This window comes from Sus scrofa, chromosome 6, assembly GCF_054392235.1.
Source record: "Sus scrofa isolate SSC_HxYL_T2T_F1_AM1 chromosome 6, Sscrofa_HxYL_maternal_Yorkshire_Landrace_v2.0, whole genome shotgun sequence".
Lineage (NCBI taxonomy): Eukaryota > Metazoa > Chordata > Mammalia > Artiodactyla > Suidae > Sus > Sus scrofa.
Genome location: NC_139388.1, coordinates 60869110 through 60940946, shown reverse-complemented (window position 1 = coordinate 60940946; position 71837 = coordinate 60869110). Strand labels below are relative to the sequence as shown.

The 71837-nt window shown below is 42.4% G+C and overlaps 3 protein-coding genes and 1 pseudogene across 3 annotated transcripts; all 4 read left to right on the top strand.

The window, feature by feature from the left end:
- The first annotated feature begins 4631 nt into the window (after positions 1-4631).
- Positions 4632-5612, top strand: LOC146402436 (vomeronasal type-1 receptor 4-like; annotated as a pseudogene).
- An 11503-nt stretch (positions 5613-17115) lies between these two features.
- Positions 17116-23782, top strand: LOC146402435 (vomeronasal type-1 receptor 4-like). The gene has a single exon (XM_084961828.1). The coding sequence runs from the start codon at positions 17154-17156 to the stop codon at positions 18138-18140; it is 987 nt and encodes a 328-aa protein (XP_084817954.1). The 5' UTR covers positions 17116-17153; the 3' UTR covers positions 18141-23782.
- A 1659-nt stretch (positions 23783-25441) lies between these two features.
- On the top strand, positions 25442-26383 carry LOC110261299 (vomeronasal type-1 receptor 4-like). The gene has a single exon (XM_084961833.1). The coding sequence runs from the start codon at positions 25442-25444 to the stop codon at positions 26381-26383; it is 942 nt and encodes a 313-aa protein (XP_084817959.1).
- Positions 26384-42909: 16526 nt separating this feature from the next.
- Positions 42910-71184, top strand: LOC102163721 (zinc finger protein 415-like). The gene is made up of 3 exons (XM_084961844.1): positions 42910-43055; positions 48838-48931; positions 66872-71184. Exons 2-3 carry the CDS (start codon positions 48856-48858, stop codon positions 67678-67680), a joined length of 885 nt encoding a protein of 294 aa, XP_084817970.1. The 5' UTR covers positions 42910-43055; positions 48838-48855; the 3' UTR covers positions 67681-71184.
- The last annotated feature ends 653 nt before the right edge of the window (positions 71185-71837 follow it).

Genomic DNA, 71837 nt, shown 5'->3' with positions numbered 1-71837 from the left:
GCCAGCCCTCTAGAATGGCAGGCAGCCCCAGGTCTGGCGTGTGCATGAGGTGTAGGGGGAGGGAGGTTGCACTGGGAAGCACAGCTTTCTGATAGCTGGCGGACCAGTGAGTTCACGGTGGCATGGGGAGTATTCTATGGTGGGCCACCCCTTCTTCTCTCCCCTCCCCAACACTGGCACCTTGTCTCCCCTGCAGATCCAGCTCTTCTCCCAGGTTCCCTCTGATGTGGCTTAGCGTATTGCTCCCTCCCCGCACAACGCTCTGCTTTCTAGTCTCCCAGGCAGTCTCTTCCCCGTCAAACCTGACAGACCGGTTCCTAGGCCCCCAAGCAGTCTCTGCACCACCCACCCTAGCCCATTCCCTGGGACTAACCTCCGGAGCCAAGGTCTCGGTGCCCAGCCCCCACCCAAGTGTCTCAATTTTTGGTGACTGTGCCAGTAGTTCAGATGATCTGTTCAGTTCTCACTCTGCTTTTCAGAACTCTGACTTACTGCTGCATTCTTCTCTGCATCTGGAGATTCCTCTGATTCAGTTGATCTTTCCCGTCGAGTAGGTGACTTTCCAGGGTGTGGGATCCCTTTCTCCTCCACAGTTCCCTTTCGGGAGCACCAGTCCAGCTCAGATTCCCCTTCTCTCACTCTCCTCTTTTCTCTTGTTTTACCCAGTTATGTCACGAGATTCTTGCCATTATTGGAGTTTAAGTTCTTCTGCCAGCAATCAATCGCTGTTCTGTGCGAGTCGTTTATCCTGTGGATGTGTCTTTTTTGATGTGTTTGTGGGAGAGGGAGAGCGTGTCCCCCTACTACTCCGCCATCTTGCCTCCTCTCAGCCAATTTTTTTCTACTGTACAGTATGACGACCCAGTTACACATACATGAATACATTCTTTTTTCTCACATTATCATGCTCCATCATAAGTGATCAGACATAGTTCCCAGTGCTACACAGCAGGATCTCATTGCTAGTCCATTCCAAAGGCAATAGTCTGCATGTATTAACCCCAAGATCCCAATCCATCCCACTCCCACCCCCTCCCTCTTGGCAACCACAAGTCTATTCTCCAAGTCCATGATTTTCTTTTCTGTGGAAAGATTCATTTTTGTCATATATTAGATTCCAGATATAAGTGTTATCATATGGTATTTTTCTTTCTCTTTCTGACTTACTTTACCCAGGATGAGAGTCTCTAGTTGCATCCATGGTGCTGCAAATGGCATTATTTTGTTCTTTTTTTATAGCTGAGTAGTATTCCATTGTGTATATATACCACGTCATCCTAATCTAATCATCTGTCATGGACATTCAGGTTGTTTCCATGTCTTGTCTAGTGTGAATCGTGCTGCAATGGACATGCGGGTGCATGTGTCTTTTGTAAGGAACGTTTTGTCCAGATGTATGCCCGAGGGTGGGGTTTCTGGGTCATATGGTAGTTCTAGGTATCAATTTCTGAAGTACCTCCATACTGTTCTCCATAGTAGTTGTACCAGCTTACATTCCCACTGCAGCGTCCTGTGCTGCAGGTCAACAGGAGATCCTGAAAGAGGGATGGCATGGCATACAAAACACACAAGACTCTTTTACATTTTTGAAAGTGGGGGACCAGGAGGCACACTGTTCTGCTGAACAAAGGCCCCTAGGCTTTAGCCCCCAAGACTTTTATTAGGGAAGGTGACGCATTTAGATTAGTGAGCAAGAGCAGTTGTAGAGAGTGTTGAAGCTGTGTCTCAGTGAGATTTAGGGAAACCATGAGCAATAAAAGTCACGGGTGTATACATCTAGGATATAGTGCCGCTGCTTAAAGAACGACATACTTGATGTATAAGCCCCTTATCTTATTTTGACAGGAGACCCTGCACTTTAGAACTCTGTGTTGGCAGACATGTTTCTCTGGCTTTTGCATCACAAGCATTCCTTGGCTTATCATGCTTTTGCATGTACCAAGTTTGCTTTCAGCAGAGTTCAGCAGTTCAGTGGTCTCCAACATCCCACCAGCAGTGCAGGAGGGTCCCCTTTTCTTCACACCCCCTCCAGCATTTATTTGTGGACTTCTTAATGATGGCCATTCTGACTGGTGTGAGGTGGTATCTCATGGTAGTTTTGATTTGCATTTCTCTAATAATCAGGGATGTTGAGCCTTTTTTCATGTGCTTGTTGGCCATCTGTATCTCTTCCTTGGAGAACAGTCTATTCACGTCTTTTGCCCATTTTTCCATTGGGTAATTGGCTTTTTTGCTGTTGAGCTGTATAAGTTGCTTGTATATTTTAGAGATTAAGCCTTTGTCCGTTGCATCATTTGAAACTATTTTCTCCCATTCTGTAAGTTGTCTTTTTGATGTCCTTTGCTGTGCAAAAGCTTTTCAGTTTGATTAGGTCCCACTGGTTTATTTTTGCTCTTATTTCTGTTGCTTTGGGAGACTGACCTGAGAACACATTTGTAAGCTTGATGTCAGAGAATGTTTTTCCTATGTTCTCTTCTAGGAGTTTGATGGTGTCCTGTCATATATTTAAGTCTTTCAGCCATTCTGAGTTTATTTTCATGCATGGTGTGAGGGTGTGTTCTAGTTTCATTGCTTTGCATGCAGCTATCCAGGTTTCCCAGCACCAGGTGCTGAAAAAACTGACTTTTTCCCATTTTATGTTCTTGCCTCCCTTGTCAAAGATTTTTTTTTTGTCTTTTTGCTATTTCTTGGGCCACCCCCGCGGCATATGGAGGTTCCCAGGCTAGGGGTCTAATCGGAGCTGTAGCCACTGGCCTACACCACAGCCACAGCAACGCGGGACCCGAGCCACGTCTGCAACCTACACCACAGCTCACAGCAATGCTGGATCCTTAACCCACTGAGCAAGGGCAGGGACCGAACCTGCAACCTCATGGTTCCTAGTCGGATTCGTTAACCACTGCATCACGTTCGGAACTCGTACAGATTTTTTTTTAAGTTAACAACACATGCACATATTGTCAGACCAGAGCTCAGTGGAGTTTCAAGAATGATCCCAACTGTGTAAGCAACAACTAAGTCAAGAAAAAAAATATTGTGGGTCACCCAGAAACCCTCTTCTACTCCCTGTAAGTCACTATTCCCAAGACCATAATTTTATTGGGTATATTTGTGGGACAAGATTTTGGTAAGAGAGTTACAACTATTCTAACATTTAACAAATTAGATCACTTTTGCCTGATTTTCACTTTACATAAATGGAATCCTAGAGTCTGAACTCATTCATATTGGCCTTTTCTCCCACTTGCGTATGATTTTTGTGAATGTATTTGCATCATTGCATATTATTGTTGGTGTTCATTATCATTGCTCTCTAGGGCTTCACTGTTTGATTATCAAAGGATGAACTGATTGATTCTACTGTGGATGGGCAAATGGGTAGTTCTGATTTTAGGGCTATTGTGAGTAATGAGTAGTGTTGGCATATAAATGCAGCTAGTCTTGATGATAAATGCTGCTAGGAGAAGAATTATCGAAGCATAGGATTCCATATAGCCTGCTAGTGTATGTAAATCACTGTTTTCCAAAATGTTTGTCACAATTGTAATATCCACCAGCACTGTGTGAGATTCTTGGTTGAACTTCATCTTTGCCAAAACATTGTATTTCTGCCATTTTCATTTTAGTTTTCTTTATGGTGTTTGTTGATGTGTGGATAATAGTTACATTTCAGTTTTTTTTTTTTGGTTGTTAGGGCCACACTCATGGCATATGGAGGTTCCCAGGCTAGGGGTTGAAGTGGAGCTATACCTGCTGGCCTACACCACAGCCACAAACAGCAACACCAGATCTGAGCCATGTCTGCAACCTACACCATAGCTCTCTGCAATGCCAGATACTTAACCTACTGAGAGAGGCCAGGGATCAATCCTGCAACCTCATGGTTCCTTGTCAGATTCTTTTCCTCTGCGCCAGGACAGGAACTCCTCAATTTTTCTGATTGCTAAAGAATAGATGGATATTTTTCTTCAGAATGTTGATTTTTTTTTGTATGTTTTATCCATTGAAATACCTCTTTATTGAAGTTTCTGTTGGAACAGTTTGGCCATTGTTTCCTCTGTGTATGGTCTTTGGGAGTTCTTTGTCCTGGATACAAATTGTGTGTGTGTGTATGTGTGTGTGTGTGTGAGAGAGAGAGAGAGAGAGAGAGAGAGAGAGGGAGACAATTTTAATATAAGCTAAAATCATTTCACATTACTGTTTATGTGTTTCATGGGATTTAGAATATATTTTTAGTTTAAAAATAGAAATTCAGCTTGTTTTCCTGTAAAACTACACGATTTTGGAAATTAGTAATGGAACCTATTCAGCATAGATTTGTTTGTTGATGTGGCAATGATTGAGGTTTCGCTTTGTGTCATACTGGCTAGCAAATGTCAGCTCATTCTTCAAATGTATTGTATGCTCTTTCATTTTACTCTCATTTGTCATTGCTTCAACCAGGTTGACTCCACTTCATCCTCATTGCTGACTTTTTCATGAAATATGCAACCTATCTGTCTATCACATCCTGGCTCACGAGATCTTGGCAAACGAACAGCAGAACAGAAGTAACATGACTCTTGGTGTCAAAAACCAGCCTTGAGGTATTATACTCAGAAGAAGGGTTGTTCCATTATTTAAAGGAAAACATGCTGAATAAAAAAAAAAAAAGCCTCCAGAGATTTGGTGGTAGGAATGATCTTCATATCACATACTGGGACTGGGAGTCTGGACAGTTTTTTCACCACCATTACCTTTTTCCTTACCGCACTCAATGCAGGAGGGGAGCCACAGATATGACTCTAAAACGCCTGAGTCTAGACAACTCCTTGGTCACCCTCTCTAAAGGAGTCCCTCACACAGTGGCAGCTTTTGGGCTGAAACATTTTCTCAATGATTTTGCATGCAGACTTCTTCTGTACATTCAGCAGGTGGACAGGGGAGTGTCTATTGGCACCACCTGCCTCTTGAGTGTGTTCAGACCATCACAATCAGCCCCATGGACTCCTGTTGGAAGACTCTTAAAGTCAAAGCCCCAAAGTACATTGGCCTTTTCATTTCCCTCTGATGGATCCAATAGATATTTGTAAGTTCCATTTTTCCTGGATATATGTGGCATGTCTCTGGTAAATGGGGCAGCACAAACATCACAAAGAAGAGAGGTTTTGGACATTGCGTTGCCACAGATCATAAGAAAATCACAGGCTCAGTTTTTGCAGCATTGATGGTATTCCCAGAAGTTTCATTTTCTGTGCTCATCCTCTGGGCCAGTGGCTCCATGGTTTCCACCCTCTACAGGCACAGGCAGCACCTCCAGCATATTCACAGGGCTCTTCATGTGTCTCCCAAATCCTCTGCGGAGTCCAGAGCCACCTGAAGCATCCTTGCCCTTGAGCACCTTTGTGTGTTTTCCCATCCTTTCATTCATCTTTCATGTTTCAATTTCTTGCTTTCAGAATCCCAGTTGGTGGGTGGTGAATACTAATGTCCTACCTTATGTGTGTTTTTCAACTGTCATACCCTTTCTGCTCAAGAACCATGACTCTTCTCTCTCCAGATTCTGCTTTCTGTGGAGGAGGGACTCAATATCCCCTCATCTTATCAGAGAAATACAGTGTGTTTCTGCATGATGCTCAGGTGTTCATTCACTTACCGTGATTTTAGGTCAACGGAGAGGATATGGGGAAGCCCAGGGTCTTTCTAAGGTAAAACCTAATGCGGGTTGGCAGTTCATTGTTGGTGAATAGAGGACATACCTGGGCTCAGTGAAGATGAGGAAAGGGTGGAGCCTCATTCTGATGCGTGGTGTCCTGATGCCAGTCATCTTCAACCAAAACGACCTAAGGTAATTTGAGTTCCCTTGGTCCAGGCTCCTGAGTCTGACAGACAGGAGTGGTTGACCACATGGTGTGCTTGTGACAGTATTAAGCAGAATAAACACAGTTAGGTGATGGGTAGTGGGTGTTGTGGGAAGACAGTATTCTCTGGGCTTCCTGTGTGTGTCCATGCCTCAAGCACTGTGGAATTGGCAGATTTTATTCCAGATTTCATTGCTTTGTTTGTGTTTAAAACAAAAGAACCTGGGATGATAGGGGTAGGGTCACATTTGAGGCAGAGGGCCATTTCTTGGATAGGTGGGAAAAGAAGAGACTCCAGTCTAGGAGTAGATGTGGACAAAAATTTTGAGGATACAGGGAGAAAGTTATGCCTGAAACTCTCTGTCCTCAGACTCCATTAAAAGAAGACCTGAAACATAGTGGGAAAACTTCAAACACTGAATGAGGATCAGGGTCAAACAAGGGCTCCGGGAAGCACACCATGCTCTCCTCTTACCACGCAGGCTGGTTGCCAGGGAACTAGGGAAGTCATTCCTAAAAATCCATCTTGCTGGTGATTGGAGTCTTAAACTTCAGGTAGAGCCATAGAACCAGCCTCACTGTTGGCCACTCCAATGTCCCTGTCTCAGAACACAGCTTTTGATGTCTCCCTGCCCCTCTCCAGGCTGTGCCTGAGAGAAATGTGGCAGCTTCCAGGGTGCAGTAAAAGCCACAGGGAAGACAGAAGGGAGAGCCAGGTGTCCTTGGACTCCTGGAGCCCAAAGCCACCTGCTCCAAGAATCAGGGCAAAAATGTATCCCCACCTAAAAGGGAGAGATGACCCTAGAAGACTGAAATCAGGAAACTACTATAAGACAGAAGGTAGAAATAGGATCTCCCATTCCAGAGGGTAAAGTCTCCCTGATCCATGCAGATATGTAGCAAAGACCTTGTGAGAAAGGTATCGAGTTCTGCCCCTGACATGGCCAGCTCCTCCAAAAAGGAAACACCAGCAGTGTCAGGCACATGTATCAGTAAAGGGTAATTTGAAATTGCTCAACAAAAAGCCAAGATAGCCAAGCACAAAGTCCAAACCTACTCATGACCACTGTTTCTTCACATAGTGTAGAGACACTAAAACTCAGGAGAGTAAGTTTTTCAGCGGCCTAATCCTAGGGAAGAAAATGGAGTTAAGGCATGACCTGTAGACACTGGAGAAAGGTCAGCTCCAGCCCTAGGACTGGATCATACCCAAGGGAAGCCATGCATGGACGTGTTAGTGACTCGAAGCCTCGTTTGTAGCAGGAGCAAAGGACACAACAGGGCTACAAAGAGAGATGAGCGCTACACACAGCATCTCCAAAGTCACCTCGGAGACCCAAAGAATGCCTTTCATCTTTGGTTGTTTTTCTGTAACTCTTGTGGCAACCCAAACCTTCACCCAAGACCTGGAACGGCAGTGTCCAGCATAGCAACAGAGAGGTAGGAAAGAGGAAGAGGGGCAGTTATTCTGAAGAAGGGAAAGACGTTGTCATAGAACCTCCGTTTTTTTTTTTTTTTTTGTTGTTGTTCTGACACACTCTCTATTGTGTGTTTTGTTAGATGTTGTCTTTCACTATTGGTCATCCATTTATCACTGCGCCATAATATTTATTGTACTTGAAATCTTGTTCTGTATCCTTGGGGCTTGACTTCACTGACTAGGGAGAGACTGCCTTTCCTTTGACTTGACAGTTCTTAGAAATGGAAAATAATCTTGATGGGACACCCCTCTCCTGTGCAGTTGAACCAATCCAAGGTCCACGTTGTCAACAATCTCCTTACCTCTGGTGCCTGTCGTCACCTCCATCACAACATGAAGTAGGTGTGAACTTTGCCTGTGAGGCTGTGCACTAAGAAAGCCCCACCATCCCCTGTGTAATTCTACTCAAATGTGTTGCCATCTAAGGAGGAGGGACACAGAGAAACCACACAGAGGGATACTCTGCAAACCATGGGTGTGCAGTCTTCAAAAGTGAAAGTGCCACAGAAGGAAAGTGGTAGCCACTGCTCTAGATGAAAGAAGCTATAATTAAGGCAATGAAATGCCATCCTTAAAATATCACTGGATCCTAGTTTGATGAAAACAGAAAGAGATCATTGTGTCCCTTGGGGAAGAATCTGTATATATGGACTGTGTGTTAGTTGGATTGTTTACTGGTAATGTGTGAAATGAGCTAGTTTCATTTTTTAAAAGAGCGACCTCAACCATGGGGCATGCAAAGTCAAGTTGCAGATGTATTCCATCTTTCCCGACTCTCCTCTTCCTGGTGTGCAGGCAGCACCTTTTTTTTTTTTTTTTTTTTTTTTTTTTTTTTTTTTTTGTAGTGTTTTACCTTGTTGGGAGAGCAACAGCTCCAATCTCTTATAAGGATGAATCCCTAAATGAGAACTCCACCATCATGACCTCAAGACTCCTAATCACCCCACCCAAAGGCCCCACCTCCAAACATCATATTAGGGATTGACGCTCAATATATGCATCTGGAGAGGCACAAATACTTAGTCCCTTGTGATAATGATTCAGCTGCCAAGAGAATGCACTCGTAGTGGTGCAGCAATTATCTCAGAACCATCCAGCTATTCCACACAAGTCAGCATGATGACTGACCTGCGTTCAATGGTCTGTGATAGAGGGCATCTAACTCTAAATGTACAGAGAGAGTTTTAGTAACAAGGGCTCAAGGATGATTTCCATAAAAGCATTTATGGCATTTCAGTGAACGCAATAGATTCGTTTCTACTCACCAGAGAATATGTCCTCCATGTATCACTGATGGAAATGACTTCCGTTGCCATGTAAGTTTAGTATGACAATATTTATACAAACCCATGGAATCAAGAAAGAAGCGTGGATGACATGTGTTTGTGTGGGTTTCACAGTTTGGCATTTACTGATGTGGTAGCAGATATACTCTTGAAATTACATACGATTGAGAGTTAATCTACCAGACCCACTCTGGTCTCACCTTCTGCCTTGATTTCAAATAGGAAACAAAAATAGTGATAGAAGATTGTTTATTCAAATGCTCTGTGTGGTCTTCCATTGTGTAAAATGTGAAGGATTACCTGGGGTGTTTTATATGAGCAAGAGTTTTCATCCTGGGCTCCATGTAGAAACAGTCCATGAGCAAGCAGTGAGTCCAGTGTAAATGAGGGCATGACTGAGTGGAGGAAGGTATGAGTGACTCCGCCTCCCTTTGCCAACTCCATCCTCTTCATCTCCGTACTGCCTCTCTCTTCACTTCTTTACCCACTGTTACCAGCAGAGAAATGATGTTCACTTAGGTTTTTAAACCACTTCTTCATCCAGGACCATCACCCATCCACCCCTGGGCCTTCACATGTCCCCTCCATGGACACCTCCAGAGACCACCTCCATCCCTTGTCACGTCTCTTATTGCCAAATGGACACATCAGCCCAACACTCCTCCTTGTCATGACCTTCACCTTCATTTTTTCCTATTTAGATACACTTGTTCCAGACCAGAGAGTTCGGCCCACATCCCACATCCTCGTGGCCTCTCCCTCCATGTCCAAACCATCAATCATTAGTTGCCATCTACTCCCCTTGTCTTCAGTTCACACCCCTACAACTGCCATTTCCTCTGGGTCCTTTAGTCTCTTCAAGACCACTGCCAACCACAGCTACCTCTGTCTCCTACCACCGATGGTCTCCATGAACCCATCATCTCCCCTGTAAGAATCCAGCACCCCTTCCCATTCTTTTTTACTACCCTGGACCATTAACTACCCACAGGACATTCACATCCCAATGATACACTTCAATGTATTTGTTTTATTTATTAATACTGCCCTGGCCCCATGTTGCCTGTCTGGCTGTAGGGTCTTTGCTTCTGCTCCTCCAGCAGCTGATCACCTCCACACCCAAAGCAATTCCCTGACTGTGCTTTTACACTCTGAGCTACTGCTCACCCACTAAATTGGCCCCAAGTCATGTGCAAAAACAGTGAAATCTTGTTGCCCCAAATCCCAAAGTCTCTTTGGCCTCATCTTACCCCTTCACCTAGGCACTCTTTCTGGTCCATCTATCTGCCTCACACTCACTCTTAGGCATACACCCGCTCCCCCACTTTCTCACACCTCCCCCATCAAGTGACAAGGCTCCCAGCGCTTCTTAAATGCTGCACGTTTAGTATACAATCTTTATGGGGAGTGTCAGGTTGGTAGAAGGATAAAGAGCTCTGCCCAAATTTCTGGCCTTCACAATCTAGTAGGAAAACACAATTTTCCATATACAAAGACATGGTCAAAAAAATAACCCACCTGCTGACCATGTGATGATGGTGTGAAAGTGAGGGGACTGTGTCATTGGCGTGAGTGTGCACTGGGAAGGGTGTGAGAGTGTGAGGATGAGTCCATGTGTCATGAGTGTGAGTGTGGGACTGAGTGTGAGAAGGACGGTGTGGATACACATTTGAGTGTGTTTGAGTCTGTGAGTGTGGATGCTCTGTGCTTGGATGTTATGTCTGACCATGTTCATGTGTGTGTTTGGAAGCAGCATTGGCGACCACATGGCTTCCTTCCCTGACGTGGAAACACAGGGCAGATGCAGTGAGAAGGTCACCTTAGCCCAGGTGAGACCTGACCTTGGCCCTCAGCTCCAGGAAGGTGGTCTCCAGAACCTGGGAATGTCATGCCCGACCAGAGTGTCTTTGTTTGCTTTGGGGCTTGACCACCAGACACTCTCACAGTGTAATTTTTGGTGGGGCATTGGCCCACACAGTGTCAGGTTGGGTTCTGGAGGAATTGGTGGTGAAAGTAACAGCCCAATTCTCACAACAACTGAGACTAAAGGTCAGCCACACACAGTGTGTGACTGATCTCCCATCAGAGCTCTGGGCCCCTGGTGTGGGTGCCCTTCGCTGGTGAGAGTTCTCCACGGCCTGTCACAGACCAGTACAGGGACCTAACACATCTTCAGAGGAGAGGACACCTGGCCTCCACATTTCATCCTTGCCCTGGACTCTGCCCTATGCATCTTCTCCCTAGTTTGATGTTGATCTGATCTTTTCCCTGCAGTAAACCATCACAGTGAGCACAAGAACTCTCAGCCAGTTCTATGAATTCTTTTAAGCGGTTGTCAAAGGGAGAGTGGTTTTAGGAACCCACCTCCCCCAAGCTGTAGTTGGTGTCAAAACTGGATGTGACTTTGGTGAATTAAGTTCCTACTCATGTCTTGGTTGGACTGAAAACTCTTAAGTGGACAATGAGTAGTAAACTTCTTTCAGATTGTGGATTTGTTTGTTGGAAATTTCAAAACATTTATTTGGCTCTTAAATCTTAATGTGTCTTCATTGATTGTATAACCAATAAATACTCCTTAGTGAAATTCAGCAAAGACAAGGGTAAAGACCTGTCTTAGGAGTTGCCACCGTGGTACATCAGAAACGAATCTGACTAGGAGCCGTGAGGTTGCAGGTTCGATGCCTGGCCTCGCTCAGTGGGTTAAGGATCCGGCGTTGCTGTGAGTCGTGGTGTGGTTCACAGACGTGGCTCGGATCTGGTGTTGCTGTGGCTGTGGCGTAGGCCCGTGGCTATAGCTCCTATTAGACTCCTAGCCTGGGAACCTCTGTATGCTGTGGGTACAGCCCTAAAAAGACCAAAAAAAAAAGACCTCTCTTAGCATTAAGTATTCATTAAGAAAGTAGCATTAGCTAATTTTGAAGTTAGAAAAATCATAGGAATCCCCTGTTTAATAGTCTGGTTCTAATTGTAATGTATACATGTAAGGATAACCTGACCCCCTTGATGTACAGTGGGAAAAAAAAATAGTCTGGTTCTGGTGCTTTGGTTTGTGGGGCACACTTTTATTATCACCATTTTTGTGTGTATATTTCTCTGGATTTCCTATCCCCTTGGGGGAATATTGGTCACATACAAAATCTGAGAAATTTTCCGTAACGTTTCCAAATTAATTTGTGTAGTTACGCAAATGAAGCCAATAATTTCTAGTATAAAATATTTTCATGTTCATCTTTTTGGAATTAGCCATTCCTCTTAGACTTCCCGATTTGACTGATCTGCTCAGTAGTTAAAGCGAGGTAGCTTAGGAGTCTCGAGATGAATAATGAACTTGACTTAGTGGAAGAACCTCTCCGTGCGGCAGGGAAACCCATGAGACACACTTTCATGCCAGTCCCTCCTGTGTCTGACACTGATAGTTACTGCTCCTTCCATATGAGACTCTGCTGCCATCACTAAGCATTACGTGCAAGAGACTCTTTAAACCTGTCAATATCCCTATGGAGATACTCAGACAGAACTTTTAATTGATTCTTGTAATTAACATCCAGGAAAAAGTTCAGGCAGAAATATCCCCAGGTCCTCAAGCCTGCACTGCCATTGCTGTTACAAGTGAAATGATAATTGCAGTTCTAAGGGAAGGCAAGGTCCCAGACCACAAACCGTATATCAGGGTCTGGCTGCCTTGCTCCCGCACATGTGCTGCTTGTCATGACCTTCACACTGAGCTCGCCATCCTGGGAACACGAAAGCTTCTGATGAGTGTTTTGTGTTTCAGTCTGAGAAGCAGAGTCTGGAAAGAAGGAAGTCTAAGTGAGTGTTCATGCCTGGAAAAGGGACTCTGGGAGTTGGAAGAGATTCAGGGGCCACGCTAGAAAAAAAGGCATAATAATTCCTTATTGGTGAGCTGAGCTGCAAAACCAAGGTGAGGTTCTTAAACCCAATACCAATACTTGATGGCTTCCAGTGTAATTTAATGAAATACGCACTGGGAAGGATTCATGGTGAGTCATTTCAGTGATATTGAGGAATCATTTTTTATCTGCTTAACCATTATAGTTTTGAAGTCAGTCTGCTGTCCTATGACAGGAATCATTTAAATGTTGGATATTATTAGATGTGTACTGCTTATAATGCCTTCATGCTTATAATATAGAGTAGAATAAAACTGTAACAATTTTCTAATTCTCTGCAAGACCATGAATGCGAATTTGTTTCTGGAAATTAAAAAAATTCTCTATTATCTAACTCTATGTAACTGACTTGCGTGGCAACAGTAACTGGGTCTCTCCTGAAAGCATCTGAAGTCTCATGAATATAATGAGACTATTTTCTCTCTTGAAGTTAGAAAAGCAGCATGCAAGGAATAGGTTAGCTTCTCATCAGAAAATAGTTGTTAAGATCAATGCATCTCATTTCATTATCTCTGGTTGATACGTAGCCAAGATAAATTCTAATCACCAAATTTATTGCCTTATGATTTCAAAATATAATATCCTAAAAGTCCTTATTCTTCTTCTAGTTTACAGATCTCCTGTATTCTAATATGTTTCACAAGTGTTGCTTTATTTTAATAGTTTCCCTTATGTGGGTATTAATGTATACCTAAGCTTTTTTTTTTTTTTTTTCTTTTTGCCTTTTTCTAGGGCCACACTGCAGCATATGGAGGTTCCCAGGCTAGGGGTCTAATCTGAGCTATAGCCGCCGGCCTACACCACAGCCACAGCAATGCCAGATCCGAGCCGCATCTGCAACTTGCACCACAGCTCATGGCAACACCAGATCCTTAACCCACTGAGCAAGGCCAGGGATGGAACTGGCAACCTCATGGTTCCTAGTTGGATTCGTTAACCACTGAGCCACGATGGGAATGCCCCAGTGTATATGTAAGCTTTTGAAACACAAATTTTAATAGCTTTGTTTCTCTCTCCCATTGTTTTATTACATATTACTTTTCACACATTACTATTTAGGGAGACAAGATGATAATGGCCCAATTAAGTATCTGATAGATGCCATTGTGCATTTTGTCCCAAGTATGAGAGCAGATGGTTCTTTCTGCTGCCAAACCAATACTGAGCCAATCATGCATTCATCACATCCATCTTGGACCAAGGGAAGTGTCCCAAGAATTAGCCTGGAATTACTGCATATATAATTTATTATGTTTTCTAAAACTTCACTCATGTTTGATAGAAGAAGTAGGGATGTTTGGACTACAGATGGAAATACAGTTTGCCTCTGAACTCTTGTTATTGTACAGAAATTATCTGTCTCCCATAGCATCTTAATCATTGCTGTAGATGAATTCATTCAGTAAATGCCTCCATTATCATATCTGGATTATCTCTAGAAATAGACCGTTCTCCCTGTTTGGAGAAACTCTGTGGTTTAAGCAGGTCTTAAAAGCATGTTGAAAAGATCCCCCCTGACACCCTTCAGCCCATACTGGATATCAACCTACAGAAAAATCTTTAAACAACAATCACTACACCAAAAATGAAAAATACAATAAAAATTATGTGAAATAAAATGAAAAACATATTTTTAAAACTTCACATAGGTCTGGATTGTTTGAAAAACTTGGCTGATGAGGTTGGTTAGTGTAACACAGTGGTTAGGGCACTGGCTTGGCAGTCCACCTACCAGGTTCAAATCACCAGTCAGGCTCTAATCTGCATGTGAGTTTTAGAGAGACCACCTAACTTCTCTTGAAGGTGTTCTTATCTTTACAGTAAAAATAATGCCAGTGCCCACATCTTGCGGGTATGAATATCAAGGAATGTACCACATTATTGCAGTATAGCCGTGAGTCTTACAAGTGTTATGTAAAGAATGTGCATTCTAGTCTCCGGGCTTTTAACAAAACAAAACCTGAAGTAAACATCTCACAGTGTATATTGAATTGTAGTCAAGAGATACATATGCACGTTTCATGGCAGGATCCTCTGTGGATGACCTCTACGTATTTTCCAAGGAGAATGGTCCCTTACCTCCAGCCACAGTTGGACTCCTGGGCATGTGTCTTCATCGTGACCATTGTATCTTTCTTTTCTCCAGTGAGAGCATGCTGAAGTCCACAGAGCTAAAACTCAAGCACCCGGCTACATTTGATGCTCGGTCATTTTCTGAGACAATGTCCCCCAAACAACAGCAGCTTTCACTTGAAGCACTTCAGCGATTCATCCACGCAAATTTGTTTTTTATCCTCACAGAAGAGATGGGCTGTGTCCATGGGCACCACCTGCCCCGTAAGTGTCTCCAGACATCAAGATCAGCCCCATGAACTCCAGGTTGGGAGAACTTAAAGGAAAACGCCTAAGGATAGGGGTTTGCACATTCCCCTGTAAGTGTGTATGCTGTACATATTATTTTCCCTATGTTTATGATGCCAAATGAAGTAAAAAAAAAATCATGAAGAACAGATTTCCAGAACTGTTCTGCTGAGGTTTCTGACAAATTCCCCGAGTCACTATATGCAGCAGTGTTATCATTCCCTGATGTGCTGTTCTTGGGCTCATGGGCTGGACCTGAGGCTCCCCAAGTTTCATCCCATACAGACACAATCAGCAAGTCAAACACATTTATAGGACAACTTTCCCCAATTACTTTCTTTTTTTCCTAATATGTATTTCTAAAATGTTAGGGAGTTCCCGTCGTGGCTCAGTGGTTAACGAATCCAACTAGGAACCACGAGGTTGCAGGTTCAATCTCTGGCCTTGCTCAGTGGGTTAAGGATCTGGCGTTGTTGTGAGCTGTGGTGTAGGTCGCAGATGTGGCTCAGATCTGGCATTACTGTGCCTCTGGCATATGCTGGTGGCTACATCTCTGATTAGACCCCTGGCCTGGGAACCTCCATATGCCCCGGGAAGCAGCCCTAGAAAAGGCAAAATGGCAAAAAAAAAAAAGAAAAAATGTTATATACACATGCAAGTTACAAGTGCATAGCTCAGTGGAATTTCTCAAAAGTCCAAACCATTGTAGGCAACACTTACATCAAGTAAAAGAATGTTCAGCCCTGCGTAAAACATGTGTGACACCCCCCCCCCCCGCCAAATCACCACCAAGGGTATGGTTCTATTCCATGTATTTGAAGGAGTGGAAAAGTTGGAATATAGATTTCCATCTTTGCACATTTAAGAGATTAGATCTTTTGCCTGTTTCGTTCTTTTACACAATTTTAGACATCTTTAAATCTTTCATCTTGGACTTTTCCAGCTCCATGTGATGTGGTGAATTTATTTGCACTTTGCACATGCCTGAGAGCACTCACTGGCACTGTTGTTAGGATGGCATGGAGTATGTATCAATGAATTGACTTTACTGTTAGTGAGCAAGTGGGTGGTTTGAGTTTGCGGTACCAATGACTAGTGTTGGCATATAAATTCTGTAACTAGTCTTTTAGTGGGACGTAGACAAATTTCTTGAGTGTGGTCTTCAGAGTGAAACTGTTGGAACATAGGATTTGATGTGAACTGCAGGAATAGACACCAAAGTTTTCTAAAATATTCCTACCAGTGTGAACACCCACCATTAGTGGAAGATTTTTCATTGATCCACATCTTTGCCAAAACTTGCTCTTTCTGTCATTTTCATTTTAGATTTCTTGGGAGTATTTGTAAGTATATATATGGGGATATATTTTGTCTTTTCCTATAACTATAGTCATCCAATATTTTTATATATTATTTTGTACTGAATAACCTGTTTTGGGGTCTTTGTTGGAATGGTTAGTTCATTGTTTATTGAGTTGTGTGGTTGTAGGAATACGTTGTGTTAGTTGCCAGTTTTATCCCTTTGTTTCTATGATTGCGTCTCTATCTGTGTGTGTGTGTCTATTTTTCTGAAACTGGCTTTTATTTTTATTTTATTTTAATATATGTTGAAATCATTTCACCTATATGTTAATAGGTTTTGTTCTGTTTAGACTGTCTTCTTATTCTGAGACTATAGAAATATTCTGGTTTTTTTTCCAAAATATATATTATTTTTCATTAAACTTTATCAACTATTTATTCACAGTTTAAATATTTTATGATGTGGGCAATGGTGGGTTTTTTCTATTCTGAATATGTGTGGAATTTTTCGGCTATTTATTATACAGTATTATGCTCTTCACTGTCATTTTGTTTCCTCCCCCAGGTTAACTCCACGTCATCCTTCCTGCTCACTTTTCCATAAAACATACACTAATCTCCTCGTCTCTTCCTGTTTTGTGAAGACTTGGCAACAGACAGGAGCACACAAGTAATGTTACACTTGAGATCAAAAATCTTCAATGCAGGAGTTCCTGTTGTGGTGCAGTGGTTAACAAATCCGACTAGGAACCGTGAGGTTGTGGGTTCGATCCCCGGCCATGCTCAGTGCATTAAGGATCAAGCATTGCCATGAGCTGTGGCGTAGGTTGCAGATGCGGCTTGGATCCCGCATTGCTGTGGCTGTGGTGTAGGCCGGCAGCTACAGCTCCTATTAGACCCCTAGCCTGGGAACCTCCATGTGCCACGGGAGCAGCCCTAGAAAAGGCAAAAAGACACACACAAAAAATCTTCAATGCACCTTTTTGCACAGAGGAATGACTGTTGCTGTTATTTAAAGGAAAACACGGTGAATGACAGAATATTCTCCCTAGATGTGACAATAGCACTTCTCTCTTTGTCCCAGACGACAGCTGGAATTCTGGGCAATGTCTCCCTCCTTTACCGTTACCTCTTTCTCTGCCACACTCAGAGCAGGTTGAGGACCACAGACTTGATTCTCCAACACCTGACTCTCGCCAACTCCTTGGTCATTCTCTCTAAAGGAGTCCCTCACACAGTGGCTGCTTTGGGGCTGAAGTATTTTCTCAGTGGTTTTGCATGCGAACTTCTTTTCTATGTCCACAGAGTGGGCAGGGGTGTGTCCATTGGCTCCACGTGCCTGTTGAGTGTGTTCCAGACCATTGTGATCAGCCCCACGCACTCCCGCTGGAAGGGTCTTAAAGTCAAAGCCCCCAAAATCGTTCACTTCTGCATTGTCCTCTTCTGGATCCAAAATATGTTTTTAAATTCAATTAACCCTATCTATACATTGCATGTGTCTAGCACATGGAGCAAGAAAAATATCACAAAGTTTAGAGACTGGGGGATCTGTTTTACTACAGATCATGAACAAATCACAGGCCTGATCCATACAGTATTGATAGTTGTCCCTGAGATTTCATTTTCTGTGATTATCACCTGGGCCAGTGGCTCCATGGTTTTCATCCTGTACAGACACAGCCAACGGGTCCAACACATCCATGGGAATCAGGTTTCCCCCAGATCCTCTGCTGAATCCACAGCCATCCAGAGAATCCTGGCCCTGATGAGCACGTTTCTCTCTTCCTATGCCCTTTCCTCCATCTTTCACATTTGTATTGCTCTTTTTCTCCGTCTTGATTGGTGGGTAATGAACATTTCGGCCCTAATTTCTCTGTGCTTTCCAACCATCAGCCCCTATCTCTTCATGAGTCACAGGAACATGGTACCCAGGCTCTCTTTTCCATGGATAAGAAATTGAAAATCCTTTAAACTGATCTGACATTTGTCTAGGGTATGTTTTTGCTGAATGTTGATTTGTTTATTCTCTCATTAGATTAAGAAATCAGTACAACTTTGTCAGTGGAACCCACATGTCTCTAAGGTAAATGGTAGTGGGTACTGATGTCCTCAGCTCCTTGAATTTGGAACACACTCACGGGGGAGGTGATGACAGCAGCTTGGCCTCATTCTCATGCACCTGATGACCGTGGTCTGAATCAAATGGGGCTTGAAGCACATTGAATGCCTTTGGTCCTACCTCCTGTGTCACAAGAATCAAAGTGGCTGACCCAGTGGTGTAGTCATGGGAATATTAAGCAGAAGTGAATACAGTCCAGCAATGAGTGATAGATAACGACGGAAGACAGCTTCCCATGGGTTTCCTTGGATGTGCATGTCTGAGTGCCAGTAGCAAGGGAAGCTTTTATTCTGAAGTGCAGTGCAGATCCTCCCAGGTGTGGGATCAACCTGGGGGTTTTCTGAGCAATTAGAGCATTAGGTGATGGTGAGTGGGGAGTGGCAAGGATGAGTGTGGGCAGTTCTGTGGGATGTGGCCACCTCCTTGGGCATGTGTTCATGTCTGTGTGTGATGGGGGGTCCCTTGTTCCTTCTACAGCGATTCTGGTTTTGGTTGTGAAACAAAACCAGATCTATGGATTCTATGGATTCTCCATCTGAGCATATAGTTCTGAGGGATTCTGGGAAGAGTATGCTCTGAAAAGACCTCCAGACCCCAAAGAGTTAGCGTATGCTGTACCAGGTACAGATTCTGGGTGCTGATGAAATCTGTGATACTATTTAACTTGCCTGTGGATAACATAGAGCCAATGTCTGAAGAGGCTGCTGGAGACTGTGTTGGAGTCAGCTCTGCTGAGGATATTCTCTTAATACTTTGCATTCCAAGTTCAGTCCCAGGACCCTGGCACTGCCATGAGTACATCTGGGCTTCAGGATATGCTAAAATTGGGTCCACTGGGAGATGCCATGCAAGTGGGGCGTGTACCCATCCAGGAGAGCCTGGCTGGACAGGAGAGGAGAACAAAACATTATCTCCATCCATGGCTCTTAGTCGTGTTTGCAGAAGGTCATGTTTTTGCTATGGTTTCTGGTTCCAAGTGGACCTGAAACTGCCCTTGGGGAGCAACAGGTTTCTGGGTGGGCAGTTCAGGGGCCCATGTGGGTGGAGGAACCATGTTGTAGCTGCCAATTCTTGGCTGGGAGGAGTGAGGATTTTGCAGGAGAACATTGGGCATTGGTGCAGTTTGGGGAGGTAGACTGAAATAGGACAGATTTTAGTGGGAGGATTTATTGTTATAGGTTGGTGATCCAGCAGCAGAACCAGTAGGGGCTTAGCACAGGCCCCTGTATGGTCTGAGAGGGGCATGTGTCCAGGAGCAAAGCCCACTGCTTCCAGGACTCCACTTCTTTGTAGCAACCACAAGAACTCAGGTCCAGTCAGTAACAGAGGATATTAGCTGGAAGCCATGCAAAAATACTAGAACCTGCTTTTCCTGCATCACAGCCCATAGGGCCTGGTGCTTGTCTCAGCCTCCACCAGAAATGGAAAACGCTCATCTTTCCCTCTGAGGCCATACTCGAAGAAGGTTTCACCATCATCCATGTATAGAATTTTGTCTCAAAGATTCTGCTGAGTCTTACAAAGAGGCACTCAAATCAGAGAAATCCACACTCAAGGACATTCTGCAAATGGTGGTATGCCCTGATCAAAAGGGTCAATTTGGGGGCGTTCACCTCATGGCTCAGTGGCAATGAACCTGACTCAGATCCATGTTTAATCCCTGGCCTCTCTCAGTGGGTTAAGGATCTACTGTTGCCACGAGCTGTGGTGTAGACTTGGCTTGAATCTGGCATTGATGTGGCTGTGGCGTAGACTGGCAGCTGTAGCTCTGATTCAACCCCTACACTGGGAACTTCCCTATGCCATAGGTGAAGCCCTAAAAAGCAAAGAAAAAAAGTCAGTTTCATCAAATACAAAAGAGTAGCAAGTGGTCAAGATTCAAAAAACTAGACTCCGGGAGTTCCCATCATAGCTCAGAGGAAATGAATCTGAGTAATATCCATGAGGACGCAGGTTCAATCCCTGGCTTTGTTCAGTGGATTAAGGATCTGGTGTTGCTGTGGCTGTGGTGTAGGCTGGCAATTGCAGCTTCGATTCAACTCCTAGCCTGGGAACCTCCATGTGCCAAGGGTGCGGCCCTAAAAAGACCAAAAAACAAAAACCAAAACCAAAAACTAGACACTCCAGGCAACCATATGCAATACTTGTACAATGACTGGATCCCAGATTTACGAAGGGTCCCTTGTACCAGCTGAGGATTTTCTACATGGATTATTATAGACGGTCTAGTGTAATTTTGTTAAGAGTGATGGTTTTGTTGAGTTAACTAGGAAAACAATCTCGGTGTAGGTGACTGAAGATCACATTGCAGGTAGATCCAGTGTGTGGTGGGGTCCTCCCCCTGGTTTGCACACTGTCTCCTTCCTGCTGAATCCACAGGGCCGGCACAGCGAGCTCTAGTGTCTTCTGACAAGGAAACGCACCCAGCATGGTGGCTCCCCCTTCATGACTCATCTAAACCTAATCATGTCCCCAACACCCACCTCCAAATACCTTCATACTGGGGTTAGAACTTCAGCCTATCTCCTTGGGGGAGGGACGCTACTATTCAGTCCAGAGCAATAATTATGCACCAACAGTAAGAGTGCAGTTATGGCGGTGCAGCCACCCCCATCTCAGAGCTGTCTCTGTGAGCTACGTGTGCAGGAACCAGCATGATCACAGATCCATATTCCATGTTGTCTGTAGGAGAAGGCGTTCGATACTTTATAAGTATATATTGTGAGTGATCAATAAACATGTTTTTTTAATGATCTCCATGGAATGATACGGTATATTTTAGTGAATGGGAAAGATCTGTCTTTGAAGGATGCAATATCTTCTTCAAAGGTGCTGATTGAGGAAAGAAATTTGATTGGTGTGTAAGACCAGTGTGACAGCATTTATGCAAACATAATGAAGGAGGGACATAATATTTTAATAGATTATTTGTGGGCTATTTTTTTCATTTTGTACAATTGTAAATACAATATTGGAGATACTCCAAAACTACATTAAAAGGAGGATAACCTATAATTTAAGAAACATTTTCAGCTGGATTACGTGATATCAGTTTTTTAGTAATTGATTTAATGTTCTTCATTAAATGTGTTTCTACTTAATCTTAATGTGCATTCAATTTATATTACTGCTGTAATAGAGTTCTAGGAGTTTAGCAGCTGAAAACAATACCCGTTGATCTTTTCACAGCCTACTGGGTCAAAAAGCCACAATTGAGGCTTCGGCTATCCTGGTCTCTAAGCTGATTCATGTTGTTTGAAGGATTCATTTCCTTTCATCATTCTCATGTGTCTCCTTCCCTCTTGAAAGCCAGCACCACACACTGAATCCTTTGCTGTCTTGAAGGTCTTCTCTCTTCCTTTTTTATCTGACTTCAGCTCTTTAAGGCTCATGCGATTACACTGGACCCACCTGGATATTCCAGAACAGTTTCCTGTCTTCGTCAGTGGGGGCTGCTCTACAACAAGGACACCCCTGACTGGAGTGATGTTAAAAAAGGTATTTCTTACTCACTGTCCTAGAGGATGGAGGTCCAAGATGAGGTGCTGGGAGAGTCCGTGTCTGCTGAGACACGTTGTCCTCTTCAGTGGTTCCCTGATGACCCTCTATTCACTGTCTCCTCACCTGGTGGTGAGAGAGAGGAAGCAAGGGACTTGGCGTCAGAGCAGTGATCCCATCCGGAGGGATGGTCTGACCTAATAACCACGACGTGATCCCCTCCCAAGTCCCACCTCCTAACACCATCACCTTAGTGCTTAGGAATTCAGGGTATGAATTTGGAGGGAAGCTGGCTTTCAGTCCACAATGTAGTCAGCTATGGTCAGTAACCTGCATTCAACTTCACAGTCTGTTTTGTCTGTCGTGTGACACAACCAGGACAGTAACGCCAGGGAGTGGAGATCTGCCAGCTTCACAAAGAGACCAGTCATTGTTTACACGTATTTTCCAGTTGTTGTCACATAGAGAAAACTATTATTAGAAGTGTCTGTGAGTTCGCCACCCTGTGTGAGTACGTGAGTTATGTATGTAATAAGTACGTGCATGTGTGTATGTGAGTATGACACACATGTATATTTGCTTCTGCCTGTGAGTGAGTTCCCTGCTGTGTGCTGACATCCTTACCCACTGCCATGGCTCCAACCCCTGACTTGAAAGTTGGCAGTGATTGCATCATGACCCTGTATCAAATCTGGAGTTGTTTGTAGGGAAAAGCAAGATTCCTTTGAGTGCCTAATTTATGTTTCTTAATTATCCACCCATCAAGTTCTCATACTGAAAAGGAGCACAGTTAATTAATTAATTAATAAGACCACTGTGGTAACTATTTGATCTAAATAAATAAGTATTGGGCAATGGCCCATCTGATATTTGGAAAAATGGCAGACTCTATGTGCTGAGCCATCAGAACTAGGTGATTATTTGTGAGACACTCTTTTTCAATCTTCTTTTTTTCTATGTGTTTGTTCCGTATCTAATACATCACCAATAATGGTGGCCAGTAATGGTAAACTATATTTTCCTCAAGATATCCATATAGATTTGCATTAAAGAATGCAGATGATGGCAACTTACTTGGCTTTGATGTGTGCAAACAACGTCTATAAGTTATGCTTCCTGTTCTTGCTCTTCCTTGTATCTCCTTGAAGATACTTGGGGGTATTGTGTCTTCCTCCATTTCTCTACCAGCACTTCAGCTGACCGTTCAGTTCAGGTGTCTGAAGGTTAGGAAGGTGCTAGGAAGAGAGTAGAGAAACACTGAGGCAAGAGACGCGTCCAGAGGGACACACAGACTCGGTGCCCGTCTTCCTGTGAGTGACGTCAGCATTTCCTGCCATCCTCCCTGTGAGCCCCTGTCTGCCTTCAGGGATCACAGGAAAGAAAACGCCTCTGGAAAGCACGGCTGTCATCTCTTAGTGGAGCTAACTAGTAACTTGTAATTGCTTTTGCCAATTAATAGTTGAGAGGAAAGTTTTCAGAAATATTCTCAGATCCCAAGACTATACTCTCATTGCTGCTACAGATGAAATGATAATTGCAGTTCTGAGGGGAGAGGAGGGCAGAGTCACCAACCCATATATCAGGCGCCTGCTGCCTCCCTCCCATGCAGGTACTGGCTCTAAAGACCATCATGCTGCGCCCAGGGTTCTGGCAGCAGAAAGGAGTCAGGTAAGAATTTTCCATTACTTTTTGAGAGGCAGAGTCTGTAAGGAAAAGACAGATCGTGATTTTGGGCAAGTGATCATATCAGAAAAAGGCAGTCTTCTGAGAATTGCCCTTTGAATGCTTCTAGTACCAGAAAAATAGGAGGTAAAATTTTCTGATTCTAATGCCAAGCAGGAAGGTGGAATAATTCTGAGGTACAACCTGAGCAGATAAATAGAGATGGGGTCCTAAACCCTGCACCCATCCCTGAAGGCTCCTCATGCAGCTGAATGTACTCCACGCTGACGTGATTGTTGTGCTGAATCCAAAGAATAACAAAACATGATTTCCAAGGTGCTTTAAAATGTGGTTGTAAAGTCAATCTACTGTTGAGTTTACCTTATAGGAATCATAGACTCAACGTTCAAGATGACCAAAGGTGCACCAGTAATACTAACAGGTTTGCAATAAGGTGTGATGAATCTGCAGAAATTTTATCTAATCCTGGGCACAAGGTGCACACAAATTGAAAAGTGTTCTCTAACTCTGGATGTCTGATGCAATTAGTGCAGGCAGGAGCTGTGTCTCCAATAAAACCTTCATTTGTAGTTCCCTTGTGACTCAGTGGTTTACAAATCCCACTGGTATCCATGAGGACAGGGGTTCAATCCCTGGCCTCACCCAGTGGGTTAGGGATCCTACACTGCTGTGAGCCGTGGTGTAGGTTGCAGACGAGGCTCAGAGCCCAAGTTGCTATGGCTGCAACATAGGGTGGCAAGAGCGGCTCTCATTTGACCCCTAGCCTGGGAACTTCCATATGCTGCAGTTATGGCCCTAAAAAGAATAGAAAGAGAAAAAAAACCTTTGTAGTGTGCTGGTTATGGTGAGGTTATTGCCACGCTTAAATTTAAGGAGCAGTTGACGTGGTACCTATGAGTTATCAGCAGTAGTTCTCGCATTGTTTTTACCCATTTAAATCATTCTACTAGCAATCAAAAAATCTAGTACTTAAGTTTATATAGTGCAAAAAAATACATGCCTTCCTTGCAGAGGCTGTTTTGTGTATATGTCTTTTATGGTAATGTAATTCATAAACGTAATTTTTTGCTAGTATTTCCCCCTTAACTCTGGCATAGCAATGATATAATTCCATTGTATGACAATAACAATAACTTAGTTTTGCCTTCTGCCTTTTTATCATGTGTTCCTATTTTATCTTCCAAGGTTTACAACATGACATGCACTAATTCCATGGGACAGGTACAATTATCCCTGCTTTTCCAACATTAAAATAAAAAAGGAATCTTCCTGTTTCCATCCTAATATCGAGCCTTTTTCCTATCCATTCCACTCACTTGTCATGGGGCAGGTTCTTGCAGTATTTCACTGCCAGCAGCACAGGTACATGTATTAAGATCCTTAAAGCTTTATTCATAATTGATATTGACCTATGGACTAAAACTGTACAAATAAATGGATTCTTTTTATGGTGAAAATGATAAAATGCTACCAGTCTACAGTCAAATGTCAGGGTGCACAAAATACTAAAGATGGATCTGGGTTATTATATATGAACACAACTAACTACCCGTTGGGCAGAGCATTGTAGTTCAATGCACTATTTTTAAGATCTCCGTGGGTGTCAAGTCTCTATTTTGCCCTAAAGATTGGGTTTGGTAACTGCTTAATGTCTCTGTGTGTATGTCACTCTCCTCTGTGCAACGTCTCAGGCGCTTGCCTCATAGATGTGTGAAGAATGAAATGATCACCTGTAGGGTCTTTGGTGATAAATGTTACACTGCATGTGCTCTTTACGTGCAACATATTCAACCCATTCAAGGATGCTCGTACCAGAAAACCATGAGGTAAATTTTTCTAAGTGGAAACTGGTGCTTAGACGAGCATGTTGGGACTCCACTCAGTACATGTAGCCCCCACCTCACATTCCCGTGTAGGAGCTTCTAAGTCACAAGACAAACATTAGAGACTGAGCTGGGAGGATGGCCAGCGTGGATGTGACCACAGATGTGATCATCCTGACACAGACCGTGGTTGGACTCCTGGGGAATTTCTCCCTCTTTTGCCATTATATCATCCTTTACTTCACTGGGTACAGGTCACGGTCCACAGACGTGATTCTTCAGCACCTGATTGTGGCCAACTTCTTGACCCTTCTCTCTAAAGGAGTCCCCCAGACCATGGCAGCCTTTGGGTGCAAACTTTCCCCCAGTGATTTTGGATGCAAAATGATTTTCTTTCTTCACCGAGTGGGGAGGGGAGTGTCCATGGGGAGCATCTGCCTCTTGAGTGTCTTTCAGGTGATCACGATCAGCCCCCAGAACTCCAGGTGGGCAGAGCTTAAAGCAAAAGCTCCCCAGCACATTGTTCCCTCGATGTGCCTGTGCTGGATGCTCCAAATGCTGGTCAATGTCGTTTTCCCTGTGAATATAACTGGCAAATACAGTGACAAAAATATCACAAACAGAAGAGATTTTGGATACTGTTCTGCTCTTCGTTATGACGAAACCAGAAGCATATTACTTGCATTGCTGCTGTTACTCCCTGATGTTTCATGCTTAGGGCTCATGCTCTGGGCCAGTGGCTCCATGGTTTTCCTCCTGTACAGACACAAGCAGCAGGTCCAGCACATTCGCAGGAACATCATCTCCCCCAGGTCCTCGCCTGAGTCCAGAGCTACCCGAACCATCCTTCTCCTGGTGAGCAGCTTTGTCTCCTTTTATACCCTTGCCTGCACCTTTCAACTTGTTTTGGCTCTTTTCGGTAATCCCAGCTGGTTCCTTGTGAAAATCACTATAGTCATGGCTGCGTGGTTCCCCACTGTCAGCCCCTTTCTTCTCATGAGCCGTGACTTGACTGTGCACAGGATCTACGTTGCCTGGATAAGGAATGCACAGTCCCCCACTGTTAGGAGAAACCTATAAATTGTACATCTTTCCACAGTGTATAATTGTCAGTTTATTCATTCATTCACCTCAGAGTCCCAGCTAAAATTTTGAATCTCAAGACTCTAGTAAACAGGGCATGTTGAGAATATTCTTTGAAATAAGTAATTGTAACAGTATCGCCATGACATATAGTTACTATGTAAATAATTATATGATTGAAGTTATTCTGAGATGTTCAGAAAAGAAGTTCAGAATCTATGCAATAATAAACACCAGGTCTTAAAGGAATCTGTATTTATGAACTCTTCAATTATGTAGCATTCAATCTACAACTTTTCCCAGAAATGAAATAGGTATGATCTTATGCATGAACATGGATTAGTGTGTGCAGTGATCATTAATAAGCTGAATGAATTAATGACCTCATGGAGTAAAGAAGAGCCTGGTGTGGAGTTGGGATTTAAAATAAGTTTCAGGTAGTTCCTGTGGTGGCTCAGGGGTTACAAACCTAACTAGTATCCATGAGGATGTGAGTTTGATCCCTGGCCTGGCTCAGTGGGTTAAGGATCTGGTGTTGCCGAGAGCTGTGGCGTAGTTTACAGATGGGGCTCAGATCCAGCATTGCGGTGGCTGTGGCCGCAGCTGTAGCTCTGATTTAACCCCTAGTCTGGGAACTTCCATACTCCATAGGTGCAGCCCTTAAAAGAAGAAAGAAAGAAAGAGAAAAAGAGAAAAAGATTAAAATGAAATCGGTTTCAGCCAGTAGAGTCTTTGGGAACCAGTTATGATTTTTATAGACAACATGCTTAGAGTGTTGGCAGTATTTATTGAAAATATATTGTTTGGTCAGCACATTTAAATGTTTTCAAAAGAGTGTGTGTGTGTGTGTGTGTGTGTGTGTGTGAGTGAGTGACTGGATCACCTTGCTGTACAGTAGAAAATTGACAGAACACTGTAAACTAGCTATAATGGAAAATATAAAAATCATAATAAAAATGTTTTCAAGTAGAAATGAGGAGATTGAATTTCAGCAAAAGGAGCAGAAAAACAAAAGTTTGTTTCAGCGCATTTTAAAATGTATTTAACATATAGCATTGCATAATTTTAAAGTGTACAAACTAGTAATTTTTTCACATTTGTAAAACATTTGTCATATTTACCCATTGTAATATGATTGGCATTATAGCCACAATCAGCACTTCTATTCCATAAGTGTCCTTTTCAATTTAATTTTTTTCTATTGAGTTATAGTTGACTTACAATATTATATTTGGTTTGGCAATGGAACATCATAATTCGATGTTTATAGATTATAGTGTGCTTAAGTTATGATAAAATATTGGTTATATTCCTGTTCTGAAAAGTATGTCTTTGTAGCTGATTTGTTTCATACACAGTAGTTTGCACTTCTTAATCCTTACACTATCTCCCACTCTTTTCCTTGTCTTTCCGCAGTGATAACCACTCATTTCTACTCAATATCTGTGAGTCTATGTTTCGTTATATTCATCTGTTTTTTGTTTTGTTTTTTTTAGATTCCACAGACATTTGATAACATATAGTATTTGTCTTTCTCTCTCTGACTTATTACGATATACTTTTTTTTTTTTTTTTTTTTTTTTTGCTATTTCTTTGGGCCGCTCCCGTGGCATATGGAGGTTCCCAGGCTAGGGGTCAAATCGGAGCTGTAGCCACTGGCCTACACCAGAGCCACAGCAACGCGGGATCCGAGCTGCGTCTGCAACCTACACCACAGCTCGCGGCAACGCCCAATCCTTAACCCACTGAACAAGGGCAGGGACCGAACCCACAACCTCATGGTTCCTAGTCGGATTCATTAACCACTGCGCCACGACGGGAACTCCACAATATACTTTCTTCTAGTCCAAGGACATGAGATATATTTTTATTTCTTTGTAACATGTTCAGTTTCCTTCAGCAGCATTTCAGTTTTCAGAGTATAGGTTTCTGACTTTCTTGCTTATGCTTTTTTTCCTAGATATTTTGTTCTTTTAATGCAATCTAAATGAGCAATGAGTTTGTTTTCTTGCCTTATCATTCTCATTTTTCCTTTTCCTTTATTTATTTTATTTTATTTTTTGCTAGACTTGCAGCATACATAAGTTCCTGGGTCAGGGACTGAACCTGCATCACAGCAGTGACAGCTGGATCCTTAACCACTGGGACACCAAGGAACACAAGTCTGTGTGTGTCTTTAGTCCTGGAGTGTGTCTCTTGAAGGAAGCATATGAAAGGGACTTTTAAAAAATTGCATTAGCCACTGTATATCTTTTGATTGTGCTTTTAGTCTGCTGACATTTGAAGTAATGATTGATAAGTATGTATTCATTGCCCTTTTATTACTTCTTTTCTGGATGTGTTTGCACTTCTCTGTTCATTTCTTCCCTTGTGGTTTGAGGATTTTCTTGAGTATTGTGCTTTTGTTCCTTTTTTTCCTTTTTTTTTTCTTTTTTTGGGGGGGTTTGTGTGTCTATTGGAGGTTATTGATTTGTGGCTAAATGAAGTTTATATGTGTTGACCTATAGTTATACCTGCTTGCTTTAAACTGGTAGTCACTTGACTTCAAACACATTTTAAGCAATCTGTATTTTTATTCAACACAGGATCCAAGCCACTTCTGTGACCTACACCACAGCTAGAGGCAATGCCAGGTCCTTAACCCAGTGAGCGAGGCCAGGGATCAAACGCACACCCTCATGGTTACTAGTCAGGTTCATAACCCGCTGAGTCACAATGGGAACTCCATCTCCTCCCCCATATTTTGTGTTTTATTTTTGTTGCATGCACAGGGCTTGCAGAAGTTCCTGGGCCTAGGATCTAACCCAAGCTACATCAGTGACAACACCAAATCCTTAATTGCTAGGGAACTAGGGAACTTGTTCCCCACCAGGGAATTCCATTTTGTGTTTTGAGGTCATGTTCCACATCTTTATGCTTATCCCTTAACTGTTTATTGTACTTAGAGTTGCTTTAATGATTATGTTCTCTTTTAATCTATATTGGTTCATTTACGTGGTTGATCCTCAGTTCTTAATATATACTGTCCATTCCTAATTGGATTCTTTTCCTTTCCTATGTATTCTTACTTCTTTTCTACTTAGAGAAGACCTGTCAGAATTTCTTTTATGGTAGGTTTAGTACTGATGAATAATTTTAGGTTTTGCTTCTCTGGGATGTTCTAATCCCTTATACTCTAAGTGATAACAGTGCTGTGTAGAGTGTCCTTTTTTTTTTTTTTTTTTTTTTTTTTTTTTTTTTTTTTTGTCTTTTTGTCTTTTGTCTTTTGTTGTTGTTGCTATCTCTTGGGCTGCTTCCGCGGCATATGGAGGTTCCCAGGCTAGGGGTCGAATTGGAGCTGTAGCCACTGGCCTACGCCAGAGCCACAGCAACGCAGGATCCGAGCCGCGTCTGCAACCTACACCACAGCTCACGGCAACGCCTGATCGTTAACCCACTGAGCAAGGGCAGGGACCGAACCCGCGACCTCATGGTTCCTAGTCGGATTCGTTAACCACTGCGCCACGACGGGAACTCCTTGTAGAGTGTCTTAATTTGCAGGGTTTTACATTTCAGAACCATTTTATAAAATTCCCCTCTTTCCTTGCAGATGGAGGAGAGTGGTTTCTCTGTGTCCTCACGTGGTGTCTCTAGTGTGTGTGCTTAGGTATGATGTCTCTTTGTCTGCACATTTCCTCTATGATGGCATGAGTCAGAGAGGATTAGGGCCCACACCAATGGACTTCATGCGAACTTCCCTCCCCTTAAAGGCCTTATTTGAAATATAGTACTTTCCAAAATATTGGGTGTTTGGGTTTCAACCTGTCAAGTGGGGGTTCACATCAATTCATGCTTCTCAGCCCTCTGGATCCCCAATTTTTTCTCTCTTACATGGAAAACACATCAGCCTCCTTTTACAAATAGCCCCAAAGTCTTGGCCCATTGCAGCATCCCTTTTGAGTCCCCAGTCTCATCTAATACAAGTGTGGTTGAGACTCAGACTGTGAGGCATTTGGAAAGTCCTGTCCAGCTGGATGCCTATGAAAGCACACAAAGTATATGGTTCTCAGATTATACGGTGGAATTGAATTGGATAGACACTCCCACTCCAAAAGCAAGAAGTCAGAAGATGTAACTGGACTGTTTTCATAAATCTCTGATAGCAGCTTACTTTCTGGGCATCTGGCTCTTCTCACAACTACACAGTTAAAATTTTAGAAAAATCTGGTAACTGAGGATTTATCAGTGGGTTCTTCTTAAGGTTGAACTGTGACATAAGGGGAGGAAAAAAATAAATTGGATTTAAAAAAGAAGAATTGGAGTTCCCGTCATGGCTCAGTGGTTAACGAATCCGACTAGGAACCATGAGGTTGCGGGTTTGATCCCTGCCCTTGCTCAGTGGGTTAAAGATCCGGCGTTGCCATGAGCTGTGGTGTAGGTTGCAGATGTGGCTTGGATCCTGTGGTGCTGTGGCTCTGGCGTAGGCCAGTGGCTATAGCTCCAATTAGACCCCTAGCCTGGGAATTTCCATATGCCGCAGGAGCGACCCTAGAAAAGGCAAAAAGACATAAATAAATAAATAAATAAAGAAGAATTAAGTCACCTGTCTAAAGCATGTCAAAATTGTGGGAGGGTAAATTCCATTAGATTTTAGAGTTTGAGAACTATCTTATCTGACTGCACGTTTTGTCCTGTAGACTACCTGTGTGATGTCCCCAACTTTCAGACACTTAATAGCCATGAGCACAACTACCCTCCATAAAACTACTACCATATTTTGGTTCATCACATCATTCATTAAGAAAAGCAGCACCTGCTCTGAGGAGTAATGGCAAGCTGGGACCAGGACAGAACAGGAAATTGATATATAATACCTAGAGAATCTTTCTATATGAAAAAGTAAGGGATTGATTGAAAAAAGAAAAAAGAAAGCATATGATGATGGACTATTTCAAAGATACACAGAAACCAAAGGTCAAGTTGGAACAATTTGATTTTTTAACCAATCAGTGTTGGATTGTAACACAAAGTATAAAATAAATGCACATGAGTCTAAATTGGCATGACATACGAGTTAATAAATAATTTATTGTAGAAAACTCAGAGCTCTTTTTCAGAAGGATTCCACATAATTACATTGAAACTTTATCCTGAAAAATTTGGAACATCCTATTCTTAAACATGCACTGGCCATAGTGACTTCCTTCTAAAGAATACACCATGAAAAGGGACAAATTAATTTTCCATGAAAAAAAACCAGAGGCACACTGCCTCATCCAGGAGATAAAGGTTACTATCACCAGTGAGGAGTCATGTTGCTTGTACGTACCCTTGATAAGATGAAATGACAATGACAAGTACACCTCTGCAGCCTTCCTCCCCCAATACAGAATCCCAGTACAATCATGAGGTTATCACCTTAGTCTCAATTAAGGGTCATTCTACAGAATACCAAATGAGTTCCCTTCAAGTCTGTCGTGATCATTAAAAACGAGGAACATATCAGAGTTTCCACTGTGGTGCAGTGGTTTAAGGATCTAGCTTGTCTCTGTGGCATTCCAGGTTCAATCCCCAGCCAAGAAGAGCAGGTTAAGGATCCAGCGTTGCCAGAGCTGTGGTGTGGGTCAGAGTTGCAGCTGTGATTCAATCCCTGGCCCAAGAACTTCCATATGCTGCTGGTATGGCTGAAAAAGAGAAAAAAATGAGGAATAGTTGACATGTTGTTACAGCAAAGAAGAGCCTCAGGAGAACTGACTGCAACAAGTGATTTGTTATCTGGATGGGTCCTTGGAAAGGAAAAAGTATCTGAAGGAAAAACTAAGAAAAGCTGAATAAAGTATTGAGAGTACTGAATAGGAATTGATCAGTATTTGATCATTGATTATAACCACTCTACACCCTAATTTAAGATGTTAAGATTCAGTGAAATTGAGTATGGGCTATATGATAACTATGTCCAAACATTGCCATTTTTGTAAATCTAAGACTATTCTAAAATAAAGTTCTTTAAAACAACACAAACAGGATTATAATTCTCAATACTTAGAGTGAATTTTATATTCCGTTCTGAGATGTCTCTCACAGTACATATCACCAAGGTGAGAATCTGTGCTTGATTTAAAGCAGTCTCCAAGTTCCCACTGTGGCAAGTGGATTAAGGATCTGGGATTGTCTGTGCATTGGCTCTGGTCACCACGGAGGCACTGATTCAATCAATAGCCTGGCATTGCTGCAGGTGCTGCAGTGTAGGTTGTAGTTGCACCTTGGATTCAATTCCTGGCCTGGGAACTTTCATATGTCATGCATGGGTGCTTCCATTTAAAAAAAATGAGTCTTAAGTGGCCATAGGAGAAAACAGTCTCCTTCAGAACAATCTAGAAGACTTCAGGTTGTTTACATGGTGTTTAAACTGGGAATTTGAATCCCTGAGCTCAAATTTTTATTCACCTCTGTGTCCAATAACATGAGAAGAAAGCACTCCATGATATATTCATTGGTTTCCTCTGAATGTTCACAATGGTCCCCAGATACATAATGCTAATAAAAGGTAGATTAGAATTATCCAAGTCAACCGTGTTGCACATCTACACTGCTGGATCAGGACATGGACCTTCATTGCTTTCCAAGCACTGGAAATATGCTCTTTAGTGCTTTCGAATTTAATTAGATTAGAAAGCCATTTCCAGAAACCCAGAAACCAAGTATAAACTTCCTTACATTCCATTTCTCTAGAATCACTCTTTAACAGTGGACTAATTAAATTAATTGTTTGATATTCCTAAAATGAAGTCCTATACAGCAATGCCAGGGAATTATATATATATAATTGCTTATGCAATCTTAAATTCACAATCAATGTAAAAATGAAAGTGTCCTATGAAAAAGTAAAGGTATTACTATTTTCTTCATATAAATTACAAACGTGGTGAAAGTAATCTATGCTGCTATATGTCACAGCAGTGGATACCTTTGGTATAGTGACATGGAAGGTACCGGTGCTTATGTCTGTGCATTCTGACAATAATCTGTTTATTGACACTGGTGGTACATACAGAAATGTGTTCAGTTGGAGAAGTTTCATTGATCTGTATCCTTAGGACCTGTGCATGTATGTAAAAAAAATTAAAATGCATATAATTAAAAATATGGCATTTGAGAGTATATTTTGTATAATATCCTTAATTTGTCACAAAAGGAAAAGTATTAAATAGAACGACTCTGGGAATAGTTTTTGAAATTACACTTTATGCCAGTACCATATTGTTTTGATGACTACAGCTTTGTAGTATAGTATGAAGTCAGGAAACCTGATTCCTCCAGTTCTGTTTTTCTTATTCAGTATTGCTTTGGCTATAAGGGTCTTTTGTGTTTATACACAAAAAACCATTTTTTTTTTAGCTCTGTGAAAAGCTCATTGGTAATTTCATAGGGATTGCATTGAATCTGTAGATTTCCTTTCAGGTGGTCAGAACTTAAAACTCCCAAGAACATTGTTTTTTTTTCTTTTCCTGTATTGGATGCTGCACATTGTGGTAAATGTCATTTTTCCTATAGATGTAAATGGCAAATGGAATTGAGGCAGAATAACTTAGATAGTCAGTGTAGGAGCATGGGCTTCAATGCATTCTTTGATATGGCTATTGATTAACATTTATGGTTTAAGGGCTCTAAGGAGTAACATCCCCAAAGGCTTTGTTTACTACAGGGAGCATACCTATGCCCAGATGGACATTACTCTCCAACCCACTGTGACTAAGTCTACAGGAAGAGAAGGGCAAAGAAACCATGAGACTTATGGGACATTTCCACCCCAAGACCCCTATTGGATAAGGACTGATAAAGGTTACTGGGCAAGGCCAATGGGAGAAAACCCCATCTTTTTGGATCCCATGTTGGTACCCCCCCATTTTTAAGAGATAAAACTCCCTATAGGACAATAGAAGGGGGAACTCTTCTTCCCCCTCCCAGCTGTCATGGAAACTATTTGTCTTCCTGTGAAAAAGACTTTGCTTGCTTGCTGCCTGTGTGTTCACAAAGTTCATTCTTTTGCTCCATGAACAAGAAGCCAGAATCTGGTAACATCTTTCCTACATCAGAATGATGAAAACATCACAAACAAAAGGGATTTTGTACGCTGTTCTGCTGTCCATCATGACAAAACCAGAGAGGAATCACATGCAGTGTTACTTTCATGTAACCCTCAGAGCCCTAAGTAAATGTTTGAACTGGAACCTGAGGAAGCATTGCTTCCAGGCTGGTTCATGTTGTTGGCAAATCTTATTTCCCTTAATGACTCTCACATGACTCACTCCATCCAGAAAGCCAATTTAGCAAGTTGAATCCCCTCCTGAATACCATCTCCGTGGTATCTATTTGACCCGTGTACGTTAAAGCTCAGGTGTTTATGTTCCACCCCCTTCACTGAGCAGGAACATCTATTGCAGTCAGCTGGGGCTTCTGTAACAAGAAGACCACGGGGCTCTGCTCTGAGATGGGGGAGTAGGAAGACTCTGAGCCCCGCTTTCCATGTGAAAACACCAAAATTACAGCTATATGGAGAGCAAATACTGATGAGGAAGACTGGGAGCTGCCAGAAAAGACAAATGAAGAAATGCAGAAGGATCCACAGCAAGACGGGTAAGAGGAGTGGAGTTGTGATTTATACAGGAACCATCTCCCTGGTAAGTGACCCACACACAGAAGAATAAAGGACCAGGGTTCTCCTCACCGAGGGAAGGGGCTCAGCCCTGCATTGGGGTCTCACACCTGGGAGACGAGCCCCCAGAAAGTTGAGCTTTGAAATCCAACAGGTCTTTCTTTCAGGAGAGCCAGAGGGCTGTCAGAAATAGAGATGCCACTCATTTAAAATTTGCGGTTAAAAAATATTCTGTTGGAATTACACAGCAAATTGGTTCAATTATTTTTTCAGATTATATTTCATTATAGGTTATTACATGCTATTGAATATAATTCCTTGTGCTATACAGTAAATCCTTGTTGCTTATCTAGTTTAAGTATATAGTGGTTCATGTCTGTTAATCCCAGACTTCTAGTGTGTCTTCTTCTCTCACCCTCTCCCCCCGTTGGTAACCATAAGTTTGTTTTTTCTGTGAGTCTGTTTCTGCTTTGTATGTAGATTCATTTGTATTACTTGTGGATTCCTTGTGTAATGTCATACAGTGCTTTTCTTTTTCAGTTTGATTTACTTCACTAGGTATAGTATTTTGTAGGTCCATCCACATAGCTCCAAATGGCAATGTTTCATTATTTTTAAAAATTAAAGTATAGGTGATTTACAATGTTCTGTCAATTTCTTCTGTACAGCACAGTAACCCAATCATACATATACATAATGTTTTTTTCTCATATTATCTCCCATCATGTTCTATCACAAGTGTTTGTATATAGTTCCCTGTACTATACAATAGGACCTCATTTCTTATCCTTTTTTTTTGTTGTTGTTGTTCTTTAGGGCCACACCTGCAGCACATGAAATTTCCCATACTAGGGGGTCAAATGGGAACTATAGGTGTTGGCCTATGCCACAGCCACAGCAGCATGAGATCCGAGGTGTGTCCGTGAGCTACACTGCAGCTCGCAGTAACGCTTGATCCTTAACCCACTGAGTGAGGCCAGGGCTCGAACCAACATCCTCATGGCTACCAGTCAGGTTCATTTCTGTTGAGCCACAATGGGAACTCCAATATCTCATTTTTTTTAATGGCTCATGTTCTATGTGTATATATACATAAGTGTGGGAACATGGGTGGTTTCTGTGTCTTGGCTATTGTAAATACTGCTACTACGAACGTTGATGTGCATCTGTCTTTTCTAATTGGAGGTTTTTTCATTTTCTGTGTATATTCCCAGGAGTGGTTTTTCTAGATCATATGGTAGCTCTGTTTTTAGAGTTTTAAGGTATATTCATATTGTTTTTTTTTCAAAAATTGGTGCAAATATGTTTATCACAATGAAATTCTCTGTGACTTCTATTTAAATTTAATATTTCCCCAATCTTGATATTTCAGGGAGTAGCATCTTCAGACTTAAATGTATACTCAAATCGAAGACTGATTCAAATCTAAGACTTAAGAAAGGAAAGTCATCTTCAGGGAGAAGCTCTGTCTTTGTAAGTAGAAGTAATTGACTTAACAGGCATAATATGATTCACTTTTAAAGAATGTTCTTTGATATGACACTTTGGTAGTAATAGGAACAAACTTTCTTACTTTATGCTCAACTAGGGCATATGTGGCAAATTGTACTGCCAGTTAAATGGATTTTTAAGGTAGATAGATCTTGGTTAGAGTATATCTTTATATATTATGAATATTGGTTCACTATCAGATACACAATTCGGAAATATTTTCTCTCATTACAAAGTTTGTGTTTTAATGTTGATAGTTTCCTTTGTGTAGAGAAGCTTTTTGTTTGTTTTTTTTTTTTTTTGGTTTTTGTTGCCTTTGCTGTGATGTTATATATATATATATATTTTTGTCTTTTTTGTCTTTTGTTGTTGTTGTTGCTATTTCTTGGGCCGCTCCCGCAGCATATGGAGGTTCCCAGGCCAGGGGTTGAATCGGAGCTGTAGCCACCGGCCTACGCCAGAGCCACAGCAACGCAGGATCCGAGCCGCGTCTGCAACCTACACCACAGCTCACGGCAACGCCGGATCGTTAACCCACTGAGCAAGGGCAGGGACCGAACCCGCAACCTCATGGTTCCTAGTCGGATTCGTTAATCACTGTGCCACGACGGGAACTCCTGTGATGTTATATTTAAAAAATCATTACCAAGATACATGTCAACTACCTTGCCCCTAATGGGTTTTTATAGGAGTTTTAAGGTCTCAGGTCTCACTTTCAAGTCTTTAATCTATTCATCAATTTTGAATTGATTCTTCCTTTTTTTTTTTTTTTTTTTTTTGTCTTTTTGCCATTTTCTCGGGCCACTCTCATGGCATATGGAGGTCCCCAGGCTAGGGGTCAAATCAGAGCTGTAGCTGCCAGCCTACACCAGAGCCACAGCAATGCGGATCCAAGCCGTCTGCAACCTACACCACAGCTCATGGCAATGCCAGATCATTACCCTCTGAGCAAGGGCAGGGATCGAACCCGCAACCTCATGGTTCCTAGTCGGATTCATTAACCACTGTGCCACAATGGGAACTCCCGAATTGATTCTTATATGTGGTAACATAGCAGTCCAGTTTCATTCCATTGAAAACTTTTTAAAATTTTATTTTTAGGGCCACACTTTCTGCATATGGAAGTTCCCAGGATAAGGATCAAATCAGAACTACAGCTGCCACCCTATGCCACAGCCACATCAGTGCAGGATCTGAGCCACATCTGAGAAGCACACCAGAGCTCACCGCAACACCTGATACCCAACCCAATGAGCAAGATCAGGGATCAAATCCACATCCTCATGGATACAAGTCAGATTTGTTTCCACTGCACCACAACGGGAAAGCATAAAATTTTTTTAAATTAAAGTATAGTTGACTCACAATATTCCTTCAATTTCTGCTATACAGCAAAGTGAGCCGGTCATATATATATATGTGTGTGTGTGTGTGTAATACATATATTTGTATGTGTTTTATATATATATGTGTATATATATATATATATATAGAGAGAGAGAGAGAGAGAGAGACATGTATATACATGCTTTTTTTTCATACTATCTTCCATTGTGTTCTAACCAAAGATTTGGGCATAGTTCCCTGTGCTATACAGTAGGACCCCATTACTTATTCATTCCAAATGTAATATTCTGCATCTACCAACCCCAAACTCTCAGTCCATTCCACTTCCTCCCCCTTCTCCTCCGGCAACTACAAGTCTGTTTTCTATGTTCATGAGTCTGTGTCTTTTTCAATTTTGTAGATAGATTCATTTGTGCCATATTTTAAAAAATTATTTCATTTTATTTTTTGTTTTTTAGGGCTGCATCCATGGCATATGGGAGTTCCCAGGCCAGGGTTGAATAGGAGCTTCAGCTACCAGCCTACATCACAGCCATTGCAACGTGGGATCTGAGCCGCATCTGCGACCTACACCACACTCACAGCAACGCCAGATCTTTAACTCACTGCGTGAGGCCAGGGATCAAACCTGCATCCTCATAGATCCTAGTCAGGTTTGTTAACCACTGAGGCATGAAGGGAATTCCCCATATGTGCCATATTTTAGATTCCATAAATACCACATCATATGGTATTTGTCTTTCTCTTTCTGACTTACTTCACTTAGTATGAGAATCTCTAGTTGCATCCATGTTGCTGCAAATGGCATTGTTTTGGCCTTTGTATGGCTGAGTAGTATTCCATGTATATATGTACCACATCTTCTTAATCCATTCATCTGTTGATGGACATTCAAGTTGTTTCCACGTCTTCGCTATTGTGAATAATGCTGCAATGAACATAGGGGGTGCATGTATTTTTTGAATGAATGTTTCATCTGGATATGTACCCAGGAGTGGGTTTGGTGGATCATATAACAGTTCTATATTTAATTTTCTGAGGAATCTCCATATTGTTTTCCATAGTGGTTGTACCAATTTCCATTCCCACCAACAGTGAAGGAGGGTTCCCTTTTCTCCACACTGTCTCCCACATTTATTATTTGTTAACTTGTTAATAATGGCAATTCTGACTGGTGCGAGGTGTTAACTCATTGTGGTTTTGATTTGTATTTCTCTAATAATTAGCGATGTTCATGTGCCTACTGGCTAACCATATGTCATCTTTGGAGAAATATTTATTTATTTCTTCTGCCAATTTTTCAATTAAATTGTTTATATTTTTGTTTTTGAGTTGTATGAGATGTTTGTATATATTTGAGATTAAGCTCTTCTTGGTTGCATCTTTTGTAAAGATTTTCTCCCATTCTGTGGGTTGTCTTTCTTTTTTATCATGGTTTTCTTCCTGTGCAAAAGCTTTTGATTTTAATTAGGTTCCATCAGTTTATTTTAGGAGGTGGATCAAACAAATGCTGTGACTTATGTCAGAGCGTTCTGCCTATATTTTCCTTCTGTTTTATATTATCTGGTCTTATATTTAGAGTTTTTAATCCATATTGTGTTTATTTTTGTGTATACTGTTGGAGAGTCAGTATTTTAGTATTTTTCTAGATATGAGAAGATGCAAGAATTTGGGCCCATAAAAATCTTTACCTGAAATCTAACTATCTGAAAGCCTGTTCTGTCACTTTTTTCCCTTCTTTTTGATTTTCACCTTGAACTCAGGGAGTGTGGAAGTTCAGCAGCTTCCATGGGTCAAGATTTAATCCTTGTAGAGGCAGATAGCAAGTGCCAAGCTCCAATTCACAAGGTTCTCCCAGTCATAGGTTTGACCAAAGTTTTGGGGAGGCATTTAGTTCCACGGTGCTAGGAGTGAACATTCCTAGGTCTGACAATGATTTCGCTGACAGGCCACTCAATGTGCTATTACTGGATGAGGCCTTATTAACAGTAGGCAAAATCTCTAGTCTCTCATGGTCCAGGAAAATATTCCCTCTTGTTGCATTTTCCCGTATCTACAGATTGCTGATCTCAGATGAAACTGTATATCATTTTATAAGAGACTCAGTTACGTGTTTGGCAGTGCAAGAAATAGCAATTTTGTAAAAAACAGTTAATAAAAATAATATAGACAGCAGTATTAGTAAAATCATAAGTAAGAATTTAAGTTAAAAGCTTCACCAAATACAGCCCAGTATATCTCTGTTCAACTAGCTTAGTCTGTTCCTTATCTTTAAAGGAAATTTTATACTGGCTTTAAAGGAAATTTTATGCTGGCTTTGTCCATTTAGCCTAATTTCCTGGTGTTATTAGGCTGGTTATATCTAGATGGTAATTGTTTTCAACATAAGGGCGTCTTTACATTTAAATTACCATAGTCTGGCAAAGTTATGTTCCTTGGCTGAAGTCTTACTTGTTGCAGATTGAGTTTGAGTAACATTAGAAGAAAACATATTCATGGCCTAGGTCAAAGCAGGTATTAATTGGCCAGGTGAGGGAATCTCACTTTAGTAGCATCAATAACAAGAGCCTTGAAGGGGAGAAACCCAAGGTAAATCAGAAGTAATAGATACAGGTAATTGACCACAAACCCAAGCATTGGATTGATTTCTAAAATTCACATAAAATCATGTTCATGATAAAAAAAACATTTCATTTGTGTGTTAAAAAACAAAAGCCAAGAGGAAAACAAATAACCATATGGGTCAGGTGTGGCAATCTTGGGACAGTGGTCTACTTTTGATGTCATCTTTTTGTTCAGGCATTTATTTGTGGACTTATTAATAATGGACCTTCTTACTGGTGTGAGGTGGTGTCTCATGGTAGTTTTGATTTGCATTTCTCTAATAATCAGGGATGTTGAGTATTTTTTCATGTGCTTGTTGGCCATCTGTATCTCTTCCTTGGCGAAATGTCTATTCAGGTCTTTCACCCATTTTTCCATTGGGTTGTTGGCTTTTTTGCTGTTGAGTTGTATAAGTTGCTTGTATATTCTAGAGATCAAGCCCTTGAAAAGACTCATTTAATTTGGGTTTCTGGCATGATGTTAAACTATGGAAGGAGTCCATACCTTGGGTAAACCAATGGAGGCTGGGAGAGGTAGTTTATCAGGTTTTGAATGAGAAAGGAGAAGGGAGGGGAGATAGAGGGAGTATGACTTTGGAGAGATGAAGGAGATGGGTGAGAATTCTGGCCATGGTCTGGGTTAGAGTCCTCATCCTGTGGCTGATTGAGAGTTGAGGGGACAGTTGTGTTGGTGGGATCAAATTCAGAGAGAGAGGAAGGATAAGGGGGTGGGGGATTTTGTGACCTAGAGATAGGGTTTTCGTTGAGCAGAAGGACCTGGTAGGAATTGTAGGTTTTACATAAGGAGGGTAGGGATCTTAGGAAGATGAAAGCTTGGATATAGGGAACCTCTGACCACTTCCTGTTTTGTTGGAGAAAGTTTTTAAATCTCTTTGAATTTGGAAACTGAATGTGTTGTTTGCAGTCCACTGGCCACCACTGTCCAGTTTATATTGAGGCCATGTTACATTACAGAGAAATATTGGGTGCTTGGGCTGAATATCTGAGGTGAGACCCAGTTAGGTCAGATTTTTTTAATAGACATCCCAAGAAGGAGTCCTTCGGAGGTTGTGAAGAAGCAGAGCCCATAGTAAAGTTTGGAAGTGGATATTTTGTGAAAACAATTCTCTTGGATCATCCCAGACTGCCAAGAGGTGTCCCCCTAGGAGAGATGGGAGTCTGGCTGTACCTGGGCCACACAGACACTCAGAGAGGCATCCCCCAAGAGGTCTGGGATCTGAAATGGACTCGTTCCCTTATTAAAAAACATCTTTTTTTAGGACGGAGGCCCAAACGACTGAGCACTCAGATTTTCAAACATGGAAATGGGCTGGAGGAAAGAAAACATTCAGATCCGAGGTTTGAAGGAGAAAAATAATCATAAATCACTCACCTTCCACTTTTGGTGACATTGGGACTAGTGTGGAGTGCGATGGGGCAGCAATTCTTAGAGGTCCTTACAGTCTCAGATCTTAACAGTTATTAAGGGGTCAAAGAAAGAGATTTTCACTCCTAAGAGTGACAGTTAACTTAGAGTGAGACACAAAGAGACCTTTGTAACTGGCCAAGGAGTTGCCCTGGCCAGAGTTCTCTCTGTTCACCAAAAGCCTCAATAGTGTGCAGGACACTTAGAAGAACAGAGTAAGAGGCAGGAGACTTTTACCCGTTTTGGTGTAAACTACTCACCCTTTAGCTTTGGGGCATCCTTCAGAGCGCCCCAGAGAACAGCCCTACAGCCCTGGAGTGTCCTCAATTGTCTCTCCTGGCCCAGGGCGTTTGTGGAGGTCTTGAAATGGAAGGACCAGGTAATCCTCCCTGGTTTCATTAAAAAAAAAAAAAAAAAAGGTAGAATGGCTGAGTCAAAGGAGACAGAGGCTGGAACAGTGAGATCACAATCAAGTTTATCGACCAGCAGAGGGGCAGGAAGCGCTGAGCAGAGAGAACTCGGGCTCCCTGCAACTGGGGCAAAGGCTTTTTTATAGTTAGGGTTTGGTGTGATAGGTCACATGGTCTCGAAGAGAATGGAGAAGGGGGCTTGGGAAACAGGGAAGGAGGATTTAGGTCATTAAGTGTGAATTTTAACAGTCCGTTTGGATCTGTTTATTCTGAAGTGTAAGAGCTCTTTAAATGATCTTGGTCCTGGAGCCTTGCTGAAATCGTGCCTGGAGCCTAGGTGGGATCTTGATGGTATGGTGGTTTTACGTCCTCCGTTTGGTACTCTTCCTCCAGTTTATAGACACCACCTAACACCACTACACTGCTCTACACAAGCACTTTGGATGAGCAGTTAAGGGGACGTTACAGGGAAGTAGCATCTGCCCCTCGCCCGCCGCTTCCCAGCACAGATCTGCCAAGGCCCCGCCCCTGGGATCCCTGCCGCTTACTCTGCGCCTGCGCAGTTTCTCACGGAAGCGGAAGCCAGGAGTGCGGGGTGAAGGTCATAGGGCACAGCCAAAGTTTCTCCTTTCCGGTATAAAGCGGTGTGCCGGGGTCCCGTTTACTTCTTCCTCAGGCTGTGGGGGTTCCTACGACCCTAAAGTGCCAGCAGCCAGCCCTCCGCCCCCAGTGAATCCAGACGTCCATTCCGAGTCGGGTATGTTTTCCTTTGGGTTTCAAATTGCTCTGTGTCAGCTCCCGGAACCCTCGGGCATTTCTGCCTTCGGTCCACGTAGACACTCCCTTTCCAGTGTAAAATCCTTTATTACCACCGCCTCCCTACCCCCATGGAAAGCCCTCTTCTGCGAGGTGGAGCCGCGCCCCCAGCCTCGCTTTCCGCCCCGCTCCTCGCCCTGGTCCTGGGATTCTGGATCCCGCCCTCTCCTAAGACACCCTCCCTCCAGCCTCTCCCTCCTGGGGGCTCCTCTGGCCAGTCCTAGTGCCCCGCAGGCCTCCCCTAGAGAGTCAGTTCTTCCCCTCATCCGCGTAGGGGGAGGTGACCTGGCCTACTCTGTGACACCCAGTGTTGTACCGTCCCAAATTGCACCGGTTAGAAAATAGTCTCTTCATGTAGGTGGGCATCTTATTCAGTTGTCATCCTGTAAATATCGGGGCGGGGCCGGGGGGGGGGGGAGTGAGGAGAGGCAGGTGCAGAGCACCTGAGAGAGAAGTAGGAAAATCAAGGAGAATGAGAGAGAACCGAAGGGAACTTAAAGGGTGGCTGAGGGACTTGTAAAGAGACAGTAAAATGAAGGCGAGTGAGTCTTGAAAGTAGCAGGTGACTAAAATAGAGAAGAAAATTTCTAAAAGCCGGATCTGCAGGGATTGGAGCGCAACACAGGGCAGGGGATGGCGAAGGAGGGATAACTGCGGCGAGGCACTTCACAGAGAGTCCCAGAGAGGATAAAAGAGGGGGAACCTTGGCGTTTTGAGCAGCATGGTGCTGGGAGAGAAAGAGATAAATAACAAGAAAAGCAGAGGAAGAGATCGAGCAGGCAGGAAGCATAGGCACTTGAGAGGCCAGAGAGTGAGGAGGGAGGGAGTGTCACAGGGATAGAAGGGGTGTAACCCCGAGGGCAGAGAGAGAGCAGAGTCTGGGGGAGGGGGCGCAAAGAGCATCAAGAGGGGGAACAAGTCGCAGAGTGGGGGCAGGAGAGGTGTAAGGAAAGAAACTAGAGGAGCGCAGAGACCACAGGAGAATGGAGGGGAACCAAAAGAGAGACTGAGACAGAGACGAAATAGGAAAACAGATAAATGGGATGCATTGGAACGCATAGTAGTGCAGGACCAAGTCTGCCCAGTGGACCTCCAGGATCCCATTTCAGAATTCACTTACAGCTAAGTCTGTGTATTCACCACGAACTGTTTCAAATGTCTCCCATCTGCCTCAGGACGCTCACTTGTAATATGGAGGTGAGAAGCTAGAACAGAGACTGAGTCTTGTTTGGCCAAATTGGGTATGACTGGGTGTGGCAGTTCTTTTTGGAGAGTGTCCAGCTGTATTTATTTATTAAATACATTTATTATTAAAGCATTGTTGATTTACAGTGTTCTGCTCATTTCTGCTGTACAGCAAAGTGACCCAGTTTCACAAATAAACACGTACTTTTTCCCTATTCTTTTCCATTATGGTTTATCCCAGGAGACTAGATTAAGTTCCTTGTGCTATACGGTAGGACATCATTGCACAGACAGTGATGTCCATGCTAATGTAATAGTTTGCATCTACTAACCCCAGACTCTCGATCCATCCTTCGCCCTCTCCCCTCCTCCTTGGCTACCGTAAGTCTCTCACTGCCAGTCTGTTTCTGCGTTGTAGATAGGTTCATTTGTGCCATATTTTATTCTTTGTTTCAAAGTGAAGAGTACTTGATTTACAGTGTGTTAATTTCTGCTGTACAGCAAGGTGGTTCAGTTATATATATATATATATGGATTTTCTTTTTCTTTTTTGGCATATGGAGTTCTGAGGCCAGGGATCAGATCCGAGCTTCACTCACGACCTAAGCTACAGCTGCAGCAAGGCTGGATTCTTCTTCCGCTGTGCCGGCCTGGGATTCGAACCTGCGTCCCAGTGCTCCCAAGATGCTGCAAATCCTGTTGTGCCGCAGTGAAAATTCTACATAGCGTTTTTGAAAATATTCTTTTCCAGTATGATTTATCATAGGACACTGAATATAGTTCTCTGTGCCAGGCAGTAGGAGCATGTTGATTTTCCCCTTCCTGTGTCATAGCTTACATTTGCTAGCCCCAACCTCTCACTCCATCCCCCCATCAACCCCCTTACCCTTGGCAACCACAAGTTTTTCTCTAGGTCTGTGAGTCTGTTTCTGTTTTACAGGTAGTTTTTTGTGTCATTTTTTAGATTTCGGAGATAAGTGATATCATGTGGTATTTGTCTTTTTCTGATTTATTGCACTTAGTATGATAGTCTCTGTTGCATCCATGTTGCTGCTTGTGGCATTATTTCATGGTTGGTTGGTTGGTTGGTTGGTTGGTTTTGCCTTCCTTGCAGTGTATGGAGTTCCTGGGTCAGGGATCAGATCTGAGCCACAGTTGGGCATATATCCCAGCTGCGGCAATACTAGATCCTTTAACCCACAGTACCAGGCTGGGGATCAAATCTGTATCCTGGCACCGCAGAAATGCCACTGATTCTGTCGTGCCATGGCAGGAACTTCGTATTTTGTTCTCTTTTTAATGGCTGGGTAGTATTCCATTGTTTGTATGTACTACACCTTTGTCCATTCATCAAGACGAGCCTAGTGAATGGTGTGTGCACCTTTCTCTTGTAGCCCGGGGGCTGTGGGACTGTTGCCAAAGGGTATCTCAATTCTGGCTGGAGCACCTGGAATTGGGTTTATGGGTAGTCGTGGGGCACATTGCATGATTTGAGGTGTCATAGTGTCTTAGCTCAGGTTCCTTGGGTATCACCACTGAGACTGAGGGTTTCCATGCTTTGTTTGTTTGTTTGTTTGTTTTTCAGATATTTCATGGTCATGTGAGAGGAGGAATGAAGCCAGTGTATTTAGGCTGGGGGAAACATTTTCCCTCAATGTTAGATGTGTGGCCTGAGCTAAGCCTGTAGGGATCATTGGGTCCAAGAAAATGGGTGCCTTGTCCTCTGGTGATGGGGCTAGAGGGTGCCCCGCAGCCTCCACTCCTTTTAGAAATCATAGATTATTGTGCAATTTAGAGTAATATAGGGAAGATTTCAGAGATGTGTCTTCTTGGGGTTTTTTTAAATTTCTTTTTAGGGCCACACCTGCAGCACATGGAAGTTCCTGGGCTAGGGGTGGAAGTGGAGCTGCAGGTGCAGGCCTGCACCACAGCCCTAGTAATGCCAGATCTGAGCCACTTCTGCTACCTACACTGCAGCCTGAGGCAGCGCTGGATCCTTAACCCACTGGGTGAGGCCAGGGATTGAACCTGTATCCTCATGGATACTAGTCGGGTTCTTAACCCGCTAAGCCACAGTGGGAACTCCTTAGAGCTGTGTTTTGAGTTGCAAATAAAGTTTCATATGCACCAAGAATGATACAAAAGAGAATTTGGGATGTTTCCTTCAGAGGTGCTGAGGTCTCATTGGGGCATGTGCATCACTGAAACATTTTATTTGGAAGTGACAGTGTTTGGTCTGCAGTCACTGTGAATGAAAATACTGTGTTTGGGGTCTGATGGTTCCTTGGGTGTCTTCACGTGTCTTTTTCCCTCAAGTCTGATTTATTAATTGGTTTTTGTTTTGTTTTTTCTTTTTAGGGCCACTCCTGTGGCATATGGAGGTTCCCAGGCTAGGGGTTGAGTCGGAACTATAGCTGCTGGCCTATACCACAGCCACAGCAACGCCAGATCCAAGCCATGTCTGCAACCTACCCCACAGCTCGTAGCAATGCCAGATCCTTAACCCACTGAGCAAGGCCAGGGATTGAACCCACAACCTCATGGCTCCTAGTCGGATTCGTTTCCTCTGCACCATGACAGAAACTCCAAGCATGATTTATTAGAATTTGGAAAGTTTTCTGGCATTTTATAGCAGGATTAGTGGGTCATTTGGGGTTGAATAGAGGCTATGTTGGACCCCATGACCACGTGTAAATTCATTTGAATCCAGAAGGGAAATTACGAGTACTAAGCTGCACATGGCAAAAAATTTTCATTAGGGAGATTCTGCTACATATGTGTCTGTGGACACAACTTGAGAGGAGCCATTTAAGTTCTCTGATGTTGGAGTTCCCATTGTGGCTCAGCAGTAACAAACCCAACTAGTATCCATGAGGGTGCAGGTTCACAGCTTGACCCCACTCAGTGGATTAAGGATCTGGAGTTGCCATGAACTGAGGTATAGGTCGCACACGCGGCTCAGGTCTGGCGTTGTTGTGGCTGTGGCGTAGGCCGGCAGCTGCAGCTCTGATTTGACACCTAGCCTGGGAACTTCCACGTGTCATGGATGTGACCCTAAAAAGAAAAGGGAAAAAAAAAGCTCTTTGATGTAGGAAAAATTGTTGCAAGACTCAGAGGGCTAGCAAGCCCGCAGTGACATGGGAAGCTGTTCCTGCTACTTTCTTTCTTCGAGGCCTGTACTGGTTCCTCTGCTGCTCTTTGTTACCTGCCTGAAGAAAATGCACGGGCTTGTGTACACATTCAGTATGGAGAACAGTGACCCTGGTGCTTTGTTGGTGGGAATGTAAATGCAATGGCTCTTACCAAAAACAATATGGAGGAGTTCCCGTCGTGGTGCAGTGGTTAACAAATCCGACTAGGAACCATGAGGTTGCGGGTTCGATCCCTGGCCTTGCTCAGTGGGTTAAGAATCCAGTGTTGCCATGAGCTGTGGTGTAGGTCACAGATGCAGCTTGGATCCCGAGTTGCTGTGACAGCTACAGCTCCGATTAGACCCCTAGCCTGGGAGCCTCCATATGCCACAGGAGCGGCCCAAGAAATGGTAAAAAGACCAAAAAAAAAAACCCCAATATGGAGGTTCATATTAGAACATATTAGCTTCATACATTAGAACAGACACCCAATCTATGAAGCCCACCTCTGGCTAGTTTACTTAAGGAAAGGAATGTATGGGATTGAGGAAAGTGGCTGTAATGTGTACCTCAAATGTGCATTGTGCTGAATATTGTTCATCACGTTGGGTTACTGTGTCCTTGGAATTTGCTGATAATAATACTACTTTCAGTGTTCTCAGCTCCCAGGAATTCATGGTAACTGTGAATTGATGGAAGTGTAAATTACTTTAGTGCGATAATTACTGCAGTGTATACGTGTCACATAATCGCATTGTATGCCTCACATGTACACTATTATTATTTGTCAAGTAGACCTCAGTAAACCTAGAAAAGAAAAAGAAAATGTGAGGTGTGCTGGGCTTGCCTCCGCTGATCGCTGCTCAACCCAGGTTTCACATTAGATCAATGAGGCATGTTGCATGTACATGTTTTTCCGATTCTCTCCTGACCACAGATTTCCCCTCATATGGTCAGTGTGGGATCCAACCTCAGTAATAGTTAGGGTGCCGCCGATGATTCCAATCCGGATCCATCCTTGAGCAGCAAGGCTCTGCATCCTCCCAATCCTGGGGGCTGGGATCTGGGCTGAGGGGGCGGGGGCTCGGCTCTGCACGGGGATGGAGCAGGGCTGGTCTGTGACCTGCAGGGGGTTGTGGGGTCCAGCTGAGGTGCCAGCTGAGGTGCCCACGGCTGCAGTGTGGGTGAGGGCCTCACCAGGAGGGGAGCATGATCTCAAGAGAGTGTGGGCACCCTCCCCTCTTGGTCTCTGTGTGGGAGTCTCCTGTCCTGAGTCCCTCCTGGGACCGTGGGCAGCAGAGGTCTGTTTCTTCCACATGGTGAGCTCTCCCCTGTGTGTGTGGTTGTGGCACAGGAAGGGGGTGTGTTGATCCTAAGCCTTAAACGTCATCTTTTTCAACTTTCAAGGCTCACCTCTAAAGACTCATGCTGCCTGAGGAAGAAGCCTGGAAGAGGGAGGAAGAAGAAAAAAAAAAAGAAGTCAGGAATGGCTCTCTCTCAGGTAAAGTCATATTTTCATTAGATTCTCCATCTTCTCTTTCCGAGGAAATGCCCTTCTTTGGACTCACTCATCTTGTCTGACGCTGAAGTGTCCTGCCCGATGCTGTCCGTTCCCAGTCACCTGGGGCCTCCCTCTGGGCCTGTCACCTCCACTTAGACTCCATGTCCCCATGACCCAGGGAGCTCCACCCATGGACTGGAGATGGGGTGTCAGTGCGGTTGCTCAGCAGGGATTATTTAGGGGCCCCGCCTGGATGCATACTCTGCACTCTCTAAACCAAGATTAAGGAGCTACATACAGAAGTCAGGAATTACTATGCATAATACTTGTTAAACTCTAGACATCATACCAGAAATGGCCATTTTTACTTTTTCTCTAGTTTTTAAAATTTTTTTATTTTTGATTTACAGTGTTCTGTCAATTTCTGCCATAAAGCAAAGTGACCCAGGTATAAATACATACATATATAAATACACGCATACGTTATTTTTCTCATTATCGTCCGTCATGTTCCATCACAAGTGATTGGATTTAGTTCCCTGTGCTATACAGCAGGATCTCATTTCTCTCTTTTTTTTTTTTTTTTTTTTTTGGCTTTTGTCCCTTTAGGGCCACACCCACGGCACATGGAGGTTCCCAGGCTAGGGGTCTAATCAGAGCTGTAGTCGCCAGCCTACACCACAGTCACAGCAACGCAGGATCCAAGTTGCGTCTGCGACCTACACCACAGCTCACGGCAACGCCGGATCCTTAACCCACTGAGCGAGGCCAGGGATCAAACCTGCAACCTCATGGTTCTTAGTCGGATTCATTAACCACTGAGCCACGACGGGAACTCCCAGGATCTCATTTCTTAGCCACTCCAAATGTAGTAGTTTGTGTTTACTAATCCCAGATGCCCAGTCCATCCCACTCCCTCCCCCTTGGCAACCACGACTCTGTTCTCCCTGTCCCTGAGTTTCTTTTCTGTAGACAAGTTCACTTGTGCCGTATATTAGCATCCACGTATAAATCGAAATCACGTGGTTTTTGTCTTTCTCTTTTTGGCTTACTTCACTTGGTATGAGAATCTCTTATTTTTTAAGGTTTTTATTTTTTTAAATTATAGTTGATTTACCATGTTCTGTCAAGTTCTGCTGTATAGCAGAGTGACTCAGATATATATATAATATATATATTCTCCTTTTTCTCACATTGTCCTCCATCATGTTCCATCACAAGTGACTAGATCCAGTTCTCTGTGCTATACAGCAGGATCTCATTGCTTATCCACTCCAAATGGCAAAAGTTTGCACATACTTACCCCAGACTCCCAGTCCATCCCACTCCCTCCCCCTTGGCAACCACAAGTCTGTTTTCCAAGTCCGTGAATTTGTTTCTTTCTGTGGATAGGTTCATTTGTGCTGTAATTTAGATTCCAGATATAAGTGATAGCATATGGTATTTGTCTTTCTCTTTCTGACTTACTTCACATAGTATGAGTCTCTAGTTCTATCCATGTTGCTGCAAATGGCATTATTTTGTTGTTTTTTATGGCTTAGTAGTATTCCATTGTGTATATATGTACCATATCTTCTTAATCCAGTCATCTATCAATGGACATTTAGGTTGTTTCCATGTCTTGGCTATTATGAATAGTGCTACAGTGAACATACAGGTGCATGCTTCTTTTTCATTGATGGTTTAGTCTGGATATATGCCCAGGAGTGGGATTGCTGGATCCTATGGTCATTCTATATTTAGTTTTCTAAGCAATCTTCATACTGTTTTCCATAATGGTTGTACCAGTTTACATTCCCACCAACAATGTGTGAGGGTTCCCTTTTCTCCAAACCCTTTCCAGCATTTGTTATTTGTAGACTTATTAAGGATAGCCTTTCTGACTGATGTAGGTGATACTTCATTGTACTTTTGAATTGCATTTCCCTAATAATTAGTGATTTTGAGCCTTCTGTTCATGTGCCAGTTGGCCATCCATATATCTACTTGGGAGAAACGTCTATTTAGGTCTTCTGCCCATTTTTCAATTGGGTTGTTTTTTGTTTTGCTGTTGAGTTTTATGAGTTGTTTGTGTATTTTGGAGATTAAGCTCTTGTCAGTTGCATCATTTGCAACTATTTTCTCCCATTCCATAAGTTGTCTTTTTTTTTTTTTATTGTTTCCTTCACTGTGTAAAAGCTTATGTTTGATTATGTCACATTGGTTTATTTTTGTTTTTATTTCTACTGCCTTGGGAAACTGACTTAAGAAAACATTTGTATGGTTGATGTCAGAGAATGTTCTCTTCTAGGAGTTTTATGGTGTCTTTCCTTATGTTTAAGAATTTAGGAGTTCCCCTCGTGGCTCAGTGTTTAACGAATCTGACTAGGAACCACGGGGTTGCAGGTTCAATCTCTGGCCTTGCTCAATGGGTTGAAGATCCCGTGTTGCTGTGGCATAAGCCAGTGGCTACAGCTCCAATTAGACGCCTAGCCTGGGAACTTCCATATGCCACAGGTGCAGCCCTAGAAAAGACCAAAAAAAAAAAAAAAGAATTTAAGCCGTTTTAGGTTTATTTTTGTGCATGGTTTGAGGGTTTGTTCTAGTTTTATTGATTTACCTGCAGCTGTCAGTTGTGCCCGCACCATTTGCTAAAGAGACTGTCTTTTTCCCATTTTATATTCTTGCCTCCTTTTCAAAGATTAATTGACTGTAGTTTTCTGGGTTCTCTGTTCTCTTCCATTGGTCTGTCTCTTTTGGTACCAGTACCAAAGTGCTTGATTGCTGTACAGTCTTGATTGTTGTAGCTTTGTAATATATTGTCTGAAGTCTGGGAGAGTTATGCCTCCTGCTTGGTTTATTTCCCTTAGGATTGCTTTGACTATTCTGGGTCTTTTATGGTTCCATATACATTTTTGGATTGTTCTATTTTTGTGAAAAATGTCATGGGTAATTTGATAGGGCTTGCATTGAATCTGTAGATTGCTTTGGGTAATATCACCATTTTAATAATATTAATTCTTCTAAGCCAGGAGTATGGAATATCTTTCCATTTCTTGGAATCCCCTTTAACTTCCTGATTAATGTTTTATAGTTCCCAGCATATAAGTCTTTCACCTCCTTGGTCAGGTTTATTCCTAGGTATTTAATTTTTTGGGATGTGATTTTAAAAGGGACTGTATTTTTATATTCCTTTTCTAATATTTCATTGTCAGTATACAGAAATGCAACTGATTTCTGTGTGTTAATATTGTAGCTTGCCACTTTGTTGAATTCATTGATCAGCTGACTAGTTTTTGTGTGGAGTCCTTGGGATTTTCTATATAGTATCATGTCATCTGCATAAAGTGATGATTTTACCTATTCTCTTCCATTTGTTTTTTTTTTTTTTATTTCCACAATGCATTAATTTTTTTTCTACTGTACAGCATGGTGACCCAGTTACACATACATGTATACATAATTTTTTCTCACATTATCATGCTCCATCATAAGTGACTAGACATACTTCCCAGTGCTACATAGCAGGATCTCCTTGCTTATCCATTCCAAAGGCAAAAGTCTGCATCTTTTAACTCCAAGCTCCCAGTCCATCCCACTCCCTCCCCCTCCCCCTTGGCAACCACAGGTCTATTTTCCAAGTCCATGATTTTCTTTTCTTTGGAAAGGTTCATTTGTGCTGTATATTAGATTCCAGATATAAGTGATAGCATATGGTATTTGTCTTTCTCTTTCTGACTTACTTTACCCAGTATGAGAGTCTCTCGTTCCATCCATGTTGCTGCAAATGGCACTATTTTGTTGTTTTTTATGGCTTAGTAGTATTCCATTGTGTATATATACACAATGTCTTCCTAATCCAATCATCTGTCGGTGGATACTTGGGATGTTTCTATGTCTTGTCTATTGTGAATAGCGCTGCAGTGAACATGCAGGTGCATGTGTCTTTTGTAAGGAACATTTTGTCCAGATATATACCCAAGAGTGGGGTTGCTGGGTCATATGGTAGTTCTATGCATAGATTTCTAAGGTACTTCCATACTGTTCTCCATAGTGGTTGTACCAGTTTACAATCCCACCAATAGTGCAGGAGGGTTCCCTTTTCTCCACACACCCTCCACCATTTGTTATTTGTGGACTTATTGATGATGGCCCTTCTGACTGGTGTGAGGTAGTATCTCATGATAGTTTTGATTTGCATTTCTCTAATAATCAGGGATGTTCAGCGTTTTTTCATGTGCTTGTTGGCCATCTGTATCTCTTCCTTGGAGAAATATCAATTCAAGTCTTTTGCCCATTTTTCCATTGGGTTGTTGGCTTTTTTGCTGTTGAGTTGTATAAGTTGCTTGTATATTTTAGAGATTAAGCCTTTGTCTGTTGCATCATTTGAACCTATTTTCTCCCATTCTGTAAGTTGTCTTTTTGGTTTCTTTTTGGTTTCTCTTGCTGTGCAAAAGCTTGTCAGTTTGATTAGGTTCCACTGGTTTGTTTTTGCTTTTATTTCTGTTGCTTTGGGAGACTGACCTGAGAAAACATTTGTAAGGTTGATGTCAGAGAATGTTTTGCCTATGTTCTCTTTCAGGAGTTTGATGGTGTCTTGTCTTATATATAAGTCTTTAAGCCATTTTGAATTTATTTTTGTGCATGGTGTGAGGGTGTGTTCTAGGTTCATTGCTTTGCATGCAGCTGTCTAGGTTTCCCAGCAATACTTGCTGAAATGACTGTCTTTTTCCCATCTTATGTTCTTGCCTCCTTTGTCAAAGGTTGATTGACCATGGAGTTCCGGTCATGGTGCAGCAGAAACAAATCCGACTAGGAACTGCGAGGTTGCAGGTTCGATCCCTGGCCTTGCTCAGTGGGTTAAGGATGCCATGAGCTGTGGTGTAAATCACAGACATGGCTTGGATCTGGCATTGCTGTGGCTCTGGCATAGGCTGGTGGCTACAGCTCCAATTAGACCCCTTGCCTGGGAACCTCTATATGCCGTGGGTATGGCTCTAAAAAGTCCAAAAAAAGGTTAATTGACCATAGGTGTCTGGATTTATTTCTGTGTTCTCTATTCTGTTCCATTGGTCTGTCTGTCTGTTTTGGTACCAGTACCACACTGTCTTGATGACTGCGGCTTTGTAATACTGCCTGAAGTCTGGGAGAGAGATGCCTCCTGCTTGGTTTTTGTTCTTCAGGATTGCTTTGGCAATTCTGGGTCTTTTGTGGTTCCATATAAAATTTTGGATTGTTTGTTCTAGTTCTGTGAAAAATGTCATGGGTAATTTGATAGGGATTGTATTGAATCTGTAGATAGCTTTGGGTAGTATGGCCATTTTTATAATATTAATTTTTCCAACCCAGGAGCATGGAATATCTTTCCATTTCTTTAATGTCCTTGATTAATGTTTTATAGTTCTCGGCATATAAGTCCTTTACCTCCTTGGTCAGGTGTATTCCCAGGTATTTGATTTTTGGGGGGTGCAATTTTAAAAGGTATTGTATTTTTATATTCCTCTTCTAATATTTCATTGTTAGTATAAAGAAATGTGACTGATTTGTGAATGTTAATCTTATATCCTTCTATTTTGCTGAATTTGTTGATCCGTTCAAGAAGTTTTTGGGTTGAGTCTTTAGGGTTTTCTATATATAGTATCATGTCATCTGCATACAGTGACAGTTTTACCTCTTCTCTTCCTTTTTGGATGCCTCTTACTTCTTTCGTTTGTCTGGCTGCTGTGGCTAGGACTTCCAGCACTCTGTTGAATAACAGTGGTGAGAGTGGGCATCCTCATCTTCCAGATTTTAGTGGAAAGGCTTTCAGCGTTTCTCCGTTGAGTATTATATTGGCTGAGGGTTTGTCATAAATGACTTTGATTATGTTAAGGTGTGTTCCCTCTATACCCACTTGGGTAAGAGCTTTTATCATGAATGGGTGTTGGATTTTGTCAGATGCTTTTTCCGCATCTGTTGAGATGATCATGTGGTTTTTGACTTCTATTTTGTTATTGTGGTGTATGACGTTGATTTTTCTTCTATGGTTTTTTACATCTCTGTTTCATTGATTTCCTCTCTAATCTTTATGATAACCTTCTTTCTGCTGACTTTAGGTTTTGTTTGTTCTTTTTCCAGCTCTTTTAGGTGGTGGGTTAAGGTGTCAATTGGAGATTTTTCCTCTTTTTTGAGGAAGGCCTGTATCACTGTGAACTTCCCTCTTTTGTGGCATCACATAGATTTTGAATGGTTGTGTTTTCATTATCATTTGTCTCGAGGTATTTTTTAATTTCCCTTTTGATTTCCTCATTGACCTATTTGTTTTTTAGTAGCATGTTGTTTAGTCTACATGTAGTCAATTTTTTCTCATTTCTTTTCCTGTGGTTGATTTCTAGTCTCATGCCATTGTGGCCAGAGAAAATACTTGAAATAATTTCTATACTCTTACAAGTGTTGAGGTTAGTTTTGTGCCCCAGTGTGTGGTCAGTCCTTGAGCTTGTTCCATGTGCACTTGAATAGAATGTATATTTTACTTTTTTTTTTTTTTTGGAAGTAATGTTCTAAAAATATCAATTAAATATAACTTCTGTTGTGTCATTTAGGATCTCTGTTGCCTTAATGATTTTTTTGGCCAGAGGATCTGTCCATTGATGTGAGTGGGGTGTTAAAGTCTCCTACTATTGTTGTATTTCCATCCTTTTCTCCTTTTATGTTTGTTAATGTTTGTTGTATGTGTTTAGGTGCTTCTATATTAGGGACATATGTACTTACAAGTGCAATATCCTCTTCTCGAATTGATCCCATTATTATTAAATAGTGTTCTTCTTTGTCTTTCTTTACTGCTGTTTTGTTTGTTTGTTTGTCTTTTGTCTTCTTAGGGCCTCACTTGAGGCATATGGAGGTTCCCAGGCTAGAGGTCTCATTAGAGCTACAGCTGCCAGCCACAGCCACAGCAACACCAGATCCGAGCTGTATCTGTATCCTACACCACATTTCACAGCAACGCCACATCCTCAACCCACTGAGTGAGGTCAGGGATCGAACCTGCAACCTCACAGTTCCTAGTCAGATTCGTTTCCTCTGCGCCACGACAGGAACTCCTCTTGCTGTTGTTTTAAAGTCTGTTTTGTCTCATATGAATATAGGAACTCCCGCATTCCTGTCTTTTCCTTTCACGTGAAATATCTTTTTCTGTTCCCTCACTTGGAATTTATATGTGTCCTTTGCCCTAAGGTGAGTCTCTTGTAGGCAGCCTAGTGTAGGCTCTTTTGTTTTTTATATCCAGTGTGGCAGTCTGTGTCTTTTGATGGAAGCATTCAGTCTGTTGACACTTAAGGTAATTATTGATAAGTATGTATTTATTGCCATTTTAAACCTTGTTTTCCAGTTGATTCTTTGTTTCCCCTTGGTTCCTTTCCTTTTTTGGTTGGATGATTTCCTTTCATTTTATGCTCATGTCCTCTTTTTACTTTTTGAGAATGTGTTGTTTGGTTTTGATTTGTGTTTCAAGTATGTTAACCTGCTTTAGCCTGATGGTCATACAGGCTCAAGCACATTCTTAGAAAGAGTCTAGACGTTCTTTCCTGCCCCACATTTTATGATTTCGAAGTCAGTTTTTTACGTCTTCGTGTTTGTCCTTTTGCTGTTCCTTTTGTTTATCATCGCTTTTACAATAGGTTTTCCCCCCTTTTACCTCTGTGTACTGGCTTAGTTAAGTGATTACTTTCCAATTTTGATTTCCTCCATCCTGTATCTTCTTACTTGTTTCCTATTTAGAGAGGCCTTCCAGAATGTCTTTTAGAATGGGTTTAGTACAGTTATATTTCCATTTTTGTTGAGGAATTCTTTATTTCTCCTATTTTAAATGATATTCTTGCTGTTTATAATGTTCTAGGCTGCAGATTTTTCCCTTTTAGAACAGCAGATGTATCTTGCCCACTCTCTTCTGGCCTGTGGTGTTTCTGTAGAGAAATAAGCTGATAGACTGAATGGGGGCTCCCTTATAATTAACTCTTTGTTTTTTCTCTGCTGCCTTTAGAATCCTCTCCTTGTCTTTAACTTTTACCATTTTTATTATAGTATGTCTTGGTGTGGGTCTGTTTGGGTTCCACTTGTTTGGGCCCTCTGTGCTTCCTGTATATTGATACCTGTTTCCTTTACATTTGGAAAGTTTGCAGCCATAATTTCTTCAGATAATTTTCCATACCCCTTTCTTTCCCTTCTCCTCTGGAATCCCTATCATGTGTACATTGGCCTGCTTTACCTTATCCCATAGAGCTCTGACATTGCTTTCCTGTTTCTTCCTTGGCTTTTTTGTCTGCTGTCCTGATTTGCTGATTCCATTCCTTATTCCATCTTTCAGGTCACTTATTCGTTGCTCTGCATCATTCATTCTGCTCCTCAGTGCCTTTTACTCAGCTTGTATCTCTGCAAATGCATTTCCTAATTTTTCTTGTCTCCTCCGTATATTTTCTTGTTCCTTTCTAAAGCAGTCTGCATTACTGTTTCTATCTGCTCTTAATTCATACTCGCTCTTAATTCCTTCACTAGTTTCACTGTCTCCTTTTTGAACTCAGTGTCTATTAGACCACACAGGTCTGTTTCATTGTTTGCTCCTTCAGGGGAATTCTCTTGTTCCTTTAACTGTTAATGGTTCCTGAGCTTCTTCATTTTGCTTATATTTTTCGTATTCTGTGAGTGTAGAGAAGACAACTACTGGAGTCCTGGAGGGCTATTTATATGTGAGAGGGCCTCTGGGTAGTTATGAGGGCTTACTGTTGTGTGTCGGTTTTTTTTTTTTTTTTGGCCTGAGGGCTGTTGTTGGTTTGGTTGCTTGCTGACTCTTTCCTCAGTGCGTGCAGGCTGTTATCCTCTTGATAGGAGACGTGCTGGTGTAAGGCCTGTGCTTGCTTCCAGGAATATGGAGGCAATGGACAGGGCTAGTAGTCAGTGCCTGGTTGCTATGCCCTTGACAGTGGAGAGGACCCTGAGGGAGGTGGCGCAGGCTGCTCCTGGTTGCAGGCCCCTGGGAAGTGGCAGTTACCCTCAGGCTGGTTTAGACGGCACCCAGAGCATTTGGCAGTGGCAGCAGCAGGGTGGGTGTGGGTGCGTTCCCAGGGGAGTGAGAGTAATAACACACAGTGCTCAGTTGCAGTGCCCTCCTTTCTGCCAACCCCTCAGGTGACTGGGGCCAAAGGTGGTGCCTGTTCACAGACCCCTAGTGGTGGTGGGCCATGCCCATCTCTGCAGTCCGAGATAGCCCCAGTGGTTTACCCTACCGCCTACAGCCCATGCAAGAGGTGCCACACTGCCCATTGCCTGTGCAAAAGGCGCTCCACCTCCCAAGAGCCTGCACATGGGCAGAGAAAGATACTCCTGTGGCAGTCTCGCCCCTCCTTCTCTCACGCTCCCCAACAGTGGCGCCTCCCTTGGCTGTGACATTCTGCTCCCTTGTGATGCGCTGCTCCCTAGCCCCGCAGGCTGTCTCCACACAGCCAACCCTCGTCCTCTCCCTGGAACTGACCTCCGAAGCCTGAGTCTTGGGATGCAGCTCCTGCCTGAGTGTCAGGCTGTGGTGTCAAGAGTTGGTGGTTCTACAAAATCAAATACCTCGGAATACACCTGACCAAGGAGGTAAAGGACCTATATGCTGAGAACTATAAAACCTTAATCAAAGAAATCAAAGAAGATGTAAAGAAATGGAAAGATATTCCATGTTCCTGGGTTGGGAAAATCAATATTGTAAAAATGGCCATACTACCCAAAGCAATCTACAGATTCAATGCAATCCCTATCCAATGACCCATGACATTTTTCACAGAACTAGAACAAACAATCCAAACATTTATATGGAACAACAGAAGACCCAGAATCGCCAAAGCAATCCTGAGAAACAAAAACCAAGCAGGAGGCATAACTCTCCCAAACTTCAAGAAATACTACAAAGCCACAGTCATCAAGACAGTGTGGTACTGGTACCAAAACAGACAGACAGAACAATGGAACAGAATAGAGAATCCGGAAATAAACCCTGACACCTATGGTCAATTAATCTTTGACAAGGGAGGCAAGAACATCAAATGGGAAAAGGAAAGTCTATTCAGCAAGCATTGCTGGGAAACCTGGACAGCAACATGCAAAGCAATGAAACTAGAACACACCCTCACACCATGCACAAAAATAAACTCCAAATGGCTGAAAGACTTAAATATACGACAGGACACCATCAAACTCCTAGAAGAAAACATAGGCAAAACACTCTCTGACATCAACCTCATGAATATTTTCTCAGGTCAGTCTCCCAAAGCAATAGAAATTAGAGCAAAAATAAACCCATGGGACCTCATCAAACTGAAAAGCTTTTGCACAGCAAAGGAAACCCAAAAGAAACCAAAAAGACAACTTACAGAATGGGAGAAAATAGTTTCACATGATGCAACTGACAAGGGCTTAATCTCTAGAATATATAAGCAACTTATACAACTCAACAGCAAAAAAACCAATCAATCAATGGAAAAATGGGCAAAAGACCTGAATAGACATTTCTCCAAAGAAGATACACAGATGGCCAGCAAACACATGAAAAAATGCTCAACATCGCTGATTATAAGAGAAATGCAAATCAAAACTACCATGAGATACCACCTCACACCAGTCAGAATGGCCATCATTAAGAAGTCCACAAATAACAAGTGCTGGAGGGGCTGTGGGGAAAAGGGAACCCTCCTGCACTGTTGGTGGGAATGTAAACTGGTACAGCCACTATGGAGAACAGTTTGGAGATACCTTAGAAATCTATACATAGAACTTCCATATGACCCTGCAATCCCACTCTTGGGCATCTATCCGGACAAAGCTCTACTTAAAAGAGACACATGCACCCGCATGTTCATTGCAGCACTATTCACAATAGCCAGGACATGGAAACAATCCAAATGTCCATCGACAGATGATTGGATTCGGAAGATGTGGTGTATATATACACAATGGAATACTACTCAGCCATAAAAAAGGATGACATCATGCCATTTGCAGCAACATGGATGGAACTAGAGAATCTCATCCTGAGTGAAATGAGCCAGAAAGACAAAGACAGATACCATATGATATCACTTATAACTGGAATCTAATATCCAGCACAAATGAACATCTCCTCAGAAGAGAAAATCATGGACTTGGAGAAGAGACTTGTGGTTGCCTGATGGGAGGGGGAGGGAGTGGGAGGGATCGGGAGCTTGGGCTTATCAGACACAACCTAGAATAGATTTACAAGGAGATCCCGCTGAATAGCATTGAGAACTATGTCTAGATACTCATGTTGCAACAGAAGAAATGGTGGGGGAAAAACTGTAATTGTAATGTATAAATGTAAGGATAACCTGACCCCCTTGCTGTACAGTGGGAAAAAAAAAAAAAAAAAGTTGGTGGTTCTGATGGTCTGTGGGGCTCTCTCTCTGCTTTGCCCTCCTCAGTCCTGCTGCTGTGCTTTGCTCTGAGGCTTGGAGGTCCCTCCATTTCAGCTGATCTCCCCTTCAGTTGGGTGGCCTCCCAGGGTGTCAATGCCTTTCCTCTTTCACAGCTCTCTCTCTCAGGAGTGCTGGTCTTGTCCTGATGCCTTTCATTTCTCTTCTCTCTCTCTTTTCTCTTTTGTTTTCCCCAGTTATTTGGAGGGTTTCTTGCCCCCTTTGGAGCCTAAAGTTCTTTTGGCAGCGTTCAGTAGATGTTCTGCATGAATCCTTCCACATGTAGATGGGTTTTTTGGATGTGTTTTTGGGAGAAGGGGAGCACCGCATCTTACTCCTCTGCCGTCTTGATCCCGTCTCCAGCAGTTTTTTTTTTTCCTAAGGCGGTTGAAGCTAAATGAGTGAGTCACTGACTTTAAATCTTAGTGATTGGGTATGAGATGGAAAATTCAGAAACAGACCTCAGTGACAGAGGGTGTTTTAGTCCTTTATTGAATTTATTCTATGAAATCAATCTTAGTTTCTGACAGTTGGAAATTATTTGTCAGTTCCATCACCTCTATTTCTGAGAGGCTATTTTTTCACTCTGTTGATTTATCCTCTGATACAAAGAAGTTTTTATCTTTGATGTAGATCAGGTTCCAGCTTCGCTCTTTTGCTAGTAGATAGCTAGTTTCTCTGCACCATTTCTTCTTGAGACTGTCCTTTCCCCTTCTTGTAGTCTTGGCAGTCCTTGTCAGGGTTTTATTTATATCCAAGGATTATTTCTGATACTTTCATCTGTTCCATTGGTTTATAAATCTGTGTTTATGCCACTGCCACATCATCTCGATTACTTTGTAAAAATGTTTTCCGAAATCTAAAAATGTTGGCCTTCATCTATTTTTTCAAGACTTTTTTGCGTCCCTTGAGATTTCCTATGAATTTTAGCATCATTTTTCTCTCTTACTGCAAAAATTACCATTGAAATTTTAATGGGGATTCCTTTGCATTGGTAGAACACTTGGGGTGATATGGTCATTTTAAGACTCAGAAATCTTCCAGTCCATGATTTGTATCTGTTTATACTTCCTTTAGAACATTTAATAGTTTTTTGGAGTTCCCATCATGGCAGAGCAGAAACAAATCCAACTGGGAACCATGAGGTTGCAGGTTCAATCCCTGGCCTTGCTTGGTAGGTTAAGGATCCGGTGTTGCCGTGAGCTGTGGTGTAGATCGTAGACACAGCTCAGATCTGGTATGGCTGTGGCTGTGGTGTAGGCTGGCAGCTGTATCTCCAATTAGACCCCAAGCCTGGGAACCACCTCCATATGCCTTAGGTGTGACCTTAAGAGGACAAAAGACCAAAAAAAAAAAAAAAAAAAAAAGAACATTTAATAGTTTTCAATATACAAGTCTTTCATCTCCTTGGCTAATATTTTCCTAATCATTCTATGTCTTTTGATGCTATAGTAAATAGGATTATTCTCTGATTTTTTTGGGGGGGGGGCCTCACCCACAGTTCGTGGGCCAGGGAGCAAACCTGTACCACAGCAGTGACTACGCCTGATCCTTAATCTGCTGCACCACAAGAGAACCCCTCTAATTTTTGCAGTGTTCCTTGTGTGTAGAAATACCACTGATTTTTGCATGGCTTTATGCTGCAACTTTTCTGAAGTTGTTTCTTTGAATTAGTTGTTTTATCATGGAATGTTTTTGTGTGTACAAATAAGACCTTTTCAGTTACCAAAAAAGATAACTCAGGAGTCCCCTGGTGGCTTAGTGGTTAAGGATCCAGCATTGTCACTGCTGTGGCCAGCGTTTGATCCTTGGCCCAGGAACTTCCATACGCCACAGGTGTGTGTGTGGTGGTGGTGGTGGTGGTGGTGGTGGTGGTGGTGGTGGGGAGGATAGTTTGTGTGTTTGCTGTGCTGTTTCTTAGCTTCTTGACTAGTTTCTCAGAGCGTCTCTGACAGTTTTCTCCTCTGGAGTATTAGAGCCCGTCTTCTCTGATGAGCTATGATGTCGATAAGTAGTTGTTATCTATAGAAAGTGTTTAGAGTAGTGCTTAGTATATAGGAAGTATTTGAACACCTTAGTCGTTGCTAAGTCTTTGGTATCATCATCATTTAAGTTTTTCACTTAAAAAAAAAAAAGTCTGCTGCAGGAACTTTGTCATCTCTGAGGATGCCAATCATACTGTTAGTCATATAGATTTGGAACATCACTCAAGCGTTTAGCGTAATATCTAACACTTCTGCACAGCATTGTTGAATTTTATTTGCATGTATTTCATGTGTCGTCTCACTATCAAAAATCCCATATGGACTGGAGGATATCACAATTTTATGAACTAGCAAGAGGAATTAAAATTAGAGGCCCATAATTTGCTCCAAATACCTTTACATGCATCTTTCACAGTACATCCTGATTGGTCCTTTTCCCTCTCTCCTCTTCTCATTTTGTGTGACAATAAGAACTGTCCTCAGGGCCCCTTGGTGAAATGGTTTTCCTTTCAGGGACCATTGACCTTGGAGGACGTGGCCATCAAGTTCTCTCGGGAGGAGTAGGCCTGCCTGGACCCTGCCCAGAGGGCCTTGTACAGGGACGTGATGCTGGAGACCTCCAGGAGCCTGCTCTCCCTGGGGGAGCATCACTTCCCTCCAGAAGTTGGGATCTGCCTTTGGGTATCTTTGCATTTTCCCCTGTGTGCCTCGTGGGAGTCCCTGCTTTGCTTGACTCAGACACAGAAAGCTTCATGGTGCTGCACTAGGAGTTTAAACCTACTTTTCCAGAGTTCCCATGGTGGCACAATGGTAAGGAACCCTGCTGGTATCCATGAGGACATGGGTTTGATCCCTGGCCCTGCTCAGTGGGTTGGGGAATCGGCTTGCCATGAGCTGTGGTGTAGGTTTGAGTTAAGAGTTCTAGGCAGTGAGCTATATTTTTGCATATTATACTGTTTTCTGTTCGGGAGGAAGCAGTGCATGAATTTTTCAGTTATTTTTCTAGACTTATTTGTAATGTCCTCCAGCCTTAGCTGAACAAAGAACTAGGATTCTGGAACAACCGCTAGAAATAAAGAGTCTTCTTACATGGAAGAATTTGTTTCTTAGCTGAATATTTTACCCACTTTGTAGCAAGAGAAAGAGCCCTGTGCTGTGGGGAAGGATGTGCCTGCCTTTGGGAACCTATCAGCATGTGAACACAGGTCAGGGTCTCAGAAGTCTAGAGGGGAGTTCCTGCCATGGCACAGCAGGTTAAGGGTCTGGTTTTGCTACAGCCGTGGTATAAGTTGTAGCTGAAGCTCGGATCAGATACCTGGCCCAGGAACTTTCACAGGCCACAGGTGCAGCCAAAAAATAAAAAAATAAAATAATAAAATAAATAAATAAGGGAAACCTCATTATTAGTAATGTTTGATTAACTCTCCTCTCATTGGAGAGTTCCATGGGAATAGCAAAGATAATTTATTACTGTGAACTCTCAGAGGAAATTTTTTTTCTCTTTAGCTTAGCACTCTCTCCTTCAACATGTAAAGTGTATTCCGCAACCAGAGACTAAAAATTTCTTCCAGGTAATCCAATATTTGGGCGTAGAACTGTCTTAGTATTTTCTTCTCGTTTTTGTGATTTCTCTTGCATCAGTTTCAATTTATTTTAATGTCCCCTCTTTCATTTCTGATTTAAATTTGGGTCTTAGCTCCTCGTTATTTAACGTAGAGAAAGCGTTTGTGCATTTTCTTATCAAAGAATGAACTCATAGTGTTGTGACTTTCTGTAGTTTTCTGAATTCCATGTATCTCTAATTCTTTTGCTTATCTTCCGATACCTTAGTTATATGTTCTTTTAAGATCTTTCCCTTTCTTTTTTTTTTTTTTTTTAGCTTTTTGGAACACATTATATAAGTACCTCTTTTATGTGTTTAAAGTGTTGGGTGTGCTGATTTGATGTGTGTTTGTATTGCAAGATGATTACCTCAGTGGGTTTCTTGTTTTTGGCCATACTCACAACATGTGGAAGTTCCCAGGGCAGGCATTGAACCAGAGCCACAGCTGTGCCAACACTGGATCATTCATCCGCTTAGCCATCAGGGAACTCCACAGGAGCTTTCTTCACTCTTTCAGCCACACAGTTACTGTATTTCTTTGTGTGCTAAGAACAGTAAGGGTTTGCTGTCTTAACAACTTTCGATTAAAGACTACATTGTTGATAACTCTAATCACCATAGCCCACGAGAGATTTGTAGAAGTCCTTCCCCTTAGAACTGGAAATGGAGTCTTTTGTCCATATCCTCCCCATTTGACCAATCCCCAACCCCTGCTCTGTTTCTAATTCACTCTTTTAAAAAAATATTTCAAATTATTTATTCCACGGATAAGTGAGATCATTCAGCATTAGTCTTTCTGTCTGACCGAGCAGTAGTCACAGTGTCCAGCCTGACAGTGTACACAACCCGATGTCCTCCTTTTGCCTGGCTAAATAATATTGCATTGTGCACATTTACCAGATTCTTTTTGCCCATTTGTCTGTGGAAACTTAGGTCGTTTATAAGCTGTGGCTATTGTAATTACTGCTGTGACAAACCTGAAAGTGCAGGTACCTTTTTAGGACAATGATTTGGAAGAATGAAATTGTTGCGTACCTACATCTCTATGTTTTAATACATTTTGAGGAACCTTAAACTGTTTTCCATAGTGGCTGTATCAGTTCCCATAATCCAGATCCATTTCATGTATTCCTCCATTTTCAGCATCACTTGTCATCTCTTGTCTTTTTGATGGCAGCCCTTCTTGGCAATATTTCATTGTGGTTTGTTTGTTTCTCTGTTTTTGGCTTCGCGCAAAAAAGTTCCTGGGCCAGAGATTGAACCTGTGTCACAGCAGCGACTTGAGCAGAGCTCCTTGTGGTTTGATTTGCATTTCCTCCTGAGTGGACCTCTGGGAAATGGGAGACTTGCTCCAGTTCAGTCTCTATGCAATATAAGGAAGAGCCTGGGAGTCCAAGGCCAGCAAGTTGTCATGAACTTTCCTTCACTTTTTTGCTTAGTATTTAAGGCATAGGCAGTTGCTTGGATGTGACAGCTCCTTTTCTGCTTTGTAGAGTTTTTCCAAGGTCTTTTGTATTTGTGTGTTGTTTTTATCTTTGGTTCCTTGAGGAGTAATAAGTGCCTGTGGTTTACTGTTCTGGTGTCCTGGTGACATCATTCACTGTCTTTTTTTCTTTCTTGCAGAGCTTGTGTTAAGAAATGCAATGTGAGTTCCCACTTGTAGCTCAGTGGAAACAGACCCAGCTAGAATCCATGAGGATGTGGGTTCGATCCCTGGCTCTGCTTAGTGGGTTAAAGATCCGGCATTGCTGTGGCTGTGGTGTAGGCTGGCAGCTGTAGCTATGGTTTTATTCAGCCCCTAGCCTAGGAACTGCTATATGCTGCACCTGAGGCCCTAAAAAAAAGAAAAGGAAAATAAATGTAATGATATGATTTCCAGTAACTAGAGAGGCCAGCTAACTACAACTAGGAACCATGAGGATGTGTGTTTGATCCCTCGTCTCCTTCAGTGGGTTAAGGATCTGGCATTGTTGTGAGCTATGGTGTTGTTCAAAGATGTGGCTCGGATCCTGACTTGCTGTGGTGTAGGCCAGCAGCTGTAGCTCCGATTGGACCCATAGCCTGGGGACCTCCATGTGCCAAGGGTGCAGCCCTAAAAAGCAAAAAACAAAACAAAACAAAACAAAACAAAAGTTTTGTCAAATTGTTCACTTTCTCTGTGTTGTGTTTCCCATTTCTTATCTGCCACTCATTTAGGTTATTTATTTGATATGCTGGTTTTAGATTATCTACTTTTATTGTTTTTTATTTTTTATTTTTTTTGTCTTTTTGGCTTTTCTAGGGCCACTTCCCAGGGCATATGGAGGTTCCCAGGCTAGGAGTCGAATCAGAGCTGTAGATGCTAGCCTGTGCCAGAGCCACAGCAACTCAGGATCCAAGCCGAGTCTGCGACCTACACCACAGCTCATGGCAACGCCAGATCCTTAACCCACTGAGCAAGGCCAGGGATTGAACCCACAACCTCATGGTTCCTAGTCAGATTCGTTAACCACTGTGCCACGATGGTGACTCTGATTATTTACTTTTATAATGTACTATCTGTTTTTTAGTACTTATTTATTGATAATAGGTGTGTAGAATTCATGTATAATATCCTATTCTTCTCTCCTCAGTTATGAGATGGCAGTGTGCCTCCAGTTCACTGGTCTGTGCTTTTGGCTCATGGTGGAAAAATAGACTTTTTTGGGATAGCTCTTGTTTAATGTCAGTGCTTTTGTCACAGGTCGTTTGTAACTAGGGTGCCCTCCCATTATTAGAACTCCCTCTGATCACTTCCTCTTTGCTATCATGTTCCTAAAAATTTTAAGATCATAGGCAGTTTCATAACTCTGGTAGAAGTACTAGTTTTAGTGTAATATCTTGTATTTTAACATGGAATATTTATTTATGAATTATAATGAATAGGATACTCATAGTCTTTTATGTCTTGTAGATATCTCTCATGTACATGTGATCAAAAAATTACAACTAGAAGCAAACACTGGTAGAGGAGAAGTATTCCACACATTGATGTTGGGAAGATATGAAAGGAATGAAATGAAACATTTTTATCTCAGGTTAATCCAGGAAAATATATATGAATTTGATCCTCAGCAGAGAGATGCAGTAAGAAATTACAAAGGAATGCCCATAACCCATAACAAATATTTCACTCATATGAGAGATCAACATGGTAGAAGTGTTACAGGAATCCAGTCTGCTGAAAATAGGTGTGCCTTAAGCTTACAGGACAACCCGCATATTTCTAAAAGTGAAGAGAAAATTGAGGAAATTCATCAAGCCGAGAAGAGTATCAGCAGTAGTGGCTCATTTCTACAACTTCAAGAAATTTCTTCTAGTGTCCAAACCAACGTTTTGAATCTATATGGGGATGATTTTATGCATCATTCAGTACTGACACAAGACCAGAGGGCATCCAGGGAAAGACCTTACCAATGTAATGAGGGTGACAAAACCTTTCTTCAGGGAACATACTCGAAAAGACATCAGAGCAACAGTACAGGAGAGAAATTGCATAAATGTGATATATGTGAAAGAGTCTTTTCTCGGAATTCATACCTTGCAGTTCATCAGAGTATTCATAATGGAAAGAAACCTTACCAATGTAATGAATGTGGCAGGGTCTTTAGTCAAAGAACAAAACTTGCAAGGCATCAGAGAACTCACATTGGAGAAGAACCTTACAAATGTAAAGAGTGTGGGAAATCCTTTCATTCTGGCTCCCACCTTGCAGAACATTAGAGAACCCATACAGGAGCAAAACCACATCCATGTCATGTCTGTGGGAAATTCTTTTGTCGTCGTTACCACCTTTCTGTTCATCAGAGAATTCATGCCAGAGAGAAACCTTACAAATGTTCTGCGTGTGGCAAAACCTTTGGTCATGGCTCACTTCTCAGGCGGCATCAGATAAGCTCTACAGGAAAGATACATGAGTGTGACGTATGTGGCAAGGTCTCTAGTCAAAAGACAACCCTTGAAAACAGAGAATTCACACTGGAGAGACTCCTTATAAATGTCATGTGTGCGGCAAGGTCTTTGGTTATAATTCAGAGCTTGAGCGACATCAGAGAATTCCCACTGGAGGGAAACCTTACCCATGCAGTGAGTGTGGCAAGCGCTTTAATCAGGAAACAACACTTTTAACTCATCAGAGAAGTCATACTAGAGAGAAGCCTTACACATGTCCTGACTGTGGCAAGGACTTTAGTCATAAGACAACCCTCTTAACTTGTCAGAGAATTCATACTGGAGAGAAGCCTTACAAACGTAATGAGGGTCACAAGGTCTTCAGTCGTGGTTCAAGCCTTTCAAGACATCATAGAATTCATGCTGGAGGGAAACCTTACGAATGTCGTGAGTGTGACAAGGTCTTTAGTCGAAAGGCAACTCTTGCAAGTCACCAGAAAACTCACCATGGAGAGAAACCTTTCAAAAAGGATGTGTGTTGAACATGGAAAAGCCTTGAACTGACATGGACGATCACTGCACATCAAGTAGTAAGTACAGAGGGAAAACCACAGTAATGTGGTCTCTGTGAGGAAGTCTTCCTTCAAAATCGACAGTTTAAATTCCGGGGAGATCCATAGCGGGAGAAACCATGCAAAGGTCGTGAGGATGGTAAAGCCTCACTTAGCCTCAGGTAATCCCTACTGGACAGAAACTGTAGAAATGTAGTGAATGTCTCCAAGAATTGAGTCAAACTTCGTACCTTCAGGTCGACTAGTGACTTCGTGCTGGAGAGAAACCCAACAAACGTGTAATGAGTGTGGAAAATCCTTCCGTGTCGACTAGGGTTAACTTACTGTCAGGTGATCCGTGTTTCTGAGGGACTTTATGCAGCAGAGCTATCAACACATGTCCCCATCTTAGCCTCATTGGTGAAGTCATACTGGAGAGAAATGAAGGACATGTATTCACTATGATGAGGCCTTTAGACAAGGAATTAGTTCACCAAGTAATCTATTCTGGAGATGACCACGTAAATGCCATGGATGGGAAAAGCCTTTACCCCTCACCACTCATGAGATGATCCGTGTTGCTGAGTGTGGCAAAGCCTTTGGGTTGTGTCTTAAACTGAGTGTTCACCCACTACGTCATCTTTAAAATGGAATAATTATGGGAACGTTGCAAATTAGTGCTCACTCGTCACTAGGTACCACAGTCTTTATCCTGTAGAGAAACCACATGGAAGCAATGGCTTCGGAGGGATTTCGCCCCAAGATTACAGGTTGGAGAACATGCTGGAACAATACTGTATCATGCAATGGATGTGGCAAGAGCTTTACCTTCAGTTCAAGGACTGGGAGAAAGCAGGAAGTCCCTGTTGAAGAAGAGCCGTGGAAATGTACGGCAGAGACTTTATCCAGGCCTCCCAGAGCCCCGGACTTCAGAATAGACATTTTTGAGAGAAACCACACAAAGCAATAAGTGTGGTAAGACTTGTTCCTCTGGAACATTGAAGATTTATGTTGGAGAACAAGCTTTCAAACGTAATGGATGGTAGGCTTGTTCCCATGGAACATTGAAAATTTATGTTGGAGAACAAGCTTTCAAACGTAATGAATGGTGTAAAAGTTTGCATCAGATGCCCACACCGCGGTCTAACGAGATAATTCATATGGGTCAGTGTATCCACACGCCGAATATGGAAACACTTTGAAGAAACTGTGTGTCCTCAGGGGTCCCCACAGAACTTGTATTTCTCAGCATCTTCACAAATGACGTCCATTTGGCGATTTTTTTTTTTTTTTGAGCAATCCTTAGATCACACATCAAAGAATGCATATTAGGAGTAAATAAATCCAAGGTAACACATACCGCAGATTCATTACAAGGCACAACGTGTTACACATTAGGACGTGGTGTGTATATGTGCGGAAACGGGACGTGTTTGGAAATGGCCCGTTCTCTTCACCGTGTGAGTATTCAGTTATTTTCTGTTTTTTGCTTTTTAGGGCCACACTCATGGCACAGGCAAGGTCCCAGGCTAGGGGTCGAATCAGAGCTGCGGCTGCCAGCCTACCCCACAGCCACAGCTATGCGGGATCCTTAACCCACTGAGCGAGGCCAGGGATCGAACCCGCCGCAACCTTATGGATCCCAGTTAGGTTCATTATCTGCTGAGCCATGAAGGGAACTCCTGAATTTTCTTGGAAAAGGTACATTTTTCTGTCTTTCACCATGCAGTTTGAAGTCTCTTGATCGTATGCCTTCATTACAGGCCTTTGGTGATGGTCTCTGGGAAGGAGTCAGTGAAATGGGTGGGTGCATTCACATCCACGTTCCCTGGGAAAACAGGGACCCTGAATTGTCAAATATGATGGTGTGTGGCTGAGTGCATCAGGAGGGGTAAAGAGTGATGGGAAACTGGGACATGATTCATCAAACTCGTTATGTTCAGGGGTTCAGGGTGCCCTTCCAGAGGTAGGTCACACTGGGTTATAGGACAGACTGCTTTACCACCTGACCTTAAACAGAGTTGGCAGGACGTTAAGGGGCCGGGCTTGTCATGGGAGGAGCATGAAAAGTTACTAGGGCCTGAGTTTTCAGCAGAAATGATGCAGGGCGGAAGTTGGTCACGGTCCTCATTGGTTGGCAGTAGCAGGTGTATAGATGTGTGTTTAAAGGAAAATGAGTCTTTTGGTTTGTATTTTTGTTTTCGGCTATGCCTGAGACCCGTGGAAGTTCTAGGGCCCAGGGTCACACCCAAGGCACAGGTGTGACCCTGCTGGATCCTCAACCCACTACCACTTCAGGGAATGCCCAGAAAATTAGTCGTATTCTTGGAAATCGAAGAGAGAGTAGTTATCTAGAGGAACATTGAAAATAATCCAAATAGTATGTGTAGTCACATTTAACTGCTGCCATTTCTTTGTGCTGCCATTTTTTATCAAGAATGTACTCTTCTGTTTTAATAATACAGTATAGTCGCTTTTGTCATAACCCTGGGTGACGCCTCTCAACACTCTTTTAACCCCATCTTGGTGTTTCACAGCCAAGGATTTTCTTCATGCTAATGATTTATTACAATTCTTTCCCTATAGCATACAAACCTTCCATTGTACAATGTAGTTGTTTAAAATGCTTGTAAAAGTTAATATATGGATATGTTTATGAGGTATAACTAAGGAACTTACTAGAAGAGCAATTAGCCAAAGGCTTTTAAATTTTCAATTTCAAATTATGATGTTAAGCCGTAAGTCACATTAGTTTTCTACTGTAATAAAAAAATTTTTTACGCAATTTTCCTATAGTGTTTTTTCCTTCCACACAGTTTTCTTCTTTATGCCAAAAGATATATAAATCAGTGTGTTGTTTTGGGTTTCCTGGGACATGAACACTCAAATAAGTCAGAGATGTCCAAAGCAGATGTTGTGTAAACAGAAAGAGTTCTTAGAGCTCCCATCGTGGCACAGCGGAAACGAATCCGAGGAGGAACCATGAGGTTGTGGGTTCGATCCCTGGCCTCGCTCAGTGGGTTACGGATCTGGTGTTGCCGGGAGCTGTGGTGTAGGTGGCAGATTCGGCTCAGATCCCGCATTGCTGTGGCTGTGGTGTCGGCCAGCAGCTGTAGCTCTGATTGGACCCCCAGCCTGGGAACCTCCATATGCTGCGGGTGCAGCTCTAAAAAGCAAAAAAAAAAAAAATTCTTTTATGGCTGTAATTCATTTGGGGATGGCAGAATGGTAAACTCAAACCTTTGAATGCTCACGTTGACTTTGTTCAGCTGCTTCAGAGTCCAGTATGGAGTCTAGCAAGCATGTATTGTGAATGAATTTCTAACGATGAATGAGATAGAAACATCTCGTGATTCCCACTGCAGTTTGTGAGGAGGTAAACTCGATTGCCACATATCCGGAAGCCTGTCTGCCACTTCCCGGTGTTCCATTCACAGT

Excerpts from the sequence above, each read along its gene's own strand:
- LOC146402435 (XM_084961828.1), top strand. The coding sequence starts at position 17,154 with ATGCACCTTTTTGCACAGAGGAATGACTGTTGCTGTTATTTAAAGGAA.
- LOC110261299 (XM_084961833.1), top strand. The coding sequence starts at position 25,442 with ATGGCCAGCGTGGATGTGACCACAGATGTGATCATCCTGACACAGACC.
- LOC102163721 (XM_084961844.1), top strand. The coding sequence starts at position 48,856 with ATGCTGCCTGAGGAAGAAGCCTGGAAGAGGGAGGAAGAAGAAAAAAAA. Across the intron at positions 48,932-66,871 it reads CAGGAATGGCTCTCTCTCAG|ATATCTCTCATGTACATGTG; the intron begins GTAAAGTCATAT and ends TATGTCTTGTAG.